The sequence below is a fragment of the Humulus lupulus genome, chromosome 1 (assembly GCF_963169125.1).
Source record: "Humulus lupulus chromosome 1, drHumLupu1.1, whole genome shotgun sequence".
Lineage (NCBI taxonomy): Eukaryota > Viridiplantae > Streptophyta > Magnoliopsida > Rosales > Cannabaceae > Humulus > Humulus lupulus.
Genome location: NC_084793.1, coordinates 176,038,592 through 176,110,680, shown reverse-complemented (window position 1 = coordinate 176,110,680; position 72,089 = coordinate 176,038,592). Strand labels below are relative to the sequence as shown.

The 72,089-nt window shown below is 37.0% G+C and overlaps 1 protein-coding gene and 1 non-coding gene across 2 annotated transcripts; one reads left to right on the top strand and one right to left on the bottom strand.

Annotated features, from left to right (window-relative positions):
* The first annotated feature begins 11,805 nt into the window (after nucleotides 1-11,805).
* On the top strand, nucleotides 11,806-12,381 carry LOC133824931 (uncharacterized). Its single transcript, XM_062257949.1, has 2 exons — nucleotides 11,806-11,890; nucleotides 12,029-12,381. Exons 1-2 carry the CDS (start codon nucleotides 11,806-11,808, stop codon nucleotides 12,379-12,381), a joined length of 438 nt encoding a protein of 145 aa, XP_062113933.1.
* A 36,415-nt stretch (nucleotides 12,382-48,796) lies between these two features.
* On the bottom strand, nucleotides 48,797-48,903 carry LOC133813015 (small nucleolar RNA R71). Its single transcript, XR_009884065.1, has one exon. It is a non-coding gene; the product is annotated as a small nucleolar RNA R71 (small nucleolar RNA).
* Nucleotides 48,904-72,089: the final 23,186 nt, after the last annotated feature.

Here is a 72,089-nt window from a genome sequence, read left to right as displayed (position 1 = left end):
AATAAATATGATATTTAATATAACCTAAGGTTTAGATAACGTCAATAGGAATATGACACTTGCCATAAGCATGATTGTTAAGGAATTAAATATTTTAATTATAAAATAAAGAAATAGCAGCCTTAGCACCTACCATAAACTGTTAGGGTCGTATTTTGACTTAGTCAAAGCAGTTATCCAACCTTAATTATGCTGAAAAAGTGCAATTACATGTTTAAAATATTCACGTATGCCGATATATCGTAGCTAGAAGCTGATATATCGCCTGACGAAGAATACGGAAAACACATTGACGTTGCACGATCGTACGAACGGAGGCTCAGGAATAGGGCAGAGTTGATATACCGCCACATAGGGGTGATATATCGCCCTTAGTAATTTTTTTTATTTTTGTTTTTAATTTTAAAATAAACCCTTAACTACTTAGACCTACCTCTGAACATTTTGACTGAGTCTTCAGCCTCTGATTGACGAAAATTCAATTCTTTTTCATTTTAAAATCATTATTTTATTCAAATCAAAATGGGATTAGTTTCACTCCTACCTCTATAAATAGGACTTAGTACCCAGCCCTTCCCCTCATTATTCAAGCTGTGATCAGAGACTCCAAGGTGCTAGTACTACCATAGAGTGATAAACACTTGGGTTGGGAAAAAAAAGTTTTGCCATTCTTAAGCTTTATAAAATACTTGGGAAGTGAGGATTAGTGTATTTCGGTATTGAAGTTAGACCAATCCATAAGGTTAACTAAGGTATTTCTATTCTCTAAGTCCAGTTCTTTAAAATACTTTAGTTCCTTTTATTCAGATCCTTACTTTTGATATTGGTTTTTGACTAAGTTTTTGAAACTTAAGGATCTTTCTTGGTAAGTTTCTTCTTGAAGGTTTAGTTCCCACATTTATTCTTTACTCTTTAGAAATTCTCACCATTCTTATTGTTGGTTTTAGGAGTGTTCCAAGTCCCGCATTTGTTCTCAAATATCCTGGTTTTGGTAAGGAAAATAGGATAGATCTTGTATGTTTGTATGATATGTTATGTTATATGTTATGTTATATGTTATGTTATCGTATGTTGTATGTTAACATTATGTATAGTATGTTTATAGACCTTGGGCATATGACTTGTTTAGCTAGCAAGCCCCAATAATTTATGGGCATATGACTTGCTTAGCTAGCAAGCCCCACAAATCTATTGGGCATATGACTTGCCTAGTAAACAAGCCCCAAGTAGTATAATGGACATTGTAGTATTATATGACATATGTTTATAGTATATGTGGTTATGATATAATTTATGTTTTATGTTGTTAGTAGTTTTCCTTGCTGGGCATTAGGCCCACTCCTTTACTTTTAGTCTGATGCAGGAAAATAGATACAAAGGCGAAAGGATTCTTGGAAGCTTGGCATGTGTGTTGAGGTGAATGGAGTGGATGGGCTGCGTGTCGATTCGAGGACGACGTTATTTTCTTTAGTCTCTTAAAATTATGTTTTTATGTATTTTCAGCATATAGCTTTGTAAACAATTTCATTTAAAGTTATGTTTTATTTTTAAAACAATGAGCTCATTTATGTATTACAAATATTATTTTAAAGTTTTCAATAAAGTTATGAATTTTTCTCATGTATGTTCTCTTCAAAGTAGTAGTTATGTCTAGTAGGTTTAATGATCTAAGTCTTAGAAATAGTTAGGTCATTACAGTTGGTATAAGAGCAACAGTCCATTTACATGAAATTATCCTTGATACACATCCTCAAGCTCCGAATCCAACCGCTAATGTAAGTATTTATGTTTTAGTTATTATGTTTCTGTGTTTTAGCTAACGTTTTAGTCTTATGTTTTTAGTTAAGAATGGATGGGGCTTTATCATATAATGATATTCAAGCCATTAATGACTTAAAAAGGATTAGAGAACCAAGAAATACAGTAGGAATATTGGAAGAATCACTCGAAGATTTATTTTATTTCATAATCAAATAGTTCATCTCCGAACGACTAAGCAAATAATTATGAGAGCTACGGAACAATATATTTTAGTAATTAGGCTTTTTAAAGATTTTCCTTTTGTAATTTCTGCTTTAGAAGAAATATGGGAGACAATATATGATGAAGATGAAATACCACCGGCTATGGGATATTATTTTCTCATAATTAGGTTTACCTCTAAGATGGAATTCCAATTCACACAAGAACAAAAGAATATAATTTTTACGAATCTTCCCCGAGGAATTTTTGAGGCTCACGAAAATGATGATTATGAAAGATAGATGATGACATGTTAGATGAAGGATCTGATGTAGAAGATCCCGATTTTTAGAATAGATTAGTTTATTTATTTATTTTATTTATTATTTTGCCTTTATGATTGTACTTAGTGAAAACTGTTTTTGCCAAATTAATATCAATGTTATTTTGATGACATGTATGAGTTTGATTTTTATTTTGCAATCATAATAAATAATAAATTTAATAAATAATGACTAAGTTCGGTGAGAGTGGATACAAATCAATGAACCATGGTTCTATATTGAGAGTTAGGGGGCCATAGTAGTGGGAACGATTTTACTGATCCCAGCCCTCCCTCAGTATGGATAACTTTGGAAAAACGATGAGTTTCGAGCCTGAGAATTAAGTCATATATGATAATTAGAAACACACTTAGAAAATAATAAAGATGGCTTATTTTTCTCAGTTTAGAAACACACCCTAATTACAAAGAAGGCTTATATAATTCTTTTCATAAGAAATCATATTTAATAGGTTCGAGTTATGTTTGCTTAGTTTAAGTTTTGCTTTAGAGCCTATTAAGGTAAGTTCTAACATGTTTTTCTCGATTGTTAGAACTCTGCTGAAGATGTCGCTCAGAAGATCTGCTCGCAACAATATCAATGTCCCCAACGCTGCTCCTGAGAGCAATGAAGCCCCTCCAGTTCGCAGAAGAGGAGTGCATGTTAATGCCAATCGAAATGCACCGCCGCCGCCGGTTGACAACACTGCAGAAATTGCCAAGCTACGACAAAAAGTTGAGGAATTACTGCAGCAACAGCGACAACAGGCTCAGCCTCAGACTCAGCCTCAACCTCAGCCTTAGCAAATGGCTCAAGCACCCAATCAAGTAGGTCCCTATGGGGGATGGCCAATGGCGAACTATGCGCAATACCCAGCTGAACACATGGAGCCAGCTTATGAGTGGCTTCGTAAGCAACACGCTCCGAACTTTGAAGGGACAACAGACCCCTTCGAGGCGGAAGAATGGCTTAGAAATGTGGAGCTGATCCTGATACACATGAACCTCGGTAACGCGGACCGCATATCCTGCGTTTCATCTCTGCTCAAGAAAGATGCTAGAATATGGTGGGATTTATTTCAGCAGACTTATGATGTCGCCACCATGACTTGGACCAAATTTGTGGAGCTGTTCCACAAAAAGTACTACAATTCGGCAGTCATTGCTTCAAGAGTCGAGGAGTTCGCTAGTCTGAAGCAGGGCAACTTGACGGTAGCAGAATATGCTCGACAGTTCGACAGATTAGCCAAGTTTGCACCAGAGTTGGTTCCAACTGATTTTCTGAGGGTGACCAAGTTCGTTAGAGGACTTCGACCAAAGATTGAATTAGGGGTTAAGCTAGCCAACCCAGGAAATACTACTTATGCTGATGTTATAGAAACGACAATGGAAGTAGAAAGGCTTCAGGCGAACGTTAGTAAAGAAGAGGCCGGTAAGCCTGAGCCTAAACATCAGAGTCAGCCTCAGAATAGTCGGAACAACAACCACAACAACAACAACAATCAGTCCAGCAATAATAGTAATGGTCAGAGAGACGACATCCTGACAATAAGCAGTCCGATAATGATAAAAGGCCACAGACAAACAATGGAGGTAATAGGTCGAGTTATGTAGAATACCCGCAATGTGCTAAATTCCAAAAGAAACATCCTGGTGAGTGTCGCGCAAACACCAAGGGATGCTACAACTATGGTTAGGAAGGACACCGGAAGAGAGACTGTCCCCAGCTCAAGCCAGAGGGGAAAAAGGAAGACAAGATGGTTCCTGCCAGGGTATTTGCCTTAACCTAAGGAGAAGCTGACGCTAGCAATAAAGTAGTTACAGGTCAAGTTTCTATCCTCCATAATATATGTTATGTATTATTTGATTCGGGAGCCACTCATTCATATATCTCATTAGGAATGATGGAGAAATTAGACAAACCTTGTGAAAAATTTAGAACTAGGTTTGTAACCGAGTTGCCTTCGGGCAAAGTAGTCCTATCATCACGGATAATGCAAGGTGTACCGATCAAGATAGAGGATGTAGAACTAGAAGGAGACCTGATAGAACTGGAAATTAAAGACTTCGACGTGATACTTGGAATGGATTGGCTAGCAAGGCATGGCGCAACCATCGACTGCAAACGTAAGCAAGTGATATTCGAGACTCCTGACGGTCAGAAACTATGCTTTATGGGACAAGTTTTAGGACTACGCACACCACTTATTGCATCTCTCAAAGCCCAGAGGATGATAGAAAAATGATGTCAAGCATTTTTAGCTAGCGTCACGGATGTGGTAAAGGAAACACCATTGAAGGTTTGAGACGTTCATATCATAAAGGAATTTCCAGAAGTATTTCCTGACGACTTACCAGGGCTACCGCTGACTCTGGAAATTGACTTCACAATCGAGCTAGTACCAAGCACCGAGCTTATCTCCAAGGCACCATATTGGATGGCACCTACCAAACTCAAGGAGTTAAAGACGCAGCTACAAGAACTCCTAGACTTGGGTTTCATTTGACCAAGCCATTCGCCATGGGGAGCACCGATTCTATTTGTGAAGAAGAAGGACGAGAGTATGCGGATGTGCATAGATTACCGCGAGCTGAATAAGGTGACAATTTAGAACAAGTATCTACTACCCCAGATTGATGACTTGTTTGATCAATTCCAAGGAGTGACCATGTTCTCAAAGATTGATCTACGGTCCGGGTATCATCAGCTCAAGGTACAGGGAGAAGACATTCCTAAGACAACTTTTAGAACTCGTTATGGGCATTACGAGTTTCTAGTCATGTCTTTCGGTCTTACCAACGCTCCAGCCGCATTTATGGACTTAGCGAATAGGGTCTTTAAGGACTACTTAGATAAATTCATCGTGGTATTCATCGACGATATCTTGGTGTACTCAAAGGATAAAGTCGAGCATGAGGAACATTTAAGGTTGATCTTGTTACGATTAAAGGAGCATTAACTTTACGCCAAGTTCAAGAAGTGCGAATTTTGGATTTCACAAGTAGCATTTCTTGGCCACATAGTATCCAAGGACGAAATTGTTGTAGATCCATCTAAAGTAGAGGCTGTGAAGGATTGGCCAAGACCAAAGAATGCGTCTGAAGGAGGAAGTTTTCTAGGACTAGCAGGCTATTATCAGAGGTTTGTAGAAGGATTTTCTAAGATAGCCACTCCACTCACCAACCTGACTGGGAAGCAGCAGAGGTTCAACTGGAATGATAAGTGTGAAGAGAGTTTCCAGTTGCTAAAGGATAAGCTATGCTCAGCACCAGTACTTTGTGTACCGACACCCAATGACAAGTTTGTAGTCTACTGTGATGCGTCGAAGCAAGGGTTGGGTTGTGTGCTGATGCAGAATGACAAGGTGATAGCCTATGCCTCAAGGCAGCTAAAGGAATACAAGCAACGCTATCCAACACACGATATGGAGTTGGCAGCGGTGGTCTTTGTGTTGAAAATCTGGCGTCACTATCTTTATGGAGAACAGTGTGAGTTTATACAGACCACAAAAGCTTAAAGTATTTCTTCACTCAGAAGGAACTCAACATGAGGTAGCACAGGTGGTTAGAGCTAGTGAAGGATTATGACTGCGAAATCTTATACCACCTAGGAAAGGAAAACGTAGTTGCTGATGCGCTAAGTAGAAAGAATTATGGAAGTCTAGCATCATTAGCTGGAATAGAAAAGTCGCTACAGCAGGAGCTGATCAATGCTGGAATAAAAGTAGTCATTGGTAAACTGGCTAATTTTTCCATCTAGTCAAGTTTGTTAAAAGATATACGGATTGGGCAAGGGCACGAGGCCATGTTAGTAGCACATATGGATGCAGTTAGAGAAAGGAAGGCCACATATTTCTCAATATCAGGTCAAGTTTTATTGAGATATAAGGATCGGGTATACGTGCCAAATGATCAAGGGATTAAGATGAAGATTTTAGAAGAAGCGCACAATACCCCATATTCAGTTCACCCAGGGTCGACCAAGATGGCTCACGATCTTAAGGCAATGTATTGGTGGCCAGGAATGAAGAAGGATATATCGGAGTACGTGTCTAAATGTTTGGTATGCCAGCAAGTGAAAGCAGGACATCAGCGGCCTGCAGGCTTATTGCAACCACTTAACATTCCAGAATGGAAATGGGACGACATAGCCATGGATTTCATGATGGGTTTGCCTCGAACGAATAAGCAGCACGACTCGGCTTGGGTAGTAATAGATAGATTAACCAAGTCAGCTCATTTTCTGCCTGTCAAGACTTCATATACAGCAGAATAATATGCAGACATTTATGTTCCAGAAATAGTAAGATTGCATGGAATCCCTAAGGCAATAGTGTCCGATAGAGGATCAGTGTTTACATCGAGATTTTGGGGAAGCTTGCAGCAAGCCATTGGTACCAAGTTAAGTCTTAGTACAACATTTCATCCTCAGACAGATGGTTAGTCCAGCGTACCATACAGATTTTAGAAGATATGTTGCGCGCTTGTGTACTTGATTTCAGAGGATCATGGAGTAAGTACTTGCCGCTGATAGAATTCTCCTATAATAATAGCTACCAGTCAACGATCAGGATGGCACCTTACGAGCTACTTTATGGAAGGAGGTGTCGATCGCCGTTACATTGGGATGAGGTAGGAGAAAGGCAACTACTTGGACCTGAAGCTGTTAGAGAGGCTCAGGATGCAGTAGCGCTGATTAGAAAGTGTATGCTCGCTGCTCAGAGTCGTCAGAAAAGTTATGCGGATGCCAAGCGACGTGATGTGGAATTCAAAGTCGGAGATAAAGTCTTCTTAAGGATATCTCATATGAAAGGTGTGAAGCGGTTCGAGAAGAAAGGAAAGCTTAGTCCCGGGTTTATAGGTCATTTTGAGATATTGGACAAAGTGGGAGCAGTTGCATATAGATTAGCCTTACCACTAGCACTAGCAAATAGTCACAATGTGTTCCACATCTCGATGCTGCGCAGATATGTGTCAGACCCATCTCACGTCCCCAAGTATGATACGATAGCACTCCAGAAAAACTTGAGTTATGAGGAACAGCCGGTTAGCATCCTAGATAGAGGGATGAAGGGATTACGGTCTAACATTATTCTGATAGTCAAAGTCCTATGGAGAATAGTTTTGAATGGGAGGCAACGTGGGAGTTGGAGGAGGACATGCAAGCTCGGTATCCGGAATTGTTTGGTAAGTAAATTTCGGGGAGGAAATTCTTTGTAGTAGGGGAGAATTGTAGAGTCCCAGAATATTTACTTAGTTAGCTAGTTAGTAGTAGTTGTAGTATTTTAGATTTCGTGGATTTTGGTTAAAACCGGGACTTAGTTGGAAACTCCTAGCAATAGTTATGGATTTTATAAGTTTAACCTATAGTTTAAGAATATTAATTATAACATAAGGTTTGATTAATATTGCTGGTCATAAATATGATATTTATTATTACCTAAGGTTTAGATAGAGCCAATAGGAATATGACACTTATCATAAGCATGATAATTAAGGAATTAAGTATTTTAATGATAAAATAAAGAAATAGCAGCCTTAGCACCTACCATAAACTGCTAGGGTCGTATTTTGACTCAGTCAAAGCAGTTATCCAACCTTAATTATGTTGAAAAAGTGCAATTACATGTTTAAAATATTCATGTATGCCGATATTTTGCAGCTAGGAGCCGATATATCGCCTGACGAAGAATACAGAAAATACGTTGACGTTGCACGATCGTACGAACGGAGGCTTGGGAATAGGGCAGAGCCGATATATCGCCCTTAGTAATTTTTATTTTATTTTTGTTTTTAATTTTAAAATTAACCCTTAACTACTTAGACCTACCTTTGAACGTTTTGACTGAGTCTTCAGCCTCTGATTGATGAAAATTCAATTCCTTTTCATTTTAAAATCATTATTTTATTAAAATCAAAATGGGATTAGTTTCACTCCTTACCTCTATAAATATGACTTAGTACCCAGCCCTTCCCCTCATTCTTTAAGCTGTGATCAGAGACTCCAAGGTGCTAGTACTACCATAGAGTGATAAACACTTGGGTTGGGAAAAAAAAGCTTTGCCATTCTTAAGCTTTATAAAATACTTGGGAAGTGAGGATTAGTGTATTTCAGTATTGAAGTTAGACCAATCCATAAGGTTAACTAAGGTATTTCTATTCTCTAAGTCCAGTTCTTTAAACTACTTAGTTTTTCTTTAGTTCATTTTATTCAGATCCTAACTTTTGATATTGGTTTTTGACTAAGTTTTTGAAATTTAAGGATCTTTCTTGGTAAGTTTCTTCTTGAAGGTTTAGTTCCCACATTTATTCTTTACTCTTTAGAAATTCTCACCATTCTTATTGTTGGTTTTAGGAGTGTTCCAAGTCCCGCATTTGTTCTCAAATATCCTGGTTTTGGTAAGGAAAATAGGATAGATCTTGTATGTTTATATGATATGTTATGTTATATGTTATGTTATCTTATGTTGTATGTTAACATTATGTATAGTATGTTTATAGACCTTGGGCATATGACTTGTTTAGCTAGCAAGCCCCAATAATTTATGGGCATATGACTTGCTTAGCTAGCAAGCCCCACAAATCTATTGGGCATATGACTTGCCTAGTTAACAAGCCCCAAGTAGTATAATGGCCATTGTAGTATTATATGACATATGTTTATAATATATGTGGTTATGATATAATTTATGTTTTATGTTGTTAGTAGTTTTCCTTGCTGGGCATTAGGCTCACTCCTTTACTTTTAGTTTGATACAGGAAAATAGATACAAAGGCGGAAGGATTCTTGGAAGCTTGGCATGTGTGTTGAGGTGAATGGAGTGGATGGGCTGCGTGTCGATTCGAGGATGAAGTTATTTTCTTTAGTCTCTTAAAATTACGTTTTTATGTATTTTTCGCATTTAGCTTTGTAAACAATTTCATTTAAAGTTATGTTTTATTTTTAAAACAATGAGCTCATTTATGTATTACAAATATTATTTTAAAGTTTTCAATAAGGTTATGAATTTTTCTCATGTATGTTCTCTTCAAAGTAGTAGTTATGTCTAGTAGGTTTAATGATCTAAGTCTTAGAAATAGTTGGGTCATTACAGGTGGCTGCACTTAATAGTGGTGGAGAGGTTTCTAAAGAAGTATCATTCTTAGAGTTGCCCATTTCTCATGAGCAGCTTCAACCATCTATTAAATCACCCCCCAAGCTTGAATTAAAACCATTACCAGAGCATCTTAAATATGTTTACTTGGGCGAGAAAGAGACATTACTGATCATTATCACCACACACCTTACCCAAGTACAAGAGGATCGTTTGATAAGGGTACTTCAGGAATATAAAACAACCATAGGGTGGACCATAGCAGATATCATGTGAATAAGCTCAACCATGTTCATGTACCATATTCTCCTTGAAGAGGGGTCTAAGCTTTCTAGAGAATCATAGCGAAGGTTAAATCCACCTATGATGGAAGTAGTTGAAAAGGAGATATTGAAGCTCTTAAATGTGGGTGTGATTTACCCTATTTTAGATAGCAAGTGAGTGAGTCCATTTCAAGTAGTTCCTAAGAAATCAGGCGTCCCCGTGGTAAAGAATGATGAGAATGAGTTAGTGCTTACTAGAGTCCAAATATGTTGGCGAGTTTTTACTGATTATAGAAAGTTGAACATTGCAACTCGAAAAGACCACTTCCCTTTGCCATTCATCGATCAAATGCTTGAAAGATTAGCGGGACACTCTTATTACTGCTTTCTTGATGGTTACTCAGGTTATAATAAGATTGTTATTGCTCCTAAAGACCAAAAAAAGGCCACATTTACATGCCCATTTGACACCTTTTCTTTTTGTTGAATACCATTTGGATTATGCAATGCTCCCACCACTTTTCAACGATGTGTGGTTAGTATTTTCTTATATTACATAGAGAACATCATAGAAGTGTTTATGGATGATTTTAGTGTCTATGGTGATTCTTTTGATAAGTGCCTCCACAATGTAACTCTAGTTCTTAAACAATGTATTGACACTAATCTTGTTTTGAATTGGGAGAAGTGTCACTTTATGGCGCAACAAGGTATTGTGTTGGGGCATGTTATTTTGGAAAAAGGGTTTGGAGTGGACAAGGCCAAAATTGATCTCATTCGTTCTCTTCCACCACCATCAAGTGTAAAAGAAATACGATTCTTTCTTGGTCATGCAGGATTCTATAGGCTGTTTATAAAGGATTTCTCAAAGAATGCTTCCCCATTATGAAATATTCTTCAAAAGGATGTGGCCTTTGAATTTAATGATAAATTATTGCTTGCGTTAAAAAAATTAAAGGAATCCTTGACATCAACGCCTATTATTCAACCATCGAATTAAGAGTTACCATTTGAAATAATGTGTGATGCTAGTGATTATACAATAGGGGTGGTCCTTGGGCAAAGCGTTGGTATAGTTCCTCATGTTATATACTATGGCTTTCAGACTCTTAATGATGCTCAGTTGGATTATCCTACCATGAAGAAAGAGCTTTTAGTGGTCATCTTTGCTAGAAATGTTTCGGTCTTGCTTGATTGGAACTAAAGTTATTGTTTACACTAACCATCTAGCACTTAAATATTTACTAGCTAAGAAAGAAGCAAAGCCCATACTTATTCAGTGGATTTTACTCCTTCAAGAATTTGATCTTGAAATAAAAGACAAGAGAGGGTCAGAAAACTTGGTGGCAGATCATTTAAGTAGACTTATACGGGATGAAGATAAATTGCCATTAACTGAAAAATTTCCCGACGAACAACTCCTAGCTCTTAAAGAAGTTACTCCATGGTTTGCTAATATTGTTAACTATTTGGCCACTAAAGAGTTACCAGGAACCTCACACAAGCTCAAAAACACAAGATTAGGCATGATGCTAAGTTTTACATTTGGGATGAGCCTTATTTATGGAAACATTGCGTTGATCAAGTCATTCGAATGTGTGTTCTCGATTCTGAATTTCAATCCATCCTTGCTTCTCACATTCTCATGCTTGTGGAGGTCATTTTGGACAAAAAATAGCAGCTCATAAAGTACTTGACAATGGTTTTTATTGGCCTACAATCTTTAAAGATTCATATGCATATTGCAAGACATGTGACTCTTGAGAACGAGTTGGTAACATGGCTGCTAGGGATCAAATGCCCCAAACTCCCATACTTATTATCTAGATTTTGGATGTATGGGGTATTGATTTTATGGGAGCATTTCCATCGTCATTCAATTTTGAGTATATTCTCTTAGCGGTGGATATGTGTCCAAGTAGGTGGAAACAAAAACAATTAAAGTGGATAATTCCAAAACAATGTTCATTAGATTGAATATCTTTGTGAGATATGGCATTCCAAGGGCAATAATTAGTAACTGTGGTACTCATTTCTACAATAAAACTATTGAAGCTTTATTTCAGCGCTATAAGTGACTCATAAAGTAACCATTGCCTACCATCCATAAGAAAATGGCCAAGCTGAGGTATCGAATAGAGAAGTCAAGTCTATCCTTGAAAAGATGGTGAATCCAGCTAAGACGGATTGGAGTGTAAAAATAAATGATGCTCTATGGGCATATCGTACGGCATACAAAGCACCACTTGGTATGTCGCCGTATCAGTTGATGTATGAAAAGCCTTACCATTTACCGGTTGAATTAGAGCATAGGGCTTGGTGGGCTATGAAAAAGTGTAACATGGAGATGGATAATGTAGGCCAACAAAAAATGTTGTAATTTCAAGAACTTGAGGAAATTCGTAATGATGCTTATGAGAGCTCTAAGATTTACAAAGAAAAGACCAAAGCCTTTCATGATCAAAATAGAATTATTCGAAAGACGTTTGATGTGGGACAAAAAGTATTATTGTATCATTCTCATCTTGAACTCTTTCCGGATAAGTTAAAACCCCAATGGGTTGGACCTTTCATAGCGGTACACCATTATCCTCATGAAGCGGTGGAAATTACAAGTCCATCAACGGGAAAAATACTCAAGGTTAATGGTCAGAGATTGAAGCCTTATTATGAGTCTATTGTAGAGGAACAAGCTACTGTGATTCACCTCTTTGACCTAGAATATGTTGATGAAGTATGAAAATGTCTTATGTCGAGCTAGCGACGTTAAACTTAGCAAAGTTTATGTCTTTTACTTTTGTTTTATTTTTAGACATTTTTGTTTTATTTTATTTTTCATTGTAATTTTCCTTTAGACTTTAGTTTTTAATTTTTTTATGCATTATAGAATCGTGAAATTTTTTTTTGGGCCAAATGCACAGTGGTCGCGACCAGCTCTATTCCACGCCGTGGCCTGGGGAACAGAGAGTAGCAGTCGCGGCCACCAATAACCCCAAGCCGCAGCCAATGTACAATTTCAGCACTTGTCATTTTAAAACCCCCCAAGTCATTTTTTATCCCATTTCTCACAAATTTGCTTCAACACCTCCGACCCTACTCTCTCATTTCACCATATACCACTCATTTCCATCCACTCTTAGTTAATTTCCTTCACCAAATCACCATATTCACCATTAATCTTCCATTTCCCATCTCAAAACTTAACTCCCACAATTTCAAAAATTTGAAGATTGAGCCACACCCAATCAATTCAAGGTACTTCAAGAGTACATTCAAGCTTCCAAGAATCATTATTGTCTACTACAAGTAAGTTCCTTCTACATAGGTTTAGCTACATAGCTCCAACTTACTCAACGATGGAAATCACACAACAATGCAGGTAGCTCTATTCTAAAATAGGGCCAAAAAATATATTTTAAGGATTATATGCTCACACACTATAAACACATGTTGATTTGGAAGAATATTAATTGGAGGGACTATTTATTTTGAATTTTTAAAAAAAAATATGCATGATATATATTAAATATAAAGTCTAACAATAGTAAAAATACTTTTTGTCATAATGTTTGAGACTTTTTATTTGGACAAGAATAAGAAGACATCGAGTAACACTTTCTAGCACAGGGATATGGCACAATACAAACAATATTTAATTAGTACAAACCCCAAGGATTTTCTGAGGGAATCAAACCTGACAGTATCAAGGGCTTTTGTGAAAATATCTGCAATTTGTTTGTCAGTCTCAATATATTCTAAAACCAAAGTTTTATTTTCAACAATTCCCTAATAAAATAATGACGTATGTTAATTTGTTTAGTGCGAGAGTGCTGAACAAGATTTTTTGAGATATTAATTGCACTAGTACTATCACAAAAAATAGTCAAAGTGTCAAAACCAAACTCATAATTTGTCATCATTTGTTTCATCCACAACAATTGAGTACAACAACTTTCTGCAGCTATGTACTCAGCCTCAGCAGTTGACAAGGAGATTTAATTTTGTTTCTTGCTATGCCAGGAAACCAGATTGTTCCCTAGATAGAAACGTCCACCACTTGTACTTTTTCTATCATCTGCATTGCCTGCCCAATCGACATCACTGAAACAAACAATGTTAGAGTTTGTTTCCTTTGAGTACCGAATTCCATACTCAAGAGAACCATTCACATAGCAAATGATTCGCTTTACAACTGTCACATGGGATTCCATAGGATTCCCTTGATACCGAGCACACACCCCAACACTGTAGCTAATGTCAGGTCAACTAGTTGTGAGATATAGAAGACTCCTAATCATGCTTATGTACAATGTTGGATCTACCTTTACACCATTTTCATCCTTGGTCAGTTTGATCGTGGTTCCCATCGGTGTTTTGGCATGTTTAGCAGACTCCATCCCAAATTTCTTGACCAACTTTTTGGCATACTTACTTTGAGAGATGAAGGTTCCATCTTCTGTCTATTTCACTTGCAATCCTAGGACGTAATTTAACTCCCCTACCATGCTCATTTCAAACTCATCTTTCATTTGTTTGAAAAATTCCTGCACTTGAGTGTTAGAAGTGGAACCAAAAACAATATCATTGACATAAATTTGAGCAATAACAATATCAGAATCAACGTTTTTAATGAACAAAGTTCTATCAAATCCACCTCTCCTATAACCATTTAAAACAAGAAATTGAGTTAACCTTTCATACTAGGCTTTGGGAGCTTGTTTTAAACCATAGAGAGCCTTTTTGAGTTGAAAAACATGATTTGGAAAATGTCGATCTTCGAAAGTTGTTCAACAAATGCCTCTTCATTCAATATACCATTCAAAAATGTAGATTTGACATCCATTTGGTATAGTTTAAAACCAACAATGCAAGCCAAAACTAGCAATATCCTAATAGACTCAGTCTAGCAACAGGGGCAAAGGTTTCATCAAACTCTACCCCTTCTACTTGCATGTAACCTTGTGTCACCAACCTAGCCTTATTTATAATTATTGTACCAAATTCATCAGTTTTATTTTTAAAAGTCCATTTGGTGCCAATAACATTGGTGTAATTAGGCCTAGGAACAAGAGTCCAAACATCATTTCTAGAAAATTGTTCCAACTCTTCTTGCATTGCTTTAATCCAGGATTCATCACACAAAGCCTTTTTCACATTTTTAGGTTCAAATGATGAAGTAAAACACACAAATTGAACAAGATTCACATACCTTCTTCTTGTGGCCATACTATCCTCAATGTTGCCAAGAATGAGGTCAGTAGGGTAATTATTTTTTACTCTAGCTTAAGGTTCTCTCTGAATTGAGTCTGTGATAATTTTTGGACCCTCCTTCACTGTTTGTCCAGAGGTTGTTGGAATAGATTCAGTTTCTATTACGATTGTTTCTGAAATCGTGGGCACAAAATCACTTCCAGTTACGTCAGATGATTCTCTTTGAGTGTTTTTGTAATGACCCAACTACTCTAGACTTTGGACCATAAATGAAAACTACACATAGACCCTAATCCTTAATAGAACTTACAAGTGAAAAGATCATAACTTCATTAAAAACTTGTAAAAATAAAGGTTAAACTTGTAGAGTCCAAGAACTTTACTTAGCTAATTATTTAGTAGTATTATAGTATGTTTAGTATTATCTTTGTAACTGTGGATTTTTGGTTCAGACCGGGAATTATTTGGACACTCATAGTAGTACTTGTAGATTTTCTAAGTTTAATCTATAGTTTAAGAATATTAAGTATAACCTAAGGTTTGATTAATGTGACTGATATTAAGGATTATATTTATTGTACTATAAGGTTTAGATATCAACCAATAGGATTTTAAGCACATGTTATGAATGGTGATTAAGGATTAAGTATTTTTTAGGATTAAATTTAATAAGGAGTAAAGTTTGAATGTTATAGGGCCAGTCAGCAGCTTTGAATACGTTGAGGGCTTAGTCAAGGCTGTTTACTCCATTCAAACTTAGCTAAAAATGTGTAATTTCGTGTTTAATTATTCAGCGTGTGCCGATATATCGCAGCTATAGGGGGTGATATATCGCAGCACGTAGATACGGAAAACACGAGACGATGCACGGTCGCCTCGGGCATACTAGCCCAGGCGATATATCGCCTACAGGGGGCGATATATCGCCTCCTCCAGCATAAATTCAAACATTTTTTAATTCTTTTCCTTTCAGCCATTCAAACTTCTTCATAAGTCCAGCATCTTTTGAACGAGTCTTCAGCCTCTGCTGAACGATTATTCAAATGATTTTCACCTAAAAAGCCATTATTTTTATTCAAGTAAAATCAAGATACTTTCATTCCCAAACTCTATAAATAGGACCTAGTACCCAGCCATTATTCACCTTTTGCTCTAAGTTCAGAAGCTGCAAGTGCTAGGAGAGTGTGAGAGTTAAACACTTGGGTGGGAAAGTCATAAGCTTAATCATCTTTAGCTTATCAAACACTTTGGGAAGTAAGGTTCTTTAGTATTTCGGTTGTGGTTAGATTGGTCTTGCAAGTCTTTGAGGTAAACCCGAAACTCTATTTCATTTGTTTCATGTTATTTTCTTTCTCAAAGCCTTCTACTCAGTCCCCTAACCTCATTCTTATTTTGGTTAGGGAATCCAAGTTCTTAAGCACATAAGTTTCGGTAAGCATATTTCTCAATGGTTTAGTCTTCCTATTCATGTTCATTTCTTCTTCTTCACAAGACTCACTCTTTCTCATATGGTTTTAGGAGTGTTCCAAAAGTCCCAACTCAGTCCATCATATCCCGGTAACTTTGGTAAGGAAAATAGGATAGAATCTATATGTGTATTGCTTGTGTTATGTTATGTTATGAAATATGATATGTTATGAATGTGTATGTTTGTAGGCTTGGGCTTATGCCCTATTTGACTAACAAGACCCCAAAAAGATTATGGGCATATGCCTACTTAGCTAGTAGGACCCCACTAATCTCATGGGCATAAGCTTGTTTAGTCTATGGGACCCCAAGTAATAATGGCCATTATAATAAGTGTATGTATTAAGTGTTATGATATGTCTTTACGTTTATTATGAAATGTATGTTTATGACTATGTGTTAGATTTTCCTTGCTGGGCATTAGGCTCATTCCTTTTTGTTTTATGTGCAGGAAAATATCTTTAGAGGCGGTAAGATTCGTGACGCTTAGAGGATGTGTATCGATGGTGAATGGAGTCCAGGGGCCGAGCGTTATTCGATTCGAGGATGTAGTCTCATTTTACTTTTTTTTTTTATGGTTTTATATGTATTTTCCGCATTTCTTATGTAATTCTTTTCATTTAAATCATGTTTTTGTTTTTAAAGAAAATGGGATCCCATATCCTTCTTAGTATTTATTTGTAAGTAACTCTTATTTTACAAGTTACTCAATAAAACTATGGTATTTTCGTAAAAATGTAAGTTTATGTATAGTTTCGTTAATGGTCCAAAAAGTCTAGATTAGTGGGTCATTACAAAACTTACATAAAATTTAAGTTAGGATATGGGATCCCATTGTTTTAAAATCAAAATATAACATAATTGTAATTAAAAGAGATTACATAAATAAGTGCGGAAAAATACACATAAAAACATAAGTAAAGACTTCATCCTCGAATCGAAACTCTCGGCTCTTTGAATCCATTCCGCCTCAATACACATGCCCAAAACTACCAAGAACCTTTCCCGCCACTAAAGCTATTTTCCTGCACATATAAACAAAAAGGAGTGAGCCTAATGCCCAGCAAGGAAAATCTAACACATAAACCATATATATAAATTTCATAAAGAAACATAAAACATATCATAACACTTATGTCACATATATACTATAATGGCCATTATTACTTGGGGTCCCATGAACTAAACAAGTCATATGCCCATTAGATTAGTGGGGCTTGCTAGCTAAGCAAGTCATATGCCCATAATCTATTTGGGGCTTGTTAGTTGTATAGGTCATATGCCCAAGTCTACAAACCTTAGCATAGCATATTACATAACATAAAATCATAAGATAACATATAAAACCATATAACACATAAATCCTATCCTATTTTCCTTACCAAATTACCGGGATATGAGAACAAATTTTGGGACCTTGGAACACTCCTAAAAACCATAAATGGGAGAGTGAGTATACTAAAGAGAATGAGATGAAAAGAATGGAAGAACTTATACCATTAAGAATATACTTACCAAAAACTTATGTGCAAGTTCTTAGATTTCCTAACCAAGAATAAGGAATAAGGTTAGAATACTGAGTAGAAGACTACAAGAACATAAAGAAAATAATACCAAATGAACTAGAGTGTGGAATACCTTGAATGCTTCTATAGCCAATCTAAACCTTGAACTGAAATGCTATAAAACCTTACTTCCCAAGTGTTTGGTAAGCTTATAATGATCAAGCTTATAATTCCCAACCCAAGTGTTTACACTCTCACACTAACCTAACAACTTGCAGCCTTTGAACTTCGCTTAATAGATGAATAAATGGCTGGGTACTAGGTCCTATTTATAGAGTTTAGGAATGAAAAGATCTTAATTTAACTTGAATAAAAATAATGGCTTTTTAAGTGAAAAATATTTGAATTATCGTTCAGCAGAGGCTGAAGACTCGTTCAGAAAGATGCTGGACTTATCAAGAGGTTGAAGATTTGAATGGAGAACATTTTCAAAAAGTTTCAAAATGCCCTGAAGGAGGCGATTTATCGCCCCTTGTAGGCGATATATCGCCTGGGCCAGTATGCCCGAGGCAATCGTGCGATGTTTTTTTTTCCGTGCTGTGATATATCGCCCCCTATAGCTGCGATATATCGGCATACGCTGAATATTTAAACACGAAATTACACATTTTTAGCTTAATTTGAATTGAGTAAACAACCTTGACTAAGCCCTCTAACGTTTTCAAAGCTGCTGACTGACCCTAGGATATTCAAATTTTAACCTTAATAAATTTAATCCTCAAAATACTTAATCATTATTAAACATACACATGACATGTGCTATTATCTTATTGGGTCTTATCTAAACCTTATAATATAATAAATATTACCCTCAATATCAGTCATATTAATCAAACCTTAGGTTAAAATTAATATTCCTAGACTATAGGTTAAACTTAGAAAATTTACAAGTGTTACTATGAGTGTCCAAATAAATCCCAGTTTGAACCAATAAATCCACAGTCATAACAATAATACAACTATTACTATTATACTACTATCTAACTAGCTAAGTAAAGTTCTTGGACTCTACAGTTTTCATCGATTAACCTGTCAATTTCTTCTTCACTGGAATATTCAGAAAAATATTTCAAATCATCAATAAAAACATTTGAAGATTCCATCAAAGTTTGAGTTCTCATGTTATAAACACGATAAACTCTACTATTAATGGAGTAACCAAGAAAAACACCCACATCACTTTTGGCATCAAATTTTCTGATATTTTCTCGATCCCTAAGGATGTAACACACACAACCAAACACATGGAAATAACTTACTTTAGGTCTTTTACCTTTCCAAATTTCATATGGAGTTTTTCTAGTACCTGGTCGTAAGAACGCACGGTTGATTATGTAACAGGCAGTGTTAATTGCCTCAGCCCACAATCTTTTTGAAAGTTTTTTGCTATTCAACATTACCCTAGCCATTTCTTGAAGGGTTCGATTTTTCCTTTCAACAACTCCATTTTGTTCAGGAGTTTTAGGCGCTGAAAACTCATGAGAAATACCTAAAGATTTACAAAAATCATCATAAATAGTATTCTCAAATTCTTTACCATGATCACTTCTGATTCTTACAATATTACCTACATTGCGATCCTTTTTACTCTTAATTTCATGCAAAGAGTTTTAAAGGCATCAAAAGTATCTAATTTTTCCCTTATAAAATCAACCTAAGTAAAGCGAGAAAAATCATCAACATAAACAAAAATGTATCTTTCTCCATTAATTCTTTCAACTTGAATAGGACCCATGAGATCCATATGCAAAAGTTCAAGAACTTTTGAAGTATTAATTCATGCGACACTTTTGTGAGAATTTTTCAACTGTTTCCCCAACTGGCAAGGTTCATATTTACTTGCAGATTCTTTACCCAATTTGGGTAACCCACGAACTAACCCTGCACTTGCAATCTTTTTCAAACTTTTGAAATTTATATGTCCCAGTTTTTTGTGCCATAAATTTGTTGTATTACTTATGGGCGAATGACATGTGAGTGTATAACAATTATCAATGGATCTATATCCTTTAATACACTCATACCATTTTGATCAACAACATTGCAATCATCACAAGAAAAATATATTGTGAAGCCTTGGTCACAAATTTGACTTATGCTAACCAAATTAGCCTTAAGTCCTTTGACAAGTAAAACATTCTCAATTTTGGTAACCCATCAAGATTTAGGATACCTTTTCCAACAATATTTACTGCCAACCATCACCAAAAGTTACAGCATCACATTTCGAAGATTTTAAATTAGTGAGTATACTTACATCATTTGTCATATGTCTGGAGCATCCACTATCAAAATACCATGAATTAGAGGCATGAGTTTTATGACAAGTAAATGCAGTAAGACAATTTATTTTTTTTCTCTATCCAAATATTTTTAGATGGTGGTTTCACAATTTTTTTTGTTTCACTATAACGATTGAGATAATTATTTTTGAAAAAAATTCATCATAGTAAAACATCTAGGCTAGATCTGCCCTTTCACTCCACAAAAATGACAAATGGGAACAAAATGCCCAGTTTTATTACTTTTGAGAAACTTGATCTGTGTAACAGATTTTGAAATAGACTGTACGTTTGTAGCATCAACTAACTGAGATGTTCGTTAGTGGTTGGGCTAAAAACAATTCCAGATTTTTGGGCTAAATAATGTGACAATTAATTAAGTATATGCTGCTGATTTTTCTCAATTACTTAAAATATTTTGTCTAAAATAAATGTAGCCAATAAGAGTTTTTACATATATGATAAGTTGTATGAAATCCTATTGGCCAAGCGTGAAATGATCGCTGAAATGATGAAGAATAAGAAAGGTAAATATGATTTATTTATTCTTATAACTAAATGGAAAGACCTGTCATTCTGAATTTTATACTCAAAATCCACTAACAATGTTTGTTCTCCTATGTAGATAGTTGAATCTTACAATTAAAAGGTTGTTGATGATGTTCATGAAGTCAAAGATAGAGAAAGTGTCTAGTTCAAGAAAGCGTTGAAGAAAGTCTGTTTATTTTATAACTCTTTAGTTTTATTAAAAGAAAACTATTTTGTTGTTTTGAACAATTCTTTTAGTTTATTTCTTTTAGTATTTTTTATTTGATTTTATTGCATGTATTGACTTTAGAATATTTTTAAAAAATTGATTATGCTTAAATTTTCTTTAGACATGCAATTAAATGTTCAGACTTTAAATAATTTCATTAATTGAACGATCGCTAAACAACTTGGAATTATTTAAAGTAGCTAAACTGAAAGGAAACAAAAGACAAAAGGTTCCACATATCTTTGGCATCTTAGACTTGATCATATAAGACTAGACATGATAAAATGGTTAACAAAAGATAGATCATTGAGAGAACTAAGAGTTGAAACTCTTATGGTTTGTGAGTCTTTTCTAGAAGGCAAAATGTCCAAACGTCATTTCTCAGCATAAGACAATAGAGCTAAAGAGCCTTTAGAGCTTGTACACAACAACGTCTGTGGTCCAATCAAAGTACAAGCTAGAGGTGGATATGAGCACTTTGTCATATTTATTGACGATTACTTTAGATATGGTCATACTTACCTAATGCTTAGGAAGTCTGAAACTGTAACTGTAGCGTCCTAGAATTTTACTTAGCTAGATAGTAGTAGTAGTAGTAGCTGTAGAATTTTAGTTTTTGTGGTTTTGGTTCAAGCCAGGATTTAGTTGGAAACTCATAGAAATAGTTATGGATTTGATAAGTTTAGCCTATAGTATAGAAATATTAATTTTAACATAAGGTTTGATTAATATAGTTGGTGCTAAGAATATTATTTATTATAACATAAGGTTTAGATAGAACAATTAAGAACGTGACACTTGTCATAAGCATGTTTATTAAGGATTTAAGTATTTTTGATGAATAGTTTAATTAAAAGAAAGATCTAGAAGCTCTAGAACCTTCCATTATCTGTTAGGATCATGTTTTACTCAGTCAAAGTAGTTTTAATCAATTTCAAATTATGCTGAAGTGTGTTTAAAATATCAGCGCATGCCGATATATCGCAGCTATAAGGGCCGATATGTCGCCTTTGTTTGATACTGAAAACACGTCGACTTCGCACGAACGAAACCACGAACCCTCGAAAACATGGTAGGGGCGATATATCGCCTACCCTAGGCGATATATCAGCCCCAGTGGCCATATTTGAGTTTTTTTTTGTAGAATTCTAAACTAGAAACCACCCTAAAAAACTTTGATTCGTTCCTGAATGTCTTTGACTGAGTTCTGGGCATTTGTTGAACAGATAATTCAAATTTATTCATTGAAATGGGCAATTAATTTCACTCCTTGAACTCTATAAATAGGACCCTTCACTCATCCATTTTATTCATCTTCAACCACAGTTCAGAGCCTCCAAGCTGCTAAGATTATTCTAGAGAGAAACACTAGGGTTTTGGGGTTAAAACTTTCAAATCTAAAGCTTTTATAAACACTTGGGAAGTAAGTTTTTGTGTGATTTCGGTGTTCGAGATGTAGATCGAGGTTCTAAGCTATCCAAGGTATTTATTATCTTCAGGTTTAGTTCACTATAGTTTCTATTATTCTTTCATTTTCTTCAAATCCTAACTTCTGATAGTGACTTTTGGTTAAGTGTTCAATTTCTTTGAAACATAAAGTCTTCGGTAAGTTACTATCTTGATGGTTTAGATTTTCTCTTCATCTTATTTTTCTTTAGGAAACTTATGGTTTCTTTATGTATGGTTTTGGGAGTTGCAATCCCACTCTTGTCTCCAATATTCCAGTTTTTGGTAAGGAAAATTAGGTAGTTTAGTATTATGACCTAGTTTATGTACTTTATGATATAGTTTATGTTTGTATGACCTAACATTTTAGGTACAATAAATGGGTAAGTGTATCTGGAACTAAGGTGTCCAATGATGTATGACGGACTATGCCCAGTAGGCTCGGTTGCCAAAACTTTATGACGGACCTAAGTGATGTCCGATGTATGACGGATATATGTCCGGGGCTTAATTGCCACCCATGTATAAACACTTTTTATTATATCTGACTTGTTATTATGACCTATAGTTATGGTTATGATTTATGACCTATGACCTATGACCTATAGTTATGATTATAATTTATGACATATGACCTATAGTTATGATTATGAGTATGATTTATGACCTATGATTTATGATTTATGACTTATGATCTATGACCTATAGTTACGATTATGATTATGACCAATGATTTATGACTATGATTATGACTTAGGCAATGATATGACCTATGGTTTTGTGATGTGATATGATTAGTATCAATAAGTTATTGTTATGACTCTTGCGTAATTTAGGATATGTTGATTAAATGATTATATGACTAACTCTTGTTTGTATTTTCCTTACTGGGCTTAGAAGCTCACCCCTTATGATGTTGTTATTTCAGGAAATTGAGGATAGAAAGGCCGGTGGCGAGTGGGGACCTAAGAGCTTCGTGAAGTATTCATGGGGACCATATAGTCGAGGAAGATCAAGCAAGCCTATTTTTTTTTTTTATTAAAAGCATGTTATTTTTTTAAAGTGTTATTTTAATGTTGCTCACTTTTATTTTAAAGACAATTATTTTATTTTTGTAAAACCATGGATCCATGTAATTATTTTCAAGTTTTTATTCAATAAAAGAGAAATATTTATGAATTATGGTCAAATGCCATGTTCTCGGTAATCTATGAGAAATTAGGGCGTTACATTAACGACCCTCAAAACATATAAGACCAAAACATGGAAAAATCTAAACTTTTAATTTAAATCATTGTACAAAAAATCCATATAAAAAAACTTTTAAAAAGGTCGTGTTCACACACTTTTATTTTAGCAAACAAAAATACAAATTCTCTTCCATAGAGTTTATAACAAAAAAATTATCCCAAAAGAAATAACAAACTTCCAGCTTTTTCTTTTCAAAATGGTGATCCATCAGAAACCTCCCCTGGTCAGGCCACATGTACATATCCACAAGCAGACTCCGACACTCACTGCTCCACTTTGATTTTGCACTTACCTACAACATGAAACAACTAGGTAAGCGAAAATACTTAGTAAGAATAGCCTTGCACACAAATATACTAAACCTAGTAACGGGTTGACCTAAAGTAGATATCACTACTGATCACTAGGATATTGGATTAATTTCAACCCTATCATACAATTCTTAATAATAGCCATACAGAAAATCAAGCAAATTGGTTGCGCCCAACAACCCATTTTCATACATATCATATCAACTTGCACTCAGAAAATTCTGAGAACATTCAATAAAGATAACCATATCCAAACAATAACTTTGGTTGTTTCTAACAACCAAGTTTACACATAACACAATAACCTACACTTAGAAAATTCCCAGGACATACAATATGGATAACCATATCTGAACAAAAACTTTGGTTGTTTCTAACAACCAAGTTCACATATAGCACGATAACCTGCACTCAGAAAATTCTCAGAACATACAATATGGATAACCATACCCGAACAATAACTTTGATTGTTTCTAACAAACAAGTTGACACATAGCACAATAATCTGTACTCAGAAAATTCCCAAAACATACAATATATCACTTATATCGTAATATACTGCACTCAGAAGATTCTCAAAATATTCAAATATATTTAACACACATCATGACTAAGAAATTAAATCATCAACAAGGGATACATGCCTCAACCCGGTTCCATTGTTAATGTCCTGGCTCCAACCCGAACTTTATTACTGTAACGACCCGGATTTTCAAGACTCGATAATGTGGAAATATAAATGTTTTCATTTAACAAAATGTCTCAAAAACCCGTATAAAAAAAAACTTTTTAAAGAGTCGTATGGCCATACTTAACATTTAGTTACAAACATATTTTATAAAGAGTAGAGTGAGCCTAGTTTAGGAAAATTACACAACATTTCCAAAAATAAAATGGTTTCCCAAAAGGTCGGTCCACATGTACATTTGCAAGGAAGACTCCAACGCTCACTGCTCTGCCTTGCCCTTGCTCTTACCTACAACATGAAACAACTAGGTAAGCGAAAGTGCTTAGTAAGTTCAACCTTCAAACAAAAGCATGTAGAGGATTAGGGTTCCGGATCCATCCGGACCCTACACAATCAATTTCAAGAACGCAAAGCGTCCTGGCAAACTTAAGGTCATGCCTGATAACCAATGATAAATTATTTTCATAACTAGATAAAATCCTGCGCTCAGAAAATCTAAGAACAAGCAGATATATTATATCACAACTATATCTTATCAACAATTATATCCCTGCACTCAGAAAATCTCAGAGCAAGCAGATATATTATATCACAATTATATCTTATCAACAAATATATCCTTGCACTCAGAAAATCCCAGAGCAAGCATATATATTATATCACAATATAATTCGAGATCAACGCTCTACAATTTCCAACAATTCAGGTGTAACGCGCCCTCCAACATAATTGCTAATCTGTAATGATCCAACTACTCTAGACTTTTGGACCATTAACGAAACTATACATACTAATCCTTAGTAAAACTTACATTGTGAAAATACCATAACTTTATTAGGAAACATGTAAAAAAATAAGAGTTACTTTCATAAAATAAAGAAGTAGGATATGGGATTCCATTGTTTTAAAAACAAAACATAATTTAAAATAAAAGGAGTTACATAGAAAGTGCGGAAAAATACATGTAAAACCATAAAACAAGACTACATCCTCAAAAATCGAACTCTCGACTCCTTGAATCCATTCACCACCGATACACATTCTCCCAAGTATCCATGAATCTTTCCCGCCACTATAGCTATTTTCCTACACATATAAACAAAAAAGAATGAGCCTAATGCCCAGTAAGGAAAATCTAACACATAGTTCATATACATAAATTTCATAAGAAACATAAAAACATAACATAACATATATATATCATACACATACTATAATGGCCATTATTACTTGGGGTCCCATAGACTAATCAAGTCATATGCCCATTAGATTGGTGGGGTCCTACTAGCTAAGTAGGTCATATGCCCATAATCTATTTGGGGCTTGTTAGTCAAATGGGTCATATGCCCAAGCCTACAAACATACATATTTCATAACATATTTTATAACATATTTCATAGCATAAAACATAAGATAACATAAGCATATAACATATAGATTCTATCCTATTTTCCTTACCAAAGTTACCGGGATAAGAGGACAGCGTTGGGACTTTTGGAACACTCCTAAAACCATATATAACAGGGTGAGTAGATTTGAAGAAAAAGAAATGAAAGGAATGGAAGGACTAAACCTTTCAGAAACATACTTACCAAAACCTTTTTGCTTAAGAACTTAGATTTCCTAACAAAAATAAAAATTAAGGTTAGAGGCTGAGTAGAAGACTATGAGAACTTAAAAGAAAATTACAGAATTGAACTAGAGTTTTGGGTTACCTTGAAGACTTGTAAGACCAATCTACACCTCAAACCGAAATACTATAAAACCTTACTTCCCAAAGTGTTTGATAAGCTTATGATGATCAAGCTTATGATTCCCCAACCTAGGTGTTTACACTCTCACACTCACTTAGCACTTGCAGCCTCTGAACTTAGAGCAAAAGATGAATAATGGCTAGGTACTAGGTCCTATTTATAGATTTTAGGAATGAAAGGATCTTGATTTTACTTGAATAAAAATAATAGCTTTTTAGGTGAAAATAATTTGAATAATCGTTCACCAGAGGCTAAAGACTCGTTCAAAAAGGTGCTGGACTTATCAAGAGGTTGAATGGAAAAAAGAATTCAAAAACTTTCAAAATAATCTGAGAGGGGAAATATATCGCCCCCTGTAGGCGATATATCGCCTGGGCCAGTATGCACGAGGCTGTCGTGCATCGTTTCATGTTTTCCGTATCTACGTGCTGCGATATATCGCCCCCTATAGCTGCGATATATCGGCACACGCTGATTATTTAAACACGAAATTACACATTTTTAGCTAAGTTTGAATGGGGTAAACAGCCTTGACTAAGCCCTTAAACGTATTCAAAGCTGCTGACTGACCTTAGAGCATTCAAACTTTACCCTTATTAAATTTAATCCTCAAAATACTTAATCCTTAATCACCCATTCATAACATGTGCTTAAAATCCTATTGGTTGTTATCTAAACCTTATAGTATAATAAATATTATCCTTAATATCAGTCATATTAATCAAACCTTAGGTTAAAATTAATATTCTTAAACTATAGGTTAAACTTAGAAAATCTACAAGTACTACTATGAGTGTCCAAATAATTCCCGGTCTGAACCAAAAATCCACAGTCACAAAGATAATACTATAAATACTATAATACTACTATATATCTAGCTAAGTAAAGTTCTTGGACTCTACATAATCTGTAAAAGAGAACCAAGTCTACACACTAAGATCTAGCCAATAAATATCCTCATCAAGGGTACCTATCGTGTTACCTAGGGCATCGCTACTTATCCAAGAGTGCAATCCAAATTTACACGGTTTTACAGAGACTTCTATGTTAATTAGTGGTGCTGGTGAGCAGTTGCCCCTAGGGTGTTCAGCCTCACTCAATCTTGGCAACCCCTAGTATCTCTAGGCACTCTCACTGAATGGCCAATATTCACGGCTGCTATCCGGGAATAACTTATCAGAGCACTTGCTCGGGTTCTAACCGTTCAATGATTAAGTAAGCATGAGGGCCCCTAGGTCCCATTTATTTTGGCGCCCCTAGGTTTAACCAGATAATCCTCACCTCTTGGCCACTCGTCGCGATAATGAGCCAGACATAATAAAATCAAGCAATGTGACGGGGATCAACCGTCTAGGATATGAAGGATATCTACCGTTCATATTTTCTAAATCAGCACTCACTAGACTAACGTCTCTAAGAAACTTTCTATGATAGTCTATATATGTTCATGTATCCCTATACTAACATACAAGACAATAATCGTTTCATGTTGCAGCCATACAATATAAGTTGACTTACTTGGAGTTCTTAGCCTTCAGCAGGTTTTCACCCTCCAATGTTCAGTCCAGTTACGCTTAGCCAATGCTGTAGTTATCCATACAATATACTCGGATTAATTATGGCACTCATAATTCATTATTATTATTTTGGGCAGTTTGATCATTTTAATAAAAATCATTTGTAAGGATTTATGATCCTTATTTGGTTTTAAACCTATTAAGGAAATTCATACAAAATATTTGAGACTAAACCCTAAGTCTCAGGGAGACCTATCCTAAGGTCTCGATACCTAGGCTCGGGTATCACAATGGTATTTTCCCACAATCTGCTGAAAATCTTATTCTTTCAAGGTATCGCTATTAACCCGCACTTTCGACAAGTCGGTTAAAATATGTAAGATTTTAGCCGATATTATATCCAGGAAATACTAATAAATTCCTTAATTATTTTTAAAGAAAATAAACTCTTAATTTTCCCTTTTATTTTTCTTAAGGTTTTAATATCTAAAAACAGTTTTAAGAAAATTGCCTAATTTGTCTTAATTAGGAAAACCGTTAAAAATTTCCCATCTTGACTAGTTAATTTTCCAAAATCAATTAATCAATTTTACTTACTAGAAAAATAATTCATTTAATTATTTTCTCAAAATATAGGGTTTTAAACCCTCTTTTTAATTTATTAACTATTAATAAATTAAATCTTTTATTTTTAAAAAGAATAAAAATTCTTTAATAAAAATAATTCACACTAAACTCAAAGTGGTAAGTTTAGTGAAAATATGTTTTCAAGACTTACCAATTTATATCTTGAAATAAGCACAATTTTACTTTTTGCCTTAAGGTCCAAAATCTCATTTTTACACTAAGTGTGAACACATTTTTAACTACATACTTCGTTAGTTCATAATTTGACATTTACTTACCCAATTGTTACCAAAATTTTCCAATTCCATTTTTGGTATTCCATTTAGGTCTTTGTAAAATCTTAGGTCAAAATGAGCATTTTTGATTGGTGAAATCATTTTCCAACAATGAGGTAAAAATGACCTTATTTTTTTTCCAAACTTTGACAGTTAATAACTTTCAAACTGTTCAATATTTTCTTACCAAATTTTACATTGGAATACTAGGTTCATTTGCCCTATACAGTGGCTGTCCAAACTTGGTTTCGAAAATAAGAATACGAAAAAAACAGTTTTTTACCTAAACTTTGAAATAGCATAACTTACTCATTTCTAAACATTTTTGAGTATTATAAAAGCTCAATTTTATGTACTCAATCTCAAAAACATCAAAGTATAATTGAATTTTATAAAATCAATATATAGTGGCTGCTTGACCCCTTGGAAGTCACAGCTCAAAACATGTTTTTGTTTTACGGTTTCCTACAAAATCCTTGGGGGTTTTGGTTCCTATTTTCAAAAATCAATACACAAGCATCATAAAAATTATAAAACAGCTACCATAACCTTATTACATCACCAATAAGAAACTTTAAGCATTAAATATACAAAATAATGCTTAAAACTAAAAACCCTACAACAAAAATCATCAAAAGTAAACTTTTTACCTCTTTGGTGTTCTTGCTTAAGGTTTGGACCTTCTTATTAGCTTTGGCTCCTTCAAAACCTTTCAAAAATCCTAACCAACTTCTCCCAACAACATAGTTAATTAGCTATTTGAAACTATATGATTAAAACTTTACAAAAGTCTAGATTAATGAAACTCTACCTTAGGGAAAACCTTTCCTAGACCAAGACTTAGCTTCCAAGTTTCCTTGGTGTTCTTGAGGTTGAATATTGAGAGACAACTTTGAGAGAGTTTTAAAAAATATGATAGATGAATGAGGGAGAGTGAGTGGTCGGTTCTATGGGGGAGGTTAGAAGAGTTTATACAACTATTTAATTAACCTAAAAACACTAAAGTGTTTTACCCACTTGCCTTTATCCCCAACATTTAAATAAATGAGATTTAAACTTAAAAGTTAATCAATTTGGTCCACACCATTTCAAAACATCACATGGCCAGCCACCCATTGTTATATATGTGATCATTTCATTTTTTTATAAAGGTTAATAATTATTTCCTAAGAAGAAAAGTCTAAATTGACTTTCTATACCTTTTTCACTCTTTTTAAGTTTTAAGCACAAAACTTAACTCTAAATAATTAAATTCAATGTCTCTCACATTTAATTTAATTAATCACACAATACAATTTAACCTAAGGTCTATTCATGGAATAAAATTCCCCATTTCGGTAAAATTAGGCATTTAACACAAAATGCCCTAAAATTTCCATTTTCTTTTAGGTTTATTATTTTTGACCAAACTTTAACTTTTATGAATGTATTTTATGCCCAAAATATATTTGCCATAGTTTTTCATTTTATTTTCCTTGATTTTTACTCGATTAGGGTTTTTATGTCGGTCCAGGACCGAAAGTCTTATCTTGACTTTTAAATCACAAAATTCATAATTTGGCTAGCAATAACTCATGGAATAATTTCCAAACAAATATAATATTATTTAAAATAATATTCTCGGGGAAAAAAAAATCCTGACCCGAGTCGTTTAAAGGTACCCGAAAATGCAGGACATTACAATTACCATTGTCCTGGCTTCAACCCGGACTATATATTCACCATGACATGGCTTCTGCTCGGACCATATGTTCTTATTGTGTTTGTAATAACCAAGGTTATTGTTTTCTTATAAGCTCCTTAAATATGATCTTAGGTTAGATTTAGTTATGACTTGAGTTTTGAAATAAAGATTGCTTCAAGCTTAAATTATTGAAGTTTTGATTTTATGACTTAGAAATAATTATAGTTTGGGTGATTATAATTATTTTAGCATATGATTAAATTAGTGTATAGTTTTATTAAGTATTAAATGCACATGTTATTTTATGTATTAAGAAGTGAATATGTGGCATTAAACTAAGTCCAAGTATTAGAATTAAAATGAAAACCAAAATAGCTTAGTCTTAGGTTTGGCTCAAAAATAGGAAGGATTTGACTCTTTTTAAATTTTAAAGATAGGCAAGATTAGATCTAATTGAATTAAGTGACTATGTGTAAAGAAGAGTTAGATAAATGGGGATTTAAAAGATTTAATTTAAGTAGTCAAATAACTAGGTAGAGATAGTAGTGTGATAGTTGAACTAAGAGTTAGATAAGTGAATGAAGTTTTCGTAACTTTAGGGTGTTGTAATTCAGACCTAGTTTTGACCTATTTATATTATGATTTTGGAAAAATAGTATTTCTACAAAGTTGTAGAGAATATAATTAGCTATCAAACGGTATAAAAATGGCCTAAATCCAACTTCTACAGCTCTAGTTAATTTAATTATACTACAGAAGAGTCCAGAGTTACGAGATATATGATAATAGTTTGGACTTTGACTAAAGTTTGAACTAAATGGAGACTATGTGGCCTACTTGGAGATGATGTAGCAAAAATAAGGGAGTAAGATTAGGCTGGCCAAAACCATATAGTGGAGGGAAGATTTGATTTTTAAAATTTAAGTTGAATAGTGTGGAGAAAATCAAGGAAGGGAGTTGATATTTGAAGCCTATAAATATAGACTTATCCCTCACCATTTTTCTCACACTCAAAAGCTCTCACAAACTTCTCATATCAAAATCCATAGTCCCAAAATCTCTCTCCATTTTTCCATAAACACTCTACATAGTCATAGCCAAAATACTAGTCCTTATAGTGCTCAGGATCTTTTTCTTCTATTTTCTTTATTTTGCCTTAAACACCATTGCCTTTATAAACACTATTATAGCCGAAATATTGAACCCCATCAAGCCAGTATATATCTAAAATCTACCAAAGTATCCAAACTCTTGGTGTTGTTGTTGGAGATAGACATTAGAGAGAAGACTTGGGATTTGATCATTTTGGTTCTAGGTTGAAGGTATGACTTTATAAGGTTTAGAAAATTCTTGAAAGTATAGTTTTATTATAAGGCTCTAATATAAATATCTTATGTTGTATTTAAGGTTGATTGGACGTTTTCTATAGCAAGCAATCTCTTCTCTTTCTTTTTCTCTCCACACTCAAGGTAAGGAAAGTAAGTTAGATTTTATGTGTTATGATTATGTTTATATGCTATGTGTATGTATGTATATATATATATTGTTTTTATGTTTGCAGTCGCTTAGGAAATATGGTTGCTTAGATAGTATATAAGAAAATCCCGAGATTTTTATCATTATCGTAGACTATAGTTGTGTTTAAACCTACCTCTAAATAGTAGCAAGGGGACCTAGATGGTTTCTATCACATACTACGGTAATGAGTTAATGTCCATTAATTTGTAGTCTTATGATTTATGTTTTATGTTTTTATGTCTTATGTTTTATGTTATGCTTTTGTAGTTTTTCCTTACTGGGCATTAAACTCATTCCTTTCTATTTAGATGGTGCAAGTAATTGAACATGGAAGGCGGGACAGATCCTAGGTGGCTTTGGCATGTGTATTGGGAGAGGACTAAAGAAATGGACCGATGGAATTGATCGAGGATGATGACGACATTTGAGTCTTTTATTCATGTATTTATGATTTCTGCATTTAGCATTTGAATATTTAATTAAAGGTTTTGTATTTCTTTATGATTTTATGTAATAATAATGGGATCCTGTATTTTGGATTTTCTATAATAAAGTTCTATTATTTTATGAATATATCCAAAAGATAGTAGTATGTCTTAGTAGTTTTTAAAGGTCCGAGGTCTTTAAGTTAGTCGGGTCTTTACAGTGTCCTAGCTCCAACCCGGACTATATATTCTTACCGTGTCCTGGCTCCAACCCGGACTATATTATGCTAAGGTTCTGGCTTCAACCCGAACCTACTTACCATTTAGCCCCAGAATGTAAAAGCATTTCAAGAGTAGGTATTAAGCATACCCTGGTCTTAATGACCCAAACATAACTAGTGTAATCTACTACTACAAGCACACACTAGTATATTCATGTTGTAGCCAAGAAAGAGAAATTCTCACTTACTTGGAGTCCTTAGCTCCCAGCTAGATCTTTAACATCGCTATTCGTTTTTCCTTTCGCGGTTATTGTAATTCATACAATGTACTCGGATTAAACTATGACTTACTCTTATAGCTAATATTCTATGATATCTACATGCAATAAAGTTCTCTTAGAGACTCTAAATATAGCCTCTTATACACCTTACAGTGTATAATGCCGGATTTCGTTTCAATCTTTACAGTAACATGAGAAAATTGGCCTCACCGCAACACGCTCTCCGTGTCGTGCATCTTAATATTCTTTAACTAAAGAACTCTCTTATCAGATAACTCGTATTTCAGGTTTAGGAAAATGAGTTTTACTCAACTCCTATCTTTAGAAAAATACCAACTTGTCATCCTCGTACGAAAGTTTACCATTTTCTATCATTTATCAACATACTGCTTTCTGACTCTGTAAAAATAATATATGACAATGTTATCCTATTCTCTTAAAGATTCTATAAAATCCAACTCCCATTCTTACCATTTATATCCATAACCTAGGATCTCTTTTTACGTTATTTTTTAAAAGAAAGGCAATGGGGCCCTTAACTTAAAAATGGTAAAAATCAACTTTTAAATTAACTCAAGCTGATTTGGGATTGGTTAAGTCTCCAAATCCTTAGTTATCTTTGCAAGGAACTATTTCTTTTCATTTCCAAAACTTTACTTCCACTATTTAACTTAAGGTGGTAAAGTCTCATTTTTAAACTTTTGCCCTAAGTTGAGTTTTGGGCAAAATCCCTTAAACTATCATTCACGTATTCTGTGTCATAAGGACGGGAACTAGGCGAAAGCCTCACATCAAAAATTGTTTTAGGTTAAGAGAACTAACCTCCCAAAATCACTTTTTTCGTTAAGGTTCGAAATTACTACTTTTCAGATTTTAGGGAAAACTTAGAAAATTTTTTTCTCTTAAACCGTGTCACATTTTTCTCTAAAATTGTATTGGAGTCCTTATAAACATCTTAACTAATTCTGCTCAAAATTTCATAATTTTTGGGATGGTAAAACTCATTCAAATTTTTAAAGCAATCTGAGTCGTGCCTGTTGCCAAGAAGTTTTTCCCAGATTTTAAGGTAACTTCAAAAATGTACTTCTCTTACACCATAGCCTTGCTCCCCACCCCTCTCTCTCTCCTCCCTTAGAAAAGACCTTTATGCCCTTGCTCATATGAACCTCTCTCCTTAGACACTCAAGGGCCCTTTAGTAATTTTACTAATATAAAATTCCATAAATTTTACCCTATAGTTTTTAAATCTCTCCAAGCTTAATTAATTAAATTAAATGTGATCCAAAAATAAAATTTTTCACATATCACAAAATTTTGGTAATTTTATCAAATTGACCAAAATGTCCTTAGAGGTCCGAACAAGAAATTCTCATTCTTAAGGTCAGTTGATTGGAATTCAAACCTCAATCAATTTTTCTTAAACTTATTGGCTCGACTATAAAGTCCCAGTTGCCAGACAAAATTAATATTTTTTTATGCCATAGGATTTCCTATTTTATTTATTCTGAGATTTTTCTCCTATTAGGGTTTATTCCGTGGTCTAAGACCAATCTTTCTTTGCATAAAGCTAGATCCTTTACCAGATCAATAAATCAGCTATAAAATTCACTAATCAACACCAATTCATATAATATCATTATCAAAATAATATTCCACATAATTCTTCATTGGCTCCAACCGGTTACTAACAGGTGTTCAAAACACAGGATGTTATAGAAACCTTTGGTATGTTTCAAGACTTCAAAGTTGAGGTTAAGAAGAAATTAGGTAAGACTCTTAAAACATTTCGATCAGATTGAGGTGGTGAATATTTGGATTTGAAATGCAATGATTTCATGCTAGAGCATGGTATTCTATCCCAACTCACAACACTTGGAAAGCCACAACAAAATGGTATTTCAGAAAGAAGAAAAAGGACATTGTTGAACTTGGTAGATTTATGTTAAGCTACTCTTCGCATCCACTCTCATTCTGGGGATATGCACTTCAAACTTTGACTTACATTTTGAATCTAGTCCCATCTAAGACCATAAGTAAAACATTGCTAGAACTGTGTAATGGTAACAAACCTAGTTTGTACCATTTCCACATTTGGGGTTGTCCTGCTTTTGTTCATAGACCTAAATTAGGAAAACTTGATTCGAGGTCTGAAGTATGCATTTTCATAGGCTATGCTTCAGAAACAACATGTTGTTACTAATGGGATTTGTGCCCTTAAAGCGTATTTCTGTATGAACGATTACTGTTAATTAAATAAAGTTAATATTTTGCACTCATCTTTGTATTTAATTATACAAGTCATTTATCATGAAAATCCAATATTATTGATGTGGTCTTGAATCAATTATATGTATAATGATATATATACACAAGGATTTAATTCAAGATCATAATATAAAAAATTTCCGTAATTGCAAATAAAGTGGGAGCTTTATTTAATAAAGATTATGAGTATGATTTATCTTTTATTTAAGACAGAGCAGTTTATCCAAACTGATAAGTGTAGCGACACAAAAAGATAGAGGTGTCGTATACAATATAGATTGTATTAGACTGGGACATGATGAAAGAAATAGCTTTTGATAATCTCTGTTAAAATATAGAAGTTAAACATTCATCAATCGATGGTCGTTTGAGACTTGACCTCAATCCTAGAGTGAGTAATGAACTCCTATTTGTGCTTTTATGAATTTTGACTTATCAGGTAAGGTTCAATATCCCTACAACTGAATTGCTGATATCTTAGAGTCATAGAACTACAAGTGGCTGGGAACATTCTTCACAGAAATGGAATCTGATCCTTACTTTAATGAAAATAGATTAGTTGTTCATTTTAGTGTTAATTCGGGGCTTGAACATAGAGTGATCAATATTTGTTAGAGAATAAAAATGTCATTCTATAATTAAATTTATAGAATAATGTGTATCAAAGGATCAGTGGAACTAATTGATCAAGACATAATTAGAGAGGTTAATGGACATTAAGACCTAACTTTAATTATGAACAACTAGCAGAGGGTCATAACTCATGTAAATGACTAACTCAATGGACGACTTTATAGTTATAACTTCTAAGAATATAAGACTATAGTTCTGATAGTTCAACTATGAATTTCTACTGAAATAATTTATAGCTAGTAAATTAATTAATGGAACTAAGAGTTAGTGAAATTAATTAAATTATTGGAGCTTAGAACTACGGGCCCATACTGTCCTCGTACTAGCTCGATAACACAGATGTAAAATTTTTGTAATAAAAGGAAATAATTTAAAATAATAAAGTATTGTTTTTAATCTCACAAATTAATATTATTTGTGAAATAATATTTAAAATATTATTTATGAAATACTATTTAATGACAAATAAAATTATATTAATAATTTTTGTGAAATTAATTTTTATTGAAAATTAATTTAATAATCTTTAATTTTGTGGTGTAATTGTATACTACATAAAATAATATGATAAAGGCCCAACAAATAGCATTTTATAGAGATAAAATACTATAGGGCCCATAACACTGTAGTTGGCGCCAACCACAATCCAAATGTACTGTTGCCCACGCATAGGCCCAATGTGATTATGGCTAAGTCTTCTTTTGATTGTTATATTAATAGAACATAACATCATGAAAAAAAGAGATGAGATGCAATTCATGTTATATTTTGCCAAGAGAGAAAAATAGAGAATTTTTATTATCTCTGAATTGTGAGAAGAAACTCTCTCATGTGTTGAGATTCAAAAGTGTGTTCTTGTGTATCCTACCAAATAGCATAGACATCCATCTGTCTCCTTCTATCTGTGCGAGCCATAGTATGGAAGATGGTGGGTTATGAGGCTAAGATGCTATTTGATCTACACTTGTTCTATATCTATAAAAATGTATTCATAATTTTATTTTTATTCAAATTCATGTTGCATGAAAAATATCTCATTCTAGTTATGGTTCATAGAGTGGTTAGTTCTTATGCTTTAATAATTGTTATTATCGCATTTAAATGTTATCTCTATTATATTTTAACATAATGTTTTATTGATTAAATAAGTGTTACAAAATGTGATTATTTAATTCTGAGTGGGGGAATGTTATATTATTTTAAATAATATAATGTTAGATTAAATAATGTGACAAAATGTGATTTGTCACACCTTGTAAAATATTATTGAGAGTCATAAAATTGGACACACGTGTGCCCAAATGTGACATATTTTGGAGTTACAAAATCAATTACAAATTTGTAACTCCCAAATATTACCCAATAATGTGTAGATTGTGTGTTACTCATTTGAGTTTGGATTTCACAAAGCCATTTTGAAATATGGTTGTTGGAGACATGTTTTTAACTTCCATTAGGTGTATGGAGGTTACAAAATCATGTGGGAAAAGGGTTTGAGATCTTTTGGAAAAACTGAAAAATGTTGTTGCTGAAATTGGAGCTGTGGTCGGGAACACTGATAATCCCTGCCCGCAGTCTGAAGGACAGAGGCCAGTGGCCACGGCCAGCGATGCTGACAACCGATTTCTCTTTTCATATTTTTCCAATTTGAACGGTTCTAACATCCCAAGTAACTCCCAAATCTCCATTTTAATTCCTTAAACATTCAATTAAACATTGGTAGTAACCATGAGGGTTGTGGAATTTGAAATTTAAAGGGTATCTCAAACTCTATAAATAAGAGTCTTATGCTCACTTCTAAGACAACTCTATTTCTATCCACTAGAGCACTTGGCTAGAAGTACACCAAAACGCTTGATTACTCCAGGGAGCTATTTCCAATGTTGAGAGAATCCCTTAGTGCTTGAGATAGGGGAAATAAGCTTTTGGACAAAGGTTGTAAACCTTGTTCAAGTTGGTAATCTCCAATGCTCTTCACTTTGGGTGTGTAAGTGTGAGAGTGATTTATTTCATTGGTCTTGTTATTTCTTATTTCTACTATTGCTTTTATCTTCTCTTCTTCTATTTCTATTTACTTGTATTTTTGTAATAGAGTTGTAACACTTATTTATTTATCAACTTGTCTATTGTAACCATTTGCATAGAGTTGTATCTTTGGTTTTACCATTTCCATTGAGTATAATATATTTATCTCTAGCAATCAAAAGCTTAATTTCATTTTCAATGGAAGGAAAAACCATAGAGATCTTGTGAGGATCTAACTTTGAAAAGATGGTAAGATAAGGTAATGTTCTTCTTTGGTTTTCTTAGAAGATCTAATGACTTTCATATAGTGATAGAAATGAGAAGAATAATTTTTTTTATAAATGTGGTTCATTGTTTTCTAATCTCTCTAGCTTTTGCAAATATAGTGGTTACATTAGAAGATAATTCAACATTTTGAGCTTTTGCTATATGTGATTAATTAACATATTGTGTAAATAATCTAGTAGAATATTTGGTAATATGCTAGCATGTTATATAATTGTCTTATTTTGTGATAATGGGAAATCATATTAAAATGACAATTTTATGAGTTTTATATGATATGTATAAATATATTGATTTTGTGAATAAATAGAAATGTGAAATCATATGTGTATGATATTTGTAATTTATGTTTACATATTAATAAAAAATCATGTTAGTATGATTTAAGTCATACGTGTTGACAATTATGTGAAATTATATTGAAATATAATCATGCAAATATTTCTGAGATGTTAATAGGTTTTATCCTATTTTATTGCTAGTATGTGATTTGTGAATAAAAGAATTATTTGAGAACTTAAATTTTTCTCATTTGAAAGATGAGCATTTCATTTTATGAGATAAGAAAAGATGAACCTAAGGTGGTTACATCTTTTAATGGTTGTGTCTTGCTATTGCAAGAAAAATGGATCAAGGTGGATTCAAAAATTGTGGGATAACATATTATATCAATACACTTGGAGTCTAGAGTATGGTCAAATGAAATATTTTTGAGAATTATTTAGTGACAATAATTCTTAAATATTCAATGTCTCAATGATGAGACATTGCAAAATTGGAGAAGCAATTTTGAATCTTTACACCAATAGTGAATAGATTAAAGAGAAATATATTCATTTTGGTTAAAGATGGTGATATGTTTAAATTAATCTCAATGAGGAGATAATTTTAAACTAAAATATAAGAAATTAAAGTGTTTAAATAAATCAATGATGGTTTTTTATTTTTTTTTATTTAAAGTGATTAAGAATTGACATCTTCAAATTGATTTTGATGAGAAAATCAATGGATGTAAAATTGGAGTTTTCAAAGGAATCTCAAAGAGACTCTTGAGAAATACACAAAATTAGTTTAAGTGATTTTGAGAATATTTAGACAACTAAAAGTGAAAATTAGTGATTATTTGTTTGAGAAATTTTCACATGACATTTGTGTTCACATATTTTATTTTGTGAAATATATAAGAGAAAGCAACCAAGTGAAAGTTACTTTCAAAGAAGTGTGTCTTCCTTTTGCAAGTAAATGAGTCAAAATAAACTAACATGGATGTTTTGTTTATTTTGATCTATTGTGAGCTTATCATGTGGCTTGAGGACTCATGATAAATTTTGAGAATTATAAGTCTAGATTTATCTTGGAGGATAAAATACTTAATAGAAATAAAGAGATTTCTATTTTAAAGTGATATTTTATTATCACTATGGGAGAAATGCGGGGGTGATGCTCCAAAATTAATCAATTTATTATGTTGATAATAATTGATTAATTTGGTCATCCTATCAAATATGTGATTTGGAACTCCATATTCTAAATCATTTTGGCTATCTGCGTATAGAATGGATAAATCTAGATATGATTGGTGTCTAAAGTTATTGTTTGTAATATTTTGATTCAAGAATGAATCAATTTAAAACATACAGGAAAATTTTAGAAACAAATAGGTTTCTAGAATTAATATTCAAGAAACATGTTTATCTTGGATATTGAAGTATAAAATAGTGGGGGTGTTGACTATGGTCAAACTCACTATTTTAACGGTGTAACTATTTTAATCAAAGTATAGCTAGCAACAAGGTTTGAATAAAATAGTGAGAGTGTTTAAGTATGCATACATGAGAAAATAAATGAATCAAATGGAATCATTTCTACATCTCAAGGGGAGGGACTTAAGACTCCTTAAAGACATTCATGATTGATAGTAATCTATCTTAATACTAGTAACCAAACTAGTATTAGGTTCAATAGGTAATAACAAGTCAATCAAGTGAATAGTAGTAGTACTCAAATTTTGTCCCATCTGAGATATGAGTACTAGAGTGTTACCAAATGAGGGTTAAAATTGAAAGGTTTTTAATAGAACTTAGTCTTGAAAATACAAGTATTTTAGGGTAACAAAATACTGTAAGAGTTCTACCCCTCATGAGAATTGAGAGTCATTCTCAAGAAAAGTCTATGAATGGAATGTGCGCATGGCCATTAATGGTGCAAAAGCGAGACATTGAGGTCTTAAGTGAACATAGCAAATGCGTGTGTGTTATCACCGATTTGTTATCAATGAATAATGATTTAATACTTCGGCAACCAAAATTTCAACAAACTTTGTGATAATTACACTAAGGTAAAATTCAAGTCGAAATACATTTTATTTTATGCACCAATGAAAATGTTTCTATAGAGAGTGATTATTTAATCAAGTGGGGGAGTATTATATTTTAATATAATGTTTGATTGATTAAATAAGTGTTACAAATTTAATCTAAGTGGGGAAATGTTATATTATTTTAAATAATATAATTTTAGATTAAATAATGTGACAAAATATGATTTGTCACACCTTGTAACATATTATTGAGAGTCACAAAATTGGACACATGTGTATGCCAAAATGTGACATATTTTGGAGTTACAAAATCAGTTACAAATTTGTAACTCCCAAATATTACCCAATAATGTGTAGATTGTGTGTTATACATTTGAGTTTGAATTTTACAAAGCCATTAGGAAATATGGTTGTTGGAGACATTTTTTTAACTCCCATTAGGTGTATGGAGGTTACAAAATCATGTGGGAAATGGTTTAGGATGTTTTGGAAAAAACTAAAAATTTTGTTGCTGAAATTGGAGCTGTGGCTGCGTGTAACGTCCTGGATAACCAAGACCGTTACACTGTGTAGTTGAAATAGTGCAAGACTTGCTAATCAAGTCATTTGATTAAAAACGTGATCCTAAGGTCAACCATCAGATTAGGGTTATAGATTTTGAACATAAATGGTTAATTTTCATTAAAATGGATGTTTAAGACATGGGATCCCAAAAAAGGGTACAAGTGATAGTTACAATTCTCAATAGTTTTAATACAAACTGTTGACCGCGTTTTTGGCCAACGACGTGAGAACGTCAAAAATGATAAACCTTCAAGAGAAAATAAACGACACAGACGATTTTATAGTGGTTCAGCCCCAATGTGATGGTAATAGCCTAATCCACTTAGAGTTATGATTATATATCTACACTCAAGATCAGATGAACCTGAGTCAACTGAGTTTCTTCAGTGTAGATTACAATAATACAGGAATTCTCTCAAATACAAGTACTTTCTCTCTCTAGAAAATTCAGATCAAAAGTTCAAAATTCCCAAAAGTCCCTTTCTGATGCCATAAGCCTTTTATTTATAGGCTTAGGATCGCACAGATGATATCCCCCATAATCGGGATATTTTATTATTCACATTTTATTTAAATTACTACAATATTCAAAATGTAACAGTACACCATATTCGTGGGATAAATGAGATATTCCCGCGTATGCCAATATCGATTCTTGTTGAAGCCGTTTCTGGGAATCTTGACGTAGTCCTGCTCTATCTAGTTGATCATATCACCTTCAGTCTGGTCGGCCACACCTTTACTGGGCAGTCATGCACTTGACTGGGCAGACATGCACTTAGCTAGGCAGACATGCACTTAGCTGGGCAGACATGCACTTGACTGGTCGGACATGTCATGACCGATCGGCCAAGTTCATGCATGGTCGGACAAAGTCATGCCTGGGCAGGCAAGGTCATGCCTGGGTAGACAAGGTCATTCCTGGGCAGGCAAGGTCATTCCTGGGCAGGCAAGGTCATGCCTGGGCAGACAAACACGTGACTGGTCGGACAAGGTCATGCCTGGTCGGTCATGACACTTCTCAAGCCAGTGAAAATTCTTCAATGGCCTACTGGGCTACTCCTAAGCCAGGTCATCCAACCATTCCTTGCCATTTTTCATTTCTATTGCCACATCATCATTTTCAAATTTTGGGGATAACAATTGCCCCCCAAGTTTATTATATGATGTCTCAAATAATAAACTTTTTTCTTTACAGCTGACGATACTATATAAAAAAAAATGTTCATCTTCCCGCCATGCAGCAGACTACAACTCCACAGACCACGATCACTGCAAATAACTGCTCATAATCATGGGGAGAAAAAATATCTCAGGAATTCCAAGGGTCCAAAAATAAGTGGTAACTCCCACTTTTTTCCTTTAAATAGATCCCTACACTTACACATTCCCACACACGCAAGAAAATTAGATTTCAAAAACCCTTCATCTTTTTCTTCTTTGGCCGAACCTTCAAGGGTCTTCAAGGGGAAGCTTCTCATTCTTCAAGAAAATCAACGGCTTCTCAAAGTTGGGTAAGTCTTCTCCTCCATGCTCTCATATTGTTGTTATTTTTTTTTTCTTAAAAAATTCCATGAAAAAAAAACATGTTGTGGCCGAAACTCCATGGGGCATTTTTCCTTGAATTTATCTTTGAATCTTAGAGATATAATGTGTGCGGTGGCTGTTTTGATGTTGTTTGGACTATGGGTGACCCAATATTATCTTCAATTTCATAGCAATTTTAAGAAAAATAGGTTATTTTAACCTAAATCATGAATATGGGTTTTAGGGTATTTGATGACATATGTGGTTTCAAGAACATTGAAAAACCTTTCAATTTCCCCATTTTGATCTTGTGATTGTGTGTTTTGGATGAGAAAATATGTTTGTGCTAGGGATTTTAGGCTTATGTTTTTGGCTCAAGGAATATAGTGAAATTTGGGTATGAGATATGGAATATGGCTGTTTGGCCATTGCTTTTTTTTTTCTTTATAAAAGTGTGGTCCGATCGGACCAAACATGAGCTCCTCGGACTCAAGAAGCATCCGACCGGATGCTAGCTTTGGCTTGGACTAGGGCTCTCGGACATCAAGTGTCTGATCGGACCAGGCGCACCACTCGGACATCCTCGGCCAACCCTTCGGACATCAGGCGCAACGCTCGGCTCGGACATAGGCATCCGCTCGGACGCACACAGGCAGCTCCTCAGACACGGGTGTCTAGGCGCAGCCCCTCGGCCTCCTTCAGCTCCTCGGACAACAGCTGCCTAAACGCACCCGATCGGACCAGGCGTGATGCTTGGCTCCTCGGACTGGGGGTCCGCTCAGCCACAACATGGGCTCCTCGGACAGGCCCTTAGGCACGCACACACTGACACATTTTTAGGCACTCTTAGGTACTAAATTTATTTTTTCCCATGCATGCTATATTTTCACTACTTAGATAAATTTTTCTAAGTAGAACAATAAATTTTGTTCTTGTTGTATTTTATCTGTATGGTTACTCACCTCCCCATTTTTTAATTTTTGTAGATGAATCGCTTTGACTATAGGGGAGGTGACAACCACACGGACTCCGATACATCTATCCTGCAGTCAATCGAGACCCCTCAAAGCAGCGACTCCTCATAAAAGTCTTCCACTAGTCGCACTCCTGAGGATCGCCTCCGCCGCTTCAAGCAGATCCTTCCCCGTTCAGCTTTGTACTTCCTCCACGAAGAGCAGTTTCTTCGACAAGCTGCACAGTCGACCATGAGGGTGAAGAAGTCCAATAGACTCCCCCAAGACCAAGATCCACAAGCTGCCCGTAGAGCGGTGCAAAAGGTGGTGGAACGCAGTGAGGCCCACACTGCAGCTTCTTCGAGATCACCTCTTCAGGTGTCAAACTCAAGCAAGACTCGGAGACGAATCACCTAGGAGTTTGCCACCGAGGTCCAGCACTTGGCCGTTCAAAAACAACGGAAGGCAGGAGAAGATACACCTTCTTGGTTCACTGTCCAGCCTACAAAACTCAATCCCGGGATGTTCGACAAACACATCCAAGCTTTGGGTTTGAGTGGGGTGAACGTGATATGTCTGCGCCCTCACCAGAGAGCCAACAGGCCCGGTGGACCATACTGTGCCTGGTCCAGGCACCATATCTACGCAGGAGCAACAATCCCGCTACACTCTTTTTTCCGGTCTGTAGCAGATTACTTCAACGTCTCCCCTTTCCAGATCTCTCCGAACGAGATTCAGGCGTTGTCTGCACTGTACATTCTCTACTATCTGCAAGGCTGGGATGAGCCTACTCCTCATGAGGTACATTACTTGTTCGACTTCAGGACTAACCCAAGCCATAAGAACACATGTTTTTTCCACTTCTTTCACAGGCAAAAGGGGGTTAAATACCTTTATGGTATCGCACACAAGTCGAACCCCAGGAAATACTACACAGAGTATTTCCTCACATCAGACATCAAAGCCAACAATTTGGCTTTTACACATGCGGGTCCGTTCAAGCAACCCTTGCCCACTCAAGAGATGTTCAAGCGAGCAAAGGAGTTGGCTAACATGTGTATTGAGGAGAAGGACATGAAAATTTTGGTTACCGTGGACAACCTTCAGATAGTGGGCTTGATTCCATGTAACCAAAATATTACAGCGGAGAGTACCACTGAGGAGAATAATGCGACCGATTAGTCCAACGTCGGGACTGAGGTGGTGACTGACCAGTTTTCTCCTGGGCCATCTCCACACTCCCGTAGACCAGGCGATCTTGTCATTAGGGAGCCTCAGCCTGAGTATCAGCGCAGTCCTGCTATTCCTGCCTAGCCCGGGAAGGGAAAGGCCATCCAGCCTGAGAGGGACCTCAGCTCATCATCTGACGACAAGGACGACTTCCTCGATCAGATCCTCAACTCAGGTCTAGTAGTCATAGCAATATGTTTGATAACTTGGTGATTTGAGACTAATAAAACTGTAGTAGTAGTATACTTATCTACATTTTACTATATATATATTTTTAACGAATCTTGTGTTTTCCTCTTTTGTAGATCCAGAGATGTCCAGGCACTGCATCTCTCCTCCTACCCCGAAGAAGAAGTCTGGCGAAGGAAGTGGCTCCACTCCCCTGAGCAAGGTCCCGAGGACAGTGCCACTGAGCCAAGGGAGACAACCTGAGGGGTTAGTTACGATCCCGCAGTTGACCCCTTCCTCGCTTCCTCCATCAGTGAGCCTAACTCCCCCTTGTCCGACCGGCCCGAGTGAGGCACTACGTACTGCTAGTACCATTGGGAGGGGGGAAGTTGATCAGACCCTCCACGAGGCTTCAACGATTCAAGGCTTTGAATCCTTCCCTCGACTCAGTGTTGATGTTGTCTTAGAGAGAGGGATTGCTCAGTTGGCGAATGTAAGTGCTCAACCACAAGATAGTTTGTTAGTTATGTTCATACTTTGTAGTAACCTTTTGTTTTTCATGCAGACGCTCATGACCATCTGTCATGCCCAGCACCGATCAGTCGACTACAAGGAGTTGATCAAGGTCTTAAATGATCAACTAGTGGAGGCTCAAGCTAAGGTGGATGCTTTTCAATCCAAGTTGGAGCGGTCAGAGAAGACTGTGGCTGAGCAAAAGGAGTCTCTTAAGGGGTTGGCTGATGGGAATGATCAACTAACCCAAGCCAACAAGTCACTGACTGATCGGCTAGACAGACTAACTCGTGAGAACGAGGGGTTATCTCGCGAGAACGAGGGACTAATTTGCGAGAATGAGGAGCTGAAGCAAGATAAGGAAGCTGATCTGACTCGCTACGAGGAGGTCTGCTTCAACTATTTTTATCAGGTGTGGAAGCTAAACAAGCCTCTCAACCTCGACTTTCTCACCGAGGAGATTAAGGCAGAGGAGCTCGCCAAATGTGAGGCTAGGGCTGCTGAGGAAGCTGCTAATCCTACCGGCACTACATCTGCTTCCCCTACGCTATCATTCCGACAGGAAGGAGCAGTTGATGCCGAGGAGGGGGTTGATCAACCTACTAGAGCCGACCAATGATCCCTCATCCTACCAGAGAAGCTTCTGACCGACCAGACAAGTTGTTGTCCTACCAGCCTTCTATCATACTTTGTTTTGTGTTTTGTTATATACTTTTGCTCGTATGATCGAGCTGTTTGGCACTTGCACTTTACTTTTCTTTTTTAACTAGCTTGAAACATTTAAGTCTTTTTACACTTAAAACATTACAAGTTTATTGTGAATAGTAAAGTCTCTATATGCCCTTTATTTTCACATGAGTACTTAGTTTTCTAACTTAGAAATTCTAAACATTTCATAAGTCCATACTAAATATAATTTCTCATGCTCTTATTGCTCTAACATTTTATGAGCATAACGTTTATTATCACACGAATATCTGATTCTAACTTAAAATTTTAAAAATTCCAAGTTACTTAAGCTTTGTCAAACAAGTTAACTTAATGGACTTTTTAGACTTTAAAAATTTACAAGTCAGCCTAAAAACAGATATCTTTGCTCGTGCTCTTATTGCCTATGTTGAAGTGCACGTTAGTATACCCTATGTGCCCCCCAAGTGATTGAGGGTTGAAAAATCCTTGATCACTTGCTACTTGACCGAATTTGTCCGAGTAGTTACTACTCGTGAAACACATAGAATATTGATAAGGTCATTTTTTTATTAATATTTACTAAGTTTTTCTATGCTTGGATGGTGTTATGATAGCATTTTTAATAGTTTTCACTAAGTTTTGTGATTCTACCACATATTTTCTACGTTGCATTTTATGATGATAAATCTGACATTTTGATGGCAAGTGTAGTTAAAATAAAGTTTTAGGAGTATTCAAAGCTTTCGGGATTGAAATGTGGAAGTGGTGGCAATGTGGAAGCTTTCTAAGATCAAGAATTGAAGAATTTGGAGGTAGGCAGCGGCACTTTAAGTGGAAATTGCACTTTCAGAATTTTTCTTCCAGACAGGCCGCTGCCTATGGTGCCAGGCCGCTGCGTGAAAATTTCAGGCCGCTGCCTGAGGGACAGATTTAGGCACAGTTTTGTTCTAGGTCGCGGCTTGCATTTTTCAAGCCGCGGCTCGCGACGTCGTTTTCAGATTTTTGTTTCTTTTTAATTAGAATTTAATTGAGACTATAAATAATTATTAGGGTTAATTTTAGATTAGGTTTTTGATGACGGTTTAGAGAGACAAAAAGACTGAAAGGAGGCTGAAGAAAAGACTACAAGACTACATTACTTTTGTTCATCAATCTAGTTATTTTCTTCCCTTTATCTCTTTAATTTTAATTATAATTATGTTTGTGATTATGATTACAATTATGGAGTAGATTCTTTTTAGGTTAAGGGTTAATTCAAAACCCAAGACATGAATTCTTGATTATTAATAATGAATATTGTTCTTCAATTTCTCTTAATATTAGATTGTTTCTATTTTTCCAATTGAATGTTATGAATCTTGTAATTTCTTGTTAGGTGGCCAACTAATTAAGGTTTTACATTGTTCAATTGTCATCTTAGAATTACTACTCACCTAATAGTTTAGGATTCTAAGTGTGTGTGATAAATTGCAATTAATAGTTAAGTCAAAAGAATTGTTGATTGTGATGAAAAATTGAACCTAGGTTAAATGAATTATATGCTTCATTAATTTATTGCCTAGATTAACTTGTTTCCATAGAACTTAATGCTTTATCTAAGTTAAATAGATTGTATACTTCATAGATTTATTGCTTAGATAAAAGAGTTAATTATTGAGCGCTTCGCCTTGATTACTTATAATAGGGAGACTGAGATAATTGACTGCTTCAGCGTTATCTGCGGGGTTAATAGTTTAATTGAGAAATTGGAATAATATTTATTAGTAGTGATTAGGAATGATTGTTGAGGGTGGAGATTAACCTTTAACTGCTTTTTAATATCGTAATCCAAATCTTTATTTTTCTTTCTAATTTATGTTATTTAATTTTGCATAAAAAATCAAAATCCCCTTTTAAGTTTTAGTGTTAATTCTTGAATAATAAAGTGAACGATAGTCCTCGTGGGTTCGACCTGTACTTGCTATTATACTGAAATAATTGAAAGTATTGAAAGAAAAATTATTGTTAAATTTGTGTGGTATACGACAGCCATCAAATTTTTGGCGCCGTTGCCGGGGACTATTGTTATTCTCTTTGTTATTCAAATTTATTTATTTGTGACTAATTAGTTCTTACTGTGGAATTATCAGGTGTATATGTCTGGTGAAGACGATACTCAAGAAAGGTTATCTCGGCTTAAACAATATCTTGAGTCATCATCAGCTTCTCGGTCTTCAAGAATTATTACTGATAATCCGCTCTTTCAACGTCTTGCTCCGCAAGAAAATCCTGTTAAAGTGCCATTACTGTCTGACAACGAATCTGATTCTGACGATTCAGTTTGATCTTATAGAACAATGGCACAGCAAAGGACATTGAAAGAGTTGGCAGCGCCAAATCTTGACCAACAACCACTATGCATCCAATATCCACCGTTGGATGTAAACTTTGAGCTAAAGTCGGGCGTCATCCACTTATTGCCTTCTTTCCATGGGCTGCCTGGTGAGGATCCGAATAAACATTTGAAGGAGTTTCATATTGTCTGTTCTAGTATGAAACCCGCTGCAGTGACTGAGGAACAAATTAAGCTGTGAGCTTTTCCTTTCTCCCTAAAGGATGCAGCTAAAGAGTGGTTGTACTATCTTCCACCGGGTACTGTTGAAACTTGGAATGGTATGAAGACTATGTTCCTAGAACGATACTTTCCAGCATCTAAAGTTGGAAGCATCAGGAAAGAGATCTGTGGTATAAGGCAGTATACAGGAGAGTCTTTGTATGAGTATTGGGAGAGATTTAAGAGGTTGTGTGCTAGCTGCCCTCATCATCAGATAAGTGAACAGCTCCTCATTTAGTACTTTTATGAAGGATTACAATCACTAGATAGGAGTATGATTGATGCAGCCAGTGGGGGTGCACTAGTTGATAAGACTCCTGCTGCAGCCAGGAGCTTGATTTCTAATATGGCTGCTAACTCACAACAGTTTGGCATTCGTCAAGATCCTGTTCCACTGCCCAAATCAGCTAATGAAGTGAACACCTCAAATGCTAATCAGCTGGGTCAACAATTGGCTCAATTAACTGCAGTGGTACAACAACTAGCTTTGGGCCAACAGGTGCAGCCATGTGGAATCTGTCAAGTAGTGGGGCACCCTACTGATACGTGCCCTACTCTAGTGGAGGGAGAAACTGAGGGTGTTAACGCTGTAGGAAATTTTCCTGGTCAATTACGTCAGATGTATTATGAACCATTTTCACAAACTTATAATCCTGGCTGGCGTGATCATCCAAACCTTCGATATGGGAATCAACAACAAATAGCTCCGCAACCAACAGCAGCAAGACCACCTGGTTTCACTACACAACAGAGGTCTCAAAATAATTATGTACCTAGACCATCACAACCACCGCAGGCTGCTCCACCACCAAGTGCCAAACCTTCTACTGAGGATTTAATCAATGCACTTGCTACAAATACTCTTCAATTTCAGCAAGCCACTCAAGCTTCCATCAAAAGTTTGGAGAATCAGGTGGGACAATTAGTAGCATCATATAACCGGTTGGAGGCTCATCTGTCAAATAAATTGCCTTCACAACCTGAGATGAATCCCAAGGAGAATGCTAGTGCAGTAACTTTGCGCAGTGGGACGCAATATGATCCACCCAATCCTCCAATGCCCAGTAAATTGTCATCCAAGCCACAAGTTGATTGCTTAGTTAATGAAGATGTTCCTCCAAAGCCAACCACCCCTACACAACTCAGCCCTAAGCCTACTTTTGTCATTCCACCTCCATTCCCAAGCAGGCTAAAGAAGACTAAAAAGGAAGACGTTGACAAGGAAATTCTTGATACATTCCGAAAGGTAGAAGTGAATATTCCTCTTCTTGACGCTATTAAACAAGTGTCGCGCTATGCCATGTTTCTGAAAGAGTTGTGCACTAATAAGCGTAAGTTGAGGGGTAATGAAAAAGTTAGTGTGGGGGAGAATGTTTCCGCAGTTCTTCAAAAGAAGCTTCCACCAAAGTGTAAGGATCCTGGTACTTTTACTATCCCTTGCACTATTGGAAATAAAAGAATTGAGCGTTGTATGTTGGATTTGGGAGCCTCTATCAATGTCATGCCATTCTCCATTTATGCTTCATTGAATCTCGGTCCACTTGAAGAAACAGGGGTGATTATTCAACTTGCTGATAGGTCGAATGCTTATCCCAAGGGTGTAATAGAAGATGTTTTAGTTCAAGTGAATGAATTGGTGTTTCCGGCTGATTTTTATGTTCTTGATATGGAAGATGAATCTATTCCATGCTCCACTCCAATTTTTTTTGGGAAGGCCATTCATGAAAACTGCGAGAACTAAGATTGATGTGCATGATGGTACGTTGACCATGGAATTTGATGGGGAGACTATTCGATTTAATATTTTTGAGGCTATGAGATATCCAAGTGATGTGCATGCTGTTTACTCTCTTGATGTGTTGGATATTCTTTCTCAACGAGTTTTAGATTTGCATAATGAAGATTGTTTGGAGGTTGCGTTGAGAGAGCATCTTGTGTTGACCGATGAAGATTTGTCTCATGAGATCATGGATGTCATAACCACACTCAATAGTGGTTTTGACAAGACTTTTAAGAAGGTTGCATTTCTTAATTTGCCGATTTCTAATGAGAAATTGCAGCCATCAATTGTTCAAGCTCCTACACTTGAATTGAAGCCACTTCCGGAGCATCTCAAATATGTTTACTTGGGGAGGAACGAGACACTTCCCTGCGGTGTTTGTGATGGTCTAGGTACATAATTATTTTGATTATGATAATTCATGTACATTCTGAGTTTTGGGGGAATTTTTCTTCATGGTATATAATATGTTGGAGATGGTATTTATATGCACTCTATGTGTTTGATAAAAAGTTTGTGAGGGATGGAGTATATGGTTGGTGCATAAGTGTTCTTGGGGTGAGTTAGAAATTATTATATAGGAGTTGGTGATGCATTGTGACTCTTTGACCTTGGATATGGGGGCATTTAAACTTTGGAAAGAGTAATGTTGGCCATTGTGGTATTTTTTTTTTCTCTTAATCTTCTAATGACTAACAATGATGTGTTGGGTTTTTGTTCTTTATTTTTCTAATTTTTGGATAGCCATGGCTCCCAAGACAAATAGGAATCAAGCCTCTTCATCGACACCAATTCCATACGATCCCCTAAAATTTGTGTCTATGGAGGCCTATGAGAGCTACTTGAATGCCATTGCTCATGATAAGGCATGGGTCCCTGAGCGAGGATTTGATCTTCATATGCACCATGATCAACCTTTCCTCATGCATCAAATTGAGTCTCGGGGTTGGGAGAAATTATGTGCTCATCCTGAACCGGGCATTGGTCCTATAGTTCGTGAGTTTTATGCCAACGTTGTGGCTCATGAAAATTATAAGGTGAAAGTGAGAGGTGTAAAAATGTCCTTCAAAGTAGCTGATATTAATAGCTATTATGAGCTACCTCACTTTCAGCGAGATGAATATGGTGTGATTAAGGATAATTTTGATCATCAAGCTGTGATTGATGAAATTGCAATGCCGGGTGCTGTTTGGAACTTATATAATAATGGGGCTCCTCGCTACATCAAAGTCGCGTACCTGGATAATAATACAAAGGCTTGGCAGCGGTTCATGGGAGCCAAATTAATGCCAACTGCCCAACTTGGTCATGTGGATATTCACGAAGCAATTCTTCTTTATGCAATTCTGACAGACAAAACCATTAATGTGGGCCAAATTATTCATGCTTCTATCATCCGAAGTATGAATCAAGTGACGAATGGCTTTTATGTTCCCTCTTTGATCACGACGTTATGTAAGCAGGCCGGTGTTCAGTGGGATGAGTCTGAAGACAAGGTGCATCCATTGCGCATCATTGAGCATAATACCCTTGATAGATTGAAGGGGAAAACTGCTGTTCAAGTTAATGATCAAGGTCAATCTTCTACTCCGGCCCCTATTCCTCCTTTGAACGATAGTAGAAGGACCACCCAGCAACGCTTACAAGCTTTGGAGCAAGAGGTTTATTATGGTCGACTTGATATTCGGGCGAATACTCAGCATATCCTGGATCACAACCAGAGGTTTTTCGAATATGCAAGCTATCAGGATATTTGTTACAGAATGGATCAGGCTCGTTTAAACGTTGATATGTCTACATATCCACCTGATCCTACTTGGTTGCAGCCATACCCACCACCGGTTCCCATGCCCATGGTGCCATATCAGGCCCTGTTGATGAGGATGTTGCTGAAGCGGTAGATATGGATATTCCTGAGGAATGATGTGTTATGAGGGAGTTTTTCTTTCTTCTCTTTTCACTTTCTTTTCTATTTTCCTAAGTCCATTGAGGACAATGTACTGTTTAAGTGTGGGGGGGAAGAAAATTAATGTTTTCTGTTGTTAATTTTCTGTTTTGTTAATTTTCTGTTCTTTTCGTTTTATTTAGTGTCTGTTAGTGTTCAGTTGTGGTCTTGTTGAAAGCATTGGTCGATGATGAAACTTTGAATTATGCTTAAAGTGATGTTAGACAATGAGGAATTTTTTTATGATTTGTGTGCTTGACTCCTATGTGAATTGCTATTTTGATTTATTGTTTATTCATTCTATGCACGATTGAATTCACCACTTAAATGTGTTGGAAAAAAAAATTTATGCTTGTTAAATTTTTTTTTTTTTTTTGAAGTCCCAACCACTCTAGAAATCATTAATCAATTATTTGAGGCGAAATCATAAGTACACATGATTAGGAAGATGATTAAAGCAGTTCTTTAGATCGTTTGAGCCGTTCAAGCCAACCTATTATATGATAATCCCTAGTTTCCCATGTTTGAGCCATAATGACTATTTCTTTTCTTCTATGAACAGAAATTTTTGACCTTATACTTCCTTGAAAAATATTTCTTTTAGTAACCCATTACACCATGGTTATATATATGATTTGATCTTGTGGGATGGTTTGTTGAAAAAAAAAAGAAAAAAAAAAGGGGAAATACTTATGGGTTATTTGTTTGGTTGTAATTGGTGTATGATCTCTATTTCTCTCATTGGAATATAATGAAAAAAAAATGATTTGCAATGAAAGAAAATGTATATATGCAAATTTTGCAAAAGTATAAGTGTGGGGGAAATAGTGAGATCATTATGGAAAGAAGAGTAAGAAAAAAAATAGGTACTTCTTGATTTGTATGGGAAAATTTGGGGCAAGTTCAAAGAATGAAGTTGATGTATGCTATGGTGTGATTTGAGCTTAAATGTATCTTTCTCAACTACCCTTAACCTTAGCCTTACATTACAAGCCTATAAAGACCTTTTGATTTTTGATCATTGTGTGTTTATATTAGTGGAGAATGATTGGTTAATGTCTATGGAGTGGATGCTTTTCATTTAAAAACATTTTGGTATATAGGGACTGATTTAAAAGAAAATGATTTGGCAAGTATGGATTAAATTCGATGCATTTGAGTTGGTGTTGTGATTAAGTGCTTAGTAAATTATTCTTGAAAATCAAATGGTAAGTTACATATGGAGTTGAAATTCTAATGAGTATGAAAATCTGAATTGTTTTGGCATTACTTATTTGTATGATTCTCAGTGACATTCAAGCTTTTGACAAGAACGTTGCTTAGTGAGTCTAGATTAGTTTGTTTTATTTTTAGTTTTGTTATTTTAGTGTTTTGCTAAGGGACTAGCAATATTCAAGTGTGGGGGAATTTGATAAGGTCATTTTTGTATTAATATTTACTAAGTTTTTCTATGCTTGGATGGTGTTATGATAGCATTTTTAATAGTTTTCACCAAGTTTTGTGATTCTACCACATATTTTCTACGTTGCGTTTTATGATGATAAATCTGACATTTTGATGGCAAGTGTAGTTAAAATAAAGTTTTAGGAGTATTCAAAGCTTTCGGGATTGAAATGTGGAAGTGGTGGCAATGTGGAAGCTTTCTAAGATCAAGAATTGAAGAATTTGGAGGTAGGCCGCGGCTCATAAAACTCAGGCCGCGACACTGTAAGTGGAAATTACACTTTCAGAATTTTTCTTCCAGACAGGCCGCTGCGCATAAAACCCAGGCCGCTGCGCGAAAATTTCAGGCCGCTGCTTGAGGGACAGATTTAGGCACAGTTTTGTTCTAGGCCGCGGCTCGCGACGTCGTTTTCAGATTTTTGTTTCTTTTTAATTAGAATTTAATTGAGACTATAAATAATTATTAGGGTTAATTTTAGATTAGGTTTTTGATGACGGTTTAGAGAGACAAAAAGACTGAAAGGAGGCTGAAGAAAAGACTACAAGACTACATTACTTTTGTTCATCAATCTAGTTCTTTTCTTCCCTTTATCTCTTTAATTTTAATTATAATTATGTTTGTGATTATGATTACAATTATGGAGTAGATTCTTTTTAGGTTAAGGGTTAATTCAAAACCCAAGACATGAATTCTTGATTATTAATAGTGAATATTGTTCTTCAATTTCTCTCAATATTAGATTGTTTCTATTTTTCCAATTGAATGTTATGAATCTTGTAATTTCTTGTTAGGTGGCCAACTAATTAAGGTTTTACATTGTTCAATTGTCATCTTAGAATTACTACTCACCTAATAGTTTAGGATTCTAAGTGTGTGTGATAAATTGCAATTGATAGTTAAGTCAAAAGAATTGTTGATTGTGATGAAAAATAGAACCTAGGTTAAATGAATTATATGCTTCATTAATTTATTGCCTAGATTAACTTGTTTCCATAGAACTTAATGCTTTATCTAAGTTAAATAGATTGTATGCTTCATAGATTTATTGCTTAGATAAAAGAGTTAATTATTGAGCGCTTCGCCTTGATTACTTATAATAGGGAGACTGAGATAATTGACTGCTTCAGCATTATCTGCGGGGTTAATAGTTTAATTGAGAAATTGCAATAATATTTATTATTAGTGATTAGGAATGATTGTTGAAGGTGGAGATTAACCTTTAACTGCTTTTTAATATCGTAATCCAAATCTTTATTTTTCTTTCTAATTTATGTTATTTAATTTTGCATAAAAAATCAAAATCCCCTTTTAAGTTTTAGTGTTAATTCTTGAATAATAAAGTGAACGATAGTCCTCGTGGGTTCGACCTGTACTTGCTATTATACTGAAATAATTGAAAGTATTGAAAGAAAAATTATTGTTAAATTTGTGTGGTATACGACAACCATCAAATATACAAACATATTTCAGCAATTAACCACTACAAAAACATGCAACTATTTAAACATTGGTCATTCATCTAATGGATACCGACCAGTTGAACACTGCCCGGTATATATGTATATTTATTTTTAGAAGACCTGTTTTGTTTAAATTGTAATGACAGTTGAACACTGCCAAGCAAGAATAACCAACACATATGCAAAATTTGTAGCAAGATTCGACCACGCTGCGCGTGATCTCTTTTATTACTCATAATAAATAAATGACAAAACGTGTCTAATAACGAGTCTCAAACAATACAAACTTAAATAACAAGTTAAGCACTTGATACAAAGCTACTACTTTGTAAGCAGTATTTATTGATAATATTTCCTCAAGTGCTCGCCATTCCAGTAGTTCCTGATCAGCTCTCCATTTAACTGAGCAAGCTTGTAGGTGCCGGGTGGCAGGACTTGCTTAATTTGATACGGTCCTTCCCAGTTTGGTCCTAGTACGCCAGCTGCCGGGTCTCTGACGAACACCTTTCTGAGGACCAAATCTCCGACCTGGAACTTTCGATCTCGGACTTTGGAATTGAAGTAGCGCGCCACTTTTTGCTGATGAGCAACAACTCTCAGGCTTGCCTTCTCTCGTCTCTCCTCGAGGAAATCCAAAGATTCTACTAGCAATTGATGATTCTCCTCCTGGTTGTACATGGTCCTTCGATGAGATGGTGGGTCTACTTCAATAGGTAACATGGCTTCATACCCATATGCCAAAGAAAATGGGGTATGGCCAGTTGCTGTCCGGGCAGTAGTCCTGTATGACCAAAGGACTTCTGGCAATTCTTTCGCCCAAGCACCCTTAGCTTGCTCCAGACGCTTTTTCACAGTGTCCTTCAGAGTTTTGTTTACGGATTCAACCTGCCCATTGGCTTGTGGATGGGCTACCGAGGAGAAACTTTTCGTGATGCCATGCCGAGTGCAGAAATCGATAAATATGTCACTGTCAAATTGGGTGCTGTTGTCAAACACTATTTTCTTGGGCAGACCATAGCGACATATTATATTCTTAACCACAAAGTCCAACACTTTCTTTGAGGTGATCGTGGCTAGTAGTTTGGCCTCAGTCCACTTAGTGAAATAATCCACTGCAACCACTGCAAACTGCACTCCTCCTTTTCCTTTGGGCAATTTCCCGATCAGATCAATGCCCCACACTGCAAAAGGCCATGGGCTCTGCATTTGCTTTAAGACATTCGGAGGCGCCCTGGGCACTTTAGAAAATCTCTGGCACTTATCATACTTCTTCACATACTCCATAGAATCCTCGTTCATTGTAGGCCAGAAAAATCCTTGCCGCAAAATCTTTTTAGATAGACTCTGCCCCCCAGCATGATCTCCACAAAACCCTTCGTGCACTTCAGCTAATAAATTTTTTGACTGGTCGGGTGTTATGCACCTGAGTAGAGGTAGGGAGTACCCTCTTCTATACAACACTCCATCCATCATGGTGTACCTAGCAGCTTGCCTCATAATCTTCCTTGCTTCATTACGATCATCTGGGAGGGTTCCTTGCTCAAGGTAAGCAATGATGGGAGTCATCCAGGTGTCAGCTATCGTGATTGGCATGGCTTCTTGTTCATCAATTCTCGGCTCCGCCAAGTATTCCACCGGTGCTATATTCAGAGTTTCAGCATCTTTTGCACTAGCTAGCTTTGCTAGAGCATCCGCGTTAGAGTTCTGCTCTCGTGGTACTAACTTGATGGTGTACTCCTCGAATTGTGCTAGCAGATCCTTGGTCTTATTTAAGTATGCCACCCTGCATAGGCACCTTGCCTGATATTCCCCCAAGACTTGGTAGACCACCAATTGGGAATCGCTGTTCACTTCCACTGACCGGGCATGCACATCTCTAGCCAGGCGCAAGCCTGCTAGGAGGGCTTCATACTCTGCCTCATTATTAGATGCATTAAATCCGAACCTTAATGCACAATGAATTCGGTGTTTCTCTGGCGTGACTAATATAATCCCAACTCCTGAATGATGCTCATTCGACGACCCATCAACAAAAAGTTTCCAAGTAGGAAGTTCCTCATTTTGCTTAGTGACACACTCTTGCTGGTCGGGAACATCAGCGATCCCGGTACATTCAGCAATGAAATTTGCCAAAGCCTGACCCTTAATAGCAAATCTCGGTTGGTACTTGATTTCGAATTGGCCCAACTCAACTGCCCATTTAAGTAGCCGACCAGACGACTCCGGCTTCTGTAAGACTTGGCGTAGAGGCTGGTCAGTAAGGACTTTAATGGGGTGTGCCTGGAAGTACGGCCGCAATTTTCGTGATGCAAGTACCAAGCAATAAGCCAACTTCTCGATCATGGGATACCGGGACTCTGCTCCCATCAACCGTTTGCCGAAATAGTATACCGGGTGCTGCACTCTATCCTCTTCTCATACTAGGGCAGCACTAACAGCGTTCTCCGTGACTGCTAGGTACATAAAGAGGTCTTCTCCATCAATGGGCTTCGAAATAACAGGAGGTTGGGCCAAATGTTCCTTTATTGCTTGGAAAGCTTGCTCACATTCTACCGTCCACTCAAACTTCTTGCTCCCTCTAAGCAGGTTAAAAAACAGGACACACTTGTCCGTTGATTTAGAGACGAACCTGCTTAGAGCTGCAATCCGCCCAGTCAAGCTTTGCACATCCTTTATTCTGGCCGGAGACTTCATTTCTATGAGAGCCTTTATCTTTTCCGGGTTTGCTTCTATTCCTCGGGAGTTCACAATAAACCCAAGAAATTTTCTAGAACCCACTCCAAATGAGCACTTGAGGGGGTTTAACTTCATGCTGTACTTTCTCAGTATTGCAAAGCACTCCTCCAAGTCTCTCACGTGTCCTTCAGCTTCCTTTGATTTCACCAGCATATCGTCTACGTACACCTCCATGCTCTTGCTGATTAAGTCACGGAACATACCATTTACCAAACGCTGGTAGGTAGCTCCTACATTCTTCAGTTCGAAGGGCATGACCCTGTAGTAGTATAGCCCTATATCTGTTCGGAATCTGGTATGCTCTTCATCAGGAGGATGCATGCTGATCTGGTTGTACCCCGAATATGCATCCATGAAGGACAATGTTTCATGACCAGAGGTTGCATCTACCAACTGGTCTATTCTCGGTAAAGGAAAGTAATCCTTTGGGCATGCTTTGTTCAGGTCAGTAAAATCTACACAAGTCCTCCATTTTCCATTGGGTTTGGGCACCAACACTGGGTTTGAAACCCAGGCAAGATAATATGCTTCCCTTATAAACCCATTCTCCTTTAGCCGCTCTACCTCCTCCTTAAGAGCCTTTGCTCGATCTTTGTTGAGCAATCTCGTCTTCTGATGCACCGCTGGATAGCTTTCATCCACGTTGAGCATGTGGCTGATCACAGTTGGTGAGATACCCACCATATCCTTGTGAGACCAGGCGAAGACATCTTGATTCCTTCGCAAGAATTCTATCAGATGTGCTCTCACCTCTGCTTTCAACTTTTTTCCAATCTTGACCCCTTTGGTCGAGTCATTCTCATCTATCAGGACCTCCTCTAACTCCTCAGACGGTCCCACATCACTTTCATAATCCCCAAAGCGAGGATCAAAGTCCCTTCCCTCGCTTTGGGCAACGCCCTATTTGGTGACTTCATCACCGGATGGGGTTTTCTGCTCTTTTAAACCAAGAGTGCTCTCTTGGCCAAACTCCTCTAACATCTCTTCCTGATCGGTTACCACTGCAAAACTCAGGTCGACATCCATCTCCTCTCTCTCAGCACATACAATCATGTTGTTCTCCTTGGCCCCTTTCCTTGCTTTAGCTACTGAGGCATTATAACACTCCCTAGCCTCCCTCTGGTCTCCTTGGACGCAGCCTATGCCCGCACTGGTCAGGAACTTCATGGAAAGGTGCCAGATTAAAACCACCGCATGTAAGTTTGTGAGCAGTGGTCGACCAATAACCACATTGTAGGCAGACGGGCAGTCAACAATCAAAAACTCGGTCATTACTGTCTCATGTTTGGGAGCCTCTCCCGTCGTAACTGGCAACTTGATAGTTCCAGCTGGTGACAATCCTTCTCCAGTGAACCCATAAATGACTTGAGATCATGACTTCAAGTCATTGATAGATAGCTTCATCCTCTCGAAGGATGACTTATAAATAATGTTCACAGAACTCCCTGTGTCGACCAGACACCTCTTCACCTTCATATTGGCAATTTGGACTGTCACAACAAGAGGGTCATTGTGAGGATACCTCACGTGTCGAGCATCTTCTTCAGTGAAAGTGAGGGACTCACTTTCGTATCTTGGGTTCTTCGGTGGTCGCTCCTCCACTATCATAACTTCGGAGGTTGATGTTGCATCCAACTCATGACGAAGGGTGCGAGCATACCTCTCCCTCGCCTTATTGCTATCTCCAGCAAGATGTGGACCTCCACATATGGTATCTAGTGTGAAGTCCACAGGTTCAAGTTGCAAAGGTTGGGATCATTGCCGCTTGAACCTAGGATTGTTGTTACTTCCCTCTCCCTGGGTCTTCTCTGCTCGATACTTCTTCAGCTTCCCTGACCGGAGGAGAAACTCTATCTCATCTTTGAGATGATTGCACTCATTCGTGTCGTGACCATAGTCTCCATGGAAGCGACAGAACTTGTTCATATCTCTTTTACTTATCTCCTTCTTGATAGGTGGGGGTTTTCGGTAAGGGACCTCTTGATGACTGGCCAAATAGATATCCGCTCGGCTCACCGAAAGAGTGGTGTAGTTGGTGAATCGAGGTTCATACTTCGTTGGCTTTTCGTTTGGTCCCGACTTAGCCTTCTTCTCATTGTGGCGGTCAGACCCGTTATTCCCACATTTCTTACCACCATTTTGATCATTTCCACCATTATTGGGAGGATCAGCCGATCCACTCTTGTTGTTCAGGCCCTTCTCTCCCTTCTCAATCACATCATCCAACTTCATGTATTTGTCTGCCCGGTCCAAAAATTATTGTAATGTTGAAATTGGATTGTGATGAATGCTGTCCAACAAAGGACTCCGATAGATAATTCCAGAAGAAATTGCCACCATCTTCCCCTCATATCCAACTGCAGTAGCTCGGTTAGCTTCTCTCATGAACCTTTGTATGTAGTTTTTGAGAGACTCATCTTTTCCTTGCTTAATATCTGCCAAGTGATTGGCATAAACAGGAGGGGTCCGAGCAGCACTAAACTTCCTGCAAAACTCCTTTCTAAAACTTTCCCAAGAAGTGATGGAGTTAGGCTTAAACTTCCAATACCACTCCTGGGCAGTGTCGAACAATGTGGTGGGGAAGACTCTGCAGCGATAGTCATCACTCACCCTGAGCAGCTCCATCTGATCTTCAAACTTCCCAACATGCCTTATTGGGTCTGCCTTTTCTGTATAAACTGGCAGTACCAGTGCTTTGTATTTCGCTGGTGGTTGAGCTGCTCTAATTCGAGCACAGAAAGGGCTGCCACTCCTGTGGTCTACCAGATCAATCACAAATGGTCATTTTGACAGACTCTAAACTGCTGCTGTCAAAGCATCAAGCTGGGCTTGGATGCCTGGGGCCACTGCTAGGGACTCATTTTCGGGACCGCCTGGTCGAGCGTTCCTATCCGGCAAACCATCATCGAGTATTTCTACTCGACTGGTAGGTCGGATTGGATCTTGCCCTTCGACTGGGACGGTCCTTCTTCTATCAGCAATGACGTCCCTTAGATCCTTCTGAGTAGTGTGCTTTCCCAATCGATCGAATACTGTACTCCGAGTCTTCTCGGAAGGTTTGCTGGGTGGAACATGCTCCTTGCCACTGCGCTGGTTGGGATGTAGTGGTGGCCTTCCTGTCTGAGCTGGGCGATCTTTTCCTCCTCAATGGTTGTCATTATTCTTCTCCTTCGACTGGTCAGTGTGATGACTGTTAGCTTCATCACGCCCATGCCCATCTTTGAAGTGGGAATTTTCTTTACCTCGAGGAGCTCTATTGTGCTCCTGCTCAGGAGGTGTTTTCTTGCTACCTGACTTACGACTTCCTGACCTGGAAGTCTCTGATCAGTGGCTCCTTGAGGGGGTTTTGGAGTTCCCCCTTTGAGTTGAGGCAGTGTCCGACCGGACTCCATCTTCCTCACGACTAGGTGGGTTACTACCACCCCTGCTCGGTCCGCGAGAGTGGGGTCTATCAGTGTTCTTACGACCAGCTTCTGTGGTCCTTGCTCCTGGGGTGGCTGCCACTCTAGGTGCAGCTTGGGCATTGGCCCGGGTCAGCTGCGTAGCTGCCTCCAGAGCGAGTGCAGCCTCTCGATGTCACCTATCGGCCTCCTCCTACTGTCGCCGGATCTCTTCACTCCTAGCGTCCATTTCCTGCTTTTGTTGCTCGAATGCGGCATTCTGCCTAGCCATTTCTTCAGCGAACGCCTCCTGTCTGGCGTTGAACTGTGCCATCTCCTCCTGGAAGGCGCTCATGGCTTCCTGGAGCTCTTCAACCTCTGGGGTTACATCCTCGAGCACGACTCTAGGCTCAGTTTCACGATCTTGAAGGCTAGGACCTTCTGATCTGGCAGACTCTTTAGAGGAGCCTATCTTCTTGGAGGCTGCATTAGTGTTCTTAGGCGCCATAATATCTAAGGGACCGTCTGTCTTTCTCTTCAGGCTCTCAATGAAAGCACCAAAATGTTGACCGCGTTTTTGGCCAACGACGTGAGAACATCAAAAACGATAAACCTTCAAGAGAAAATAAACGACACAGACGATTTTATAGTGGTTCATCCCTAATGTGATGGTAATAGCCTAATCCACTTAGAGTTATGATTATATATCTACACTCAAGATCAGATGAACCTGAGTCAACTGAGTTTCTTCAGTGTAGATTACAAGAATACAGGAATTCTCTCAAATACAAGTACTTTCTCTCTCTAGAAAATTTAGATCAAAAGTTCAAAATTCCCAAAAGTCCCTTTCTGATGCCATAAGCCTTGTATTTATAGGCTTAGGATCGCATAGATGATATCCCCCATAATCGGGATATTTTATTATTCACATTTTATTTAAATTACTACAATATTCAAAATGTAACAGTACACCATATTCGTGGGATAAATGAGAGATTCCCGCGTATGCCAATATCGATTCTTGTTGAAGCCGTTTCTGGGAATCTTGACGTAGTCCTGCTCTATCTAGTTGATCATATCACCTTCAGTCTGGTCGGCCACACCTTTACTGGGCAGTCATGCACTTGACTGGATAGACATGCACTTAGCTGGGCAGACATGCACTTGACTGGTCGGACATGTCATGACCGATCAGCCAAGTTCATGCCTGGTCAGACAAAGTCATGCCTGGGCAGGCAAGGTCATGCCTGGACAGACAAGGTCATTCCTGGGTAGGCAAGGTCATTCCTGGGCAGGCAAGGTCATGCCTGGGCAGACAAACACGTGACTAGTCAGACAAGGTCATGCCTGGTCGGTCATGACACTTCTCAAGCCAGTGAAAATTCTTCAATGGCCTACTGGGCTACTCCTAAGCCAGGTCATCCAACGATTCCTTGCCATTTTTCATTTCTATTGCCACACCATCATTTTCAAATTTTGGGGATAACACAAACAATAGCCACTCTAATGGCAAAGTACAAGTTTTAGGCCTCTCTTCGTGTACTTTCCCTTGGCCGTGGCGGTCGAGCAGCTGACTATGTACACTCCGCCCCTAGAGCTCTCCAACTTATAGTTGATCCAGCTTCTCTTTGCCTTTACCTGCACCACGTAGCATCCGTGAGCCAAGGCCCATCAAGAAAACTAGAAACAACAAACATAGGTAACAATAAGAATATCCAATCAAGTTTATCTCATTCAAACATAAAACAGAGTACAAATATTCCACTAATCAATGATAACCACATAATCTCAAGTTCTCAAATAATCAGGGTTGGCACACTTAGGCCGAGCCCCCTGTTGATCTAGTTGGCCCTGGCTTGTTTAGGCCGGGTCGCTCTCAACACGCGTACCATCAACCCTAGCTCCCTTAGGTCGGTCATTCTTATATATCGTATCAATGTTATAAGTACATAGTACAAGAAATCAATAATTGGGAATCTCAGTCCCGTTCACAACCACATAGGGGTGCATTTTTCTTACCTTGAATTTCGAGTAGAGGATATAGAACAATCCCAACCACGATCCTCATTTCTGAGCCCTGCTGATAAACCTAGTCACAATGGCCAATGGGTAGTCATCAATTTCTAATCCAAATAAATACTTAGGAGACAAAAGCTAGCCTTCATGACCTCGATTTCTACTAAACTGGGTAGTAGAAGTCTCCCCAAGCGCTTAGGTTTGAACCCTCGAGCCTTACCAACCCTAGAAACCAATCTAAGTCAAAATCCCCTGGGTGGGCCGCGACCTGCCCCTAAGGGTCGCGTCACGCCCCCAAGTTAGATGCTAAATCCTCAAGTTTCAGGGGGAGGTGGGCTACGACTTGCCCCCCTAGGGTCGCGACACGCCCTCAAAATAGAGAACTACCCAGGTCCATCTAGGCATGTGGGCTACGACGCCCCTGAGCTGGGTCATGGTGCGCCCCCACGTACCCAGAATTTCTGGGTTTTCTTTCCAACATTCCCAGCCAAAACCTCAATAATTCAACCCAATAATGTTTCCCGCTTCCAACCAAATTGCAAGAGCAAGTCCAGGACTTCTAACCACAAATTCTAAGCATATTATAACATAGAAAAACTCTACCAAAACTACCAACAATTCACTAGTTAAATTCTACTAAAAAACCCAAACTAATTGACCATAAGACCTGAATTCCCAATCAAAACTAGACACAGTTCTTACCTCACTTGCTGCTGAATCCTCTCAAGCTTCCAGCCTCTTACCAGCATCAACTTCAAACCTCAAACTCCAAGTCCCAGCCCCTTTTCTTTAGCAGCTCACTCAAGCTTTTTTTTTCCCTTCAGTCCAACAAGATTTCTTCAAGTGCAAGAGAGAGAGAGAGAGAGATAAACGTATAAAAGGTAAGGGAGAGAGAGATTAATGCTTCTTTGTACCTAGTGGGTTCTGACTTCCTCTAGAACCTTAATTTATCTTAATCTCAGTAAAAAAAAATGACTGAAATGCCTCCCTTCCTTGGGTTACTTAACCATTTAATTACTCTAAGGGTAAAATAGTCATTTTTCCCCAATTCCCGCTAACTTCTACAAATTAATTCCGTCATGTCCAATTAATCACCAAATACTTATTCAATACTTAATAAATCCCAAAATATTCTCTAAATTCCCAAAAGTACCCCCAGGCTCCCCCCGGGCCAAGTATTAAACTCCGTTGTGACTATTTCACTAATCCGCTCACTAGGACCGTCTCGAGCCATTAACTGCAAATATATCCACATAATAATGTTGTCTCAATCATTTATCACATTTAATCACATATATGCTCTCAACGGGCCAAAATTACAAATATGCCCTTATAAGCTATAAAGGGCCCACATGCATATCTAATAAAGACCTGAATTGGTCGCTCCTCATAAGACAAATCTGTTTGCAACTCCAAGTCCTCATACTTCAACACATGAGTCGTATCTGAGACATACTTCTGAAGCATAGAAATGTGGAATACGTCATGAACTCTTGACAACGACGGTGGTAGAGCCAATCTATAGGCTACCTGCCCGATCCTTTCCAGGATCTCAAAAGGTCCTATGAATCTAGGGCTCAACTGTAATGACTCAACTATTTCTAAGACCTTGGACCATTAAAACTACTAAACATAGCTACTACTTTAAAGAAAACATTCATAAGAAATAATTATAACTTTATTAAAACTCCAAACTAAATATTGTGTAAATTACAAAATAAAACATAAAATGTGGTATGGGTACCCATTGTTTAATAAAACATAAAAACATAACCTTAAATTAATTGTTCAAAAAATAAATGTGGAATTACAAAAGAAACATAATTCAAAAGACTAAAATAAACGTCATCCTCGATCGACACGCAGTCCACTCAGTCCGTTCATCCTCAACACACATGCCAAGCTTCCAAGAATCCTTCCACCTCCGTATCTATTTTCTCGCATCACACTAAAAAATAAAGGAGTGAGCCTAATGCCCAGCAAGGAAAATCTACTAACAACATATAACATAAATCATAAAAAAAAGATTATATCATAAACATATACTATACAACATATAACTCTGAAAACATCTATTACAATGGCCATCATACTTCTTGGGGCTTGCTAGCTAGGAAAATCATATGCCCATAAATTTGTAGGGATTTGTTATTTGAACAAGTCATAATAATTTATGGGGCTTGTTATCTGAACAAATCATATGCCCAAGGACTATATTCTTGGGGCTTGTTATCTAAACAAATCATATGCTTGTTATCTGAACAAGTCATATGCCCAAAGAATTCTATACATATACATCTCATAAAATACACATATCATTACACAAACCTATCATAACATAAACATAACATAAACATATCATAACATGAACATATCATAACATAACATATAAGCACATAAAATCTATCCTATTTTCCTTACCAACACTGGGATATTTGAGAACAAGGACGGGATTTGGAACACTCCTAAAACCAACAATAAGAATGGTGATATTTCTAAAGAAAAGAGATGATAAAGAAGAGAACTAAACCACCAAGAAGAAGCTTGCCGAAAAGAAACCTTAAGTTCGAAGAACTTAAATACCTAACCAAGAATCGAAAACAACGAGTTAGGACTTGAGTGAAGAAAACCAAAGAAAACTAAAGAACCATACAGAAATGAACTTAAGAATAAGAATACCTTTGGATGTACTAGAGCCGATCTACACCTCGATATTGAAAACACACTATATCTCACTTCCCAAGTGTTTATAAAGCTTAAGATGATAAAGCTTTTATCCCAAACCCAAGTGTATCACTCTATAGTAACCCTAGCAGCTTGAAGGCTCTGAACATAGCTTGAAGAATGAGAAAAATGGCTGGGTACTAGGTCCCATTTATAGAGTTCAAGAAGTGAAACTATCTCCTTATAGCTTGAATAAAATAATGAATATTAATTGAAAAATATTTGAATATTCGTTCAACAGGTGCTTAAGACTCGGTCAAAAATGTTCAGAGACAAGTCAAGAGATTAAGGATATTTTTTAAATTGAAAAACCGAACTTTCAAAAATACATAGGTGGGGCCAATATATCGCCTCACCCAGTATTCCCGAGGCTGGTTCGATCGTTCGTGCAAAGTCAACGTGTTTTTCGTATCTTCCGTAGGTGATATATCGACCCCTATAGCTGCAATATATCGGCATATGTTGATATATTATACACGTATTTGCACTGTTTCAGCTTATTTTGAATTGGATAAACAGCATTGACTGAGTAAAAATACGATCCTAAAAGCTGCTAGAAGGTTCTAGAGCTTCTAGATCTTTCTTTTTAATTAAACTATTCATCAAAATACTTAAATCCTTAATAAACATGCACCCGACAAGTGTCACGATCTTATACGTTTTATCTAAACCTTATGGTATAATAAATGACATCTTTATATTCAGATATATTAATCAAACCTTATGCTATAATTAATATTCTTAAACTATAGGTTAAAATTATAAAATCTATAGGTGTTGCTACGAGTTTCCAACTAAGTCCCGACTTGAACCAAAATCCACGGTAACTATCATACTACTAACTATCTAGCTAGTTAAGTAAATATTCAGGGACTCTACATCAACTTGCTCTTTTCCCCAAACCTCACCCCTCGCAACGGTGTGACTCACAGAATCACGTGGTCCCCTACCTTGAACTCCACATCCATATGCTTAGGATCAACATAGCTTTTCTGTCTACTCTGCGAAGCGAGCATTCGAGCTCGAATCTTCTCAATAGCCCTATTAGTTTTCTAAACCATCTCTGGTCCCAAATACTTCCTTTCACCCATCTCATCCAAATGAATGGGTGATCTACACCTCCTTCCATATAACATCTCGTACGGAGCTACTCCAATCGCTGATTGATAACAATTGTTGTATGAAAACTCAATCAATAGGAGATACTTACTCAAAGACCCCTCAAAGTCTATCACACACGCCCTGAGCATGTCCTCCAATACCTGAATTTTCCTCTCAGACTGTCCATCAGTCGGAGGATGAAAGATCGTACTAAACTTCAGCTGAGTTCCCATAGCCTTCTGCAAACTACCCCAAAACTTGGAGGTAAATATAAGATCCTGATATGATACTATAGAATTGGGAACCCCATGGAGACGTACAATCTCCCTCACATACAACTCCGCATACTGATCCACAGTATAGGTCATCTTCATTGGCAGAAAGTGAGTTGAATTGGTGTATCTGTCTACTATCACCCACACCGAGTCATGTAATCCCACTGTCCTAGGTAAACCTCCCACATAATTCATGGTAACATCCTCCCATTTCCACTCGGGAATACCCAAAAGTTGTAGCAACCCCGTTGGTTGTTGATGCTCAGCCTTCACCTGCTGACAGGTCAAACACTTAGCCACGTACTCTACTACATCCTTCTTCATCCCCCAGCCACCAATATAATGTCAGTATATCCTAATACATCTTTCGGTGCCTAGATAGAGTGAGTATGGTGTAGTATGGGATTCATCTAATATCTCTCGTCTAATACCCATATCTGTCGGGACACAAATCCGACCCTTATATCGTAGTAACCCTGTCTCTGAAATAGAATAATCCTTAGCTATCCTAGCTAGAACATTCCCTCTAGCATCCTGCAACTATGCATCATCCATCTGACCCTCTCTTATCCTCTCCAAGAGGGTAGACTGCAAAGTAATAATGGCCAACTGGCCCACAACCGACTTTATCCTCGCTCTAGTCATCTCTTCTGCTAACTCTCTCGATATCTATGCTGAGCTAAACAACTGTCCTGGGCCCCTCCGGCTCAACGCGTCCGCCACTACATTGGCTTTCCCTGGGTGGTAAAGGATATCACAATCATAGTCCTTTACCAACTCTAGCCAATGCCTCTACCTCATATTTAGGTCCTTCTGGGTGAAGAAGTACTTCAAACTCTTATGATCGGTGTATATCTCGCACTTTTCCCCATACAGGTAGTGTTCCCAAACTTTTAGTGTGAATACCACTGCTGCCAACTCTAGGTCATGGGTAGGGTACCACTGCTCCTACTCCTTTAGCTGCCATGATGCATAAGCAATAACCTTCTCATTTTTCATCAACACATATCCCAATCCCAACCTCGATGCATCACAGTATACCACAAACTTTCCTCCCTCCGAAGGAAGACTCAATACTGGAGCAGTAATCAGTCGTCGCTTCAATTCCTGGAAGTTATTCTCACACTTGTCTGACCAGGTGAACTTTAGATTCTTCCGTGTCAATTCTGTCATTGGTGCAACAATCTTTGAGAACCCATCCATGAACGGTCTATAATATATCGCTAATACAAAGAAGCTCCTAACCTATTAGGCGTTTCTTTGCCTCGGCCAATCTCTCATTGCCTCTGTCTTAGCTGGATCTACCTTAATCCCGTCTTCACCAACAATATGTCCAAGGAATGTCACTTCTGGTAGCCAAAACTCATATTTCTTAAACTTGGCATACATCGGTGCTCTCTCAATCTCTGCAAGGCCTGTTGGAGATGCTGTTCATGCTCTGCCTCTGAATTGGAGTAAACCAAAATGTCATCGATGAAGACAATCATAAACTGATCTAAGAAGGCCTTGAACACCCTGTTCATCAAATCCATAAATGTTGTTGGGGCATTAGTCAAACCAAATGACATGAACAAGAACTCATAATGTCCATACCTCGTTCAGAAGGCCGTCTTCTATATATCCTCTTCCTTGATCCTTAGTTGGTGATAACCAGATCGAAAATCAATCTTCGAGAATACCATCTTTCCCTACAGCTGATCAAACAGGTCATCGATTCTTCGTAAGGGGTATTTGTTCTTAATGTTCAACTTGTTCAACTCCCTGTAGTCTATACACATCCTTAGAGTATCGTCCTTCTTCTTGACAAACAAAACCAGAGCACCCCATGGCGAGAAGCTAGGCTTGATAAATCCCAAATCAAGAAGCTCTTGTAACTGTATCTTCAACTCTTTCAACTCTGTCGAGCCATTCTATATGGTGCTCTTGACACTGGCTCTATTCCCAGCGCTAACTCAATGACAAACTAAATCTCCCTATGCGGCGGCAACCATGGTAAATCCTCAGGAAACACTTCCAAGAACTCATGTACTAATATGGTCTCTCCCGGTCCTGCTGGCTAAACTCTGGTGGTATCCACCACACTATCTAGAATACATATACAACCTCCTTGTAATAGGTCTCTAGCTCTCAATGCAGATATCGTGGGTATGCGGGGTCCATGCACAACGCCCACAAAAACAAATAGATCCTCACCCTCAGGCTCAAAGGTCACCATCTTCTTCCTACAGTCTATAGTAGCCCCATACCTGACCAGCCAATCCATCCCCAAGATCATATCAAATTATCCATACCTAACTCGATCAAATCTACCGATAGTTCCCTACTATCTACCATCACTGGCAGGGCTCTAATCCATCTCCTCTAAACTGCCAGTTCCCCTATAGGCAGTGTAGTCCCAAACCCCACAGTACAATACTCACTAGGTCTACACAATCTATCAATTACTTTACTAGAAACAAACGAATGTGTAGCACCAGAGTCAATCAATACAGTATAAGAGGAGCCAGCGCTAGAAAGCTGATCCATCACTACCAAGGGACTAGCCTTAGCCTCCGCCTGCGTCAAGGTGAACATTCGAGATGGAGTCAAGCTGTCCACCTTCCTTGGTTCCTCTTTCTTTGCTGTTGGGCAGTCTTTCTCGAGGTGTCCCACCACCCCGCATAGATAGCAAGCCCTTGCCCGAAATTTGCCTAGATGGCGGTTCTTGCACCTCGTGCATTCTGGGTAACTCCTCCATGTCTCACTGCCTCCCTGGCGACCAACCTGAGCACCCCGACCCCTCCTATCAGGACCAGTAGTGGCCGAAGTGTCAGGGGTCCTCCTCTTCAGATCACTGGGGCCTCCGCCCCTACCAAATCATATGGATGGAGGCACTGCCCTGCGAGCATCCCGTCTCGCAGCGTTCTCCCTCCAGATCTTGTTTTCTACCTCTTCAGCAGTAAGATCCGTCTCAACAGCCTGGGCATAAGTCGTCTGCCCAGGGACTGAGTAATCCTCACATCCTGGGCTATCATAGCATTGAGCCCTCGAACAAACCTATCTTGTCTGGTCGCAGTTGTAGGCACCAAGTCTGATGCAAAATTTGCCAGCCTATCAAACTTCAGGGCATACTCTGTAATTATCATGCTACCCTGTACCAGGCTTGTGAATTCATTTACCTTCGTGGCCCTTATGGAAACATTGTAATACTTCTGGTTGAACAGATCTCTGAACCCATCCCAACTTAAAGTAGAAATATCCCTGGTTTGTGATGCCACCTCCCACCAAATACGGGCATCCTCTCTAAGCATATAGGTGGCACAGGCCACCCTGTCATTACCTTCCACCCTCATGAAATCTAGGATAGAAGTGATCATACTCATCCACTGTTCAGCCTTCAATGGTTCTGGTCCTCCCTCAAAGGTTGGAGGATGTTGTCTCCTGAACCGCTCATAAAGTGGCTCCCACCAGTTCCCAACCTCAGGTGTCTGTACAACTGGTGCCACAACAGATGGTATAGTAGGTGCAACACTCCCTGACGGTGTCTTCTGTCTTAAGAGGCGAATATGCTCTTCTTGTGTAGTGTCCCAGAATATTTACTTAGCTAGCTAGATAGTAGTAGTAGTTAGTATTAGTTTGTAGTATGTTAGATTTCGTGGATTTTGGTTCAAGCCGGGACTTAGTTGGAAACTCATAGCAACAGTTATGGATTTTATAAGTTTAACCTATAGTTTAAGAATATAAACTATAACATAAGGTTTGATTAATATTGCTAGTTCTAGAAATATATTTATTATAACCTGAGGTTTAGATAGAACCATTAAGAGCATGACACTTATCATAATCATGTTTATTAAGGAATTAAGTATTTTGATGAATAGTTTTAATAAAAGAAAGATCTAGAAGCTCTAGAACCTTCCAAAAACTATTAGGATCGTATTATGACTCACTCAAAGCTATTTACTCAATTCAAAATATGCTGAAAAAGTGCAAATACGTGTTTGATACATCAACATAAGCCGATATATCAGCCCCTATATATCGTAGCTATAGGGGCCGATATATCACCTACGGGAGATACGGAAAACATGTCGACTTTGCACGAATGTATAAACGGGGCTCAGGATTAGGGTGGAGTCGATATATCGCCCAGGGTAGGCGATATATCACCCCTGGTGATGTATTTTTGAATTTTGAGGATTTTTTAATTTAAAAATAGCCTTAACCACTTGGACCTACCTTTGAACGATTTTGACCGAGTTCTAGGCGTCTGTTGAACGAAAATTCAATTCTTTTTCATTTTATAACCATTTATTTATTCAAATTAAAAGGGGTTTGTTTCACTCCTTGAACTCTATAAATAGGACCTAGTACTCAGCCATTTTCTTCATTCTTCAAGTAGTCTTCAGAGCCTCCAAGTTGCTAGTGTTACTATAGAGAGATACACTTGGGTTTTGGGTTAAAAGCTTTATCATTCTAAGATTTTCTAAACACTAGGGAAGTGAGATATAGTGAGATTTTGGTATTGAGGTTTAGATCAATTCATAAGATCATTTAAGGTA

Bases quoted from the DNA above. Each gene is read 5' to 3' on its own strand.
- LOC133824931 (XM_062257949.1), top strand. From the start codon at position 11,806: ATGGTGAATCCAGCTAAGACGGATTGGAGTGTAAAAATAAATGATGCT. The intron at 11,891-12,028 runs GTATGTCGCCGT...TGTAATTTCAAG, and splicing joins GGCATACAAAGCACCACTTG to AACTTGAGGAAATTCGTAAT.